We start from the raw sequence: 72,089 nt of genomic DNA on the forward strand, positions 1-72,089 counted from the left end.
CTATCCATTATGAAAGGGAAATGAATGTTTAAACCATCCTCTATATATTCGAATAGTTCTGAAAAAATATGTGATAAGAAACGTTATTTTTATATTACTGTTGGATTTCTGGAAACGGAACTTTATAATGTTAGGTTCTTTTCTTACTACGTTTGAATTCCACAGTTTTATTTGTTCTCCCTTTTCTTTTTTCTTCTTGCTTTTTTTCTCTCTCTCTGCTTCATTTTTAAATCTCTGTGTAATAGACATCCATACATCCATTGGTTTCAACTTTTCATTGTGTGTTTCAGTTTCTCCCTACATTAACTTATGAATCTTGTTTCGTCTCGGTTTTGTTACTTCATTTTATCGAAACTAATATGTGTGTAGTTTGAAATCAGAATTGCGCTAATTTTGGTATGAGCAAATGTTGTTAGCTAATTTTAGTATGGCAAAGAAGAAAGGAGGAGAGAGAGGGTGTCTCTTTACGTGACACGATTATGGGATAAGAAGGTGTATATTGGATAGCGTAACTGCACGGCGTTAATTGTCGCATTTTTTTGATGCTTAGTGTACAAGGAGAAGATTTGTACCAAAACGTAAAGGTTCTATGCGTAATAATTTTGGAGATCTGGAGAACGGCAAAATTCATTCAAGGCCTTCCATTTCATTCCTCCTTAGGGCATGCATTTCGAAAATATTGTCTTATTTGGAGCTTGTGCCCTTGTGGAGCAAGAAGATTTATACAAAATGTCAAGTTTTAAAACCTAATAAGTTTTGTAAGTCTGGCGAATGGTATATATATGTGGCGAATGAGAAAATTATATTTAAGGTTCCCTCTCAGCCCCCTTTGGACACATACTTCGTATAATATTGTCTTATCATATGATATAAGGAGAACATTTATACAAAATTGTCAAGGTTCTAGACCTAATAGTTTAGATTTTCTGGGGAATGTCAAAAAATGTTCAAGCTTCATCCCCTCCCCCTTTATGACCAGTATTTAGTGAAATGCAGTTGTATTTGGATCTTATGGCGCAAGGAGAAGATTTATACGAAGTTTCGAGGATCCACGCAGAACATTTTTGGAGATTTGGAAAATGAGAAAAAAGATCAAGCCCACTTCAATTCCTCCTTAGGACACACATTTTGTCAAACATCATCTTATTCTTCGATGTAAGGAAAACATTTATACAAAATTTTAAAGTTCTACCCCTGATAGTTTTCAAGATCTGGCGAACACCTCAAAATAACACAAAACACTGTCTTACCTACACTCTCGGGTGCAAGAATATTTATTCAAAATTTCAAGATTCTACGACTAATATTTTCATACACCTGTTTATAAATGAATTAGTGAGTGAGTCAATGGATGTTCTTTCATTACATAACCAAGCGTCAATTACACTGTTCGCTGGGTTACAATAAGAAAAATTAGTAATATGTTCCGTTAGTGAGTGAGTTTTTACTAATACTGAAGTTCTTCCTAATACACGATGCTTTTTTGTCTTGCCGGTCATTTTCCATCATTTTTATATATCTTCCCTTTCTCCTCCCCCAAGTTACGGGACTGAATTTGGATTTAAATGGCATCGGAAGTGTCACTGTTCTTCTCAGCGACCCCGAAAACTATGGAGATTAGTCGGATTTTTCAAGAGTCATTAAGTCACAAATACAGCCAATTTGATTTTTATGTATTTGTACATGTCTCTTTCTTCCCCTCACCTAAGTTGCACCGTCAAAGTGAAATGATAAAACACATCCCAGACGCTAATCTGATCTGTATGGCAAATTTGATTGAAATCGTTCTCCTGGTTGAATAGTTATTGTTTTTTTTTTTGTTATTAAATATCTCCCCTCCCCTTCCCTTTTGTGTTGCCGAGAAAGTGAAATTATAAAAGACACCCTGACACCCTAGGCTCGAACCTCATCTATGTTGAAAATTTCAAAGAGATCGGTAGGGTTGCTCAAGATGTATAATGTAACAAACATAGTCATTTAATTATGTATATATATATATATATATATATATATATATATATATATATATATATATTTCCAAAGCACGCATTAGAATTTTTCTTGTCATTATTTTAATGTAAATATGTGTTATTACTAAATATATACATATAGTAATATATAGAACATTCTACATCGAAGAACTCATCGTGAAGAGGTTTTATCCTTATGACATTTCTTCCCAGGCGACATTATGTCTCGCTTAATTTACATCAGGCGAGATTTTGTGTCGCGACATCATTACAGCGAGGTTTCGGTCAGGCGAGATTTTGGGTAAGGCGATATTTTGGGACACGAAGTTTTGGAAGACGAGGTTTTGGCCCGGCGAGATTTTGAAACCCGACGTTTTCGGCGGCGAGGTTTTTCCCAGGCGGGGTTTTGGCCAGCCGAAATTTTGTCCCGCGATATTTTGAGCGGCGAGGTTTCGGCCCGGCGAGATTTTGGGCCGCGAAGTTTTTGGAGGCGAGGTTTTGGTCCGCGAGGTTCTGGCCGCGAGTTTTTTTTTTTTTTTTTTTTTTACCCAAACCGAAAAATACATGTCAACACGCAAATTTACTTACAAACTATAGCATTGAACGTGTTTACTGTAGTTATGCAATGCGCGTAAATAATAGTTGTTTTACATTAAGTATTGCAGGGCTGCTGTAGGTCAATGATAGAGCGATACCTCTTGTAATTGGGGTCCCTACTTCGGTCCTATCTCGCGCCAAGTGGGCTTTGTAATAGATAAACACCTTGTGGTTCCTTTTCTTGGGGTTCTCCCATTTCCTCCCACCCTTTTGATTCCACCATTTCATTATTTTCGTCATCACCGTCTCCCTTGTCTGCTCTCGATAATCCTGAAACGTAAACCTGCAAGATTTCATTTTATATTAAGTATTATATGATTCAAGGTGTGTGTATTCGCAACATAGCTTACGTCACGTTTCTCAAAAAGGACTTTCAGTGACCATACTTGCTAATTCATGTGTCCATTGAATTTCATGAGACAGAAATGTGCATCACCGTAAAACCAAACGAAATTTCCACCCAATTGGAGGAAGGATAAAATAATAAAAAGAAACTCGCATTTGACGGGACTCAAACTCGGGACTGCTGCGTGGAAAGCAAGGAGTTTCCTATACGTCATTGCGACAAACGTGCTACTTTCGCACAAACATAATCACAAGACCTATTGCCTCCAAATTGCAATTCACGTAGAAACATGTATTTAATAATTTTTTTCACTTACGAGCATGAACAATGTCAGAAACGTCTGATGATTAGAAGAAAAATACCCCTGGCAAATAACACTTTAAGATAGAACAATTTAAGGGCTAGCTGATTTTTACGTATGTTTTAGAACTACTTGGTATATACTTACCCTGACAAGTCCTCACGAATCTGAGCGTCTAAACGTGTTCAAAATGGTTATCAAACATGGCGGTTTCCGTAGTTATTAGAAATGCAATTTCTCTTATACCATCGGCTGTAGTATCACAAAATAAAAAGCCAATACGTACGAAATTGAAAGTATGTGAGGTAATTTGCACTTTAATGTGTATTTAAGTACAGTTCTTAGAGTAATGATATGAATAGCATTACATAATATGCTTGTTTTTCTTGCATTACAAGAGCATCAAAACTTTAAAATTCTTGAAAATTGGGAAAACTAAAGTTTTTTTTTTTTTTTTTTTTTTACAAATTTAAGGCACTAATACTTTCTCAATACACTTAGACATTACCTAGATACATTAATCAATTGTAGGATTTATTCACCTTTGTTTTTCTTCTGAAAGATTAGAATATGTAAAATACATATTTAATATACAAAATCATTTATCTCAAACATTTTGATGCATTGTCTCTGTTCAAGCAATATCAATGTCTTCAAGGACTTCCTCTTGTAGTTTGTTAGTACACGATTTTTTTGTCAAGCAGAATTTTCAACCTTCGGAGCAGTGAAGTCCGGAACGTCTGGAAGAGCACACAGAACTACAAGATTTTTTTACAGTTACAGAAAATTACGGAGAAAATCGAATCAGGAGCTACTTGCGATACTCCAATTATTGGTACATAGGGTCCATCTTTGAGTTGCCATCCCCAGTCACATGAATCGAGATTGATGCCTAACCACTTTTGCACCTGATAATAACTCCGAAAAATGTGAAATCGAGCAGCAGCTGATGAAGGAGGATGTGCAGCATGATCGAATTCGGAAGTGAGAGGACTTCGTTTCATCTTGCACTCATATAAATGGTACCTAAAACAATAATAAAAAGTTTGTGTACCGGAAGTACACATAATAAACGACGTATAATAAAGTATAATAAAACGTAAACACACCGGAAACAACATAGAAAGATCTAAAGCAATTAGATCGTGTCGCATCAGAAACTATCGTTTAAATTTCATATTCATTGATACATAAATAGTTTCTGTGGGTTCACGGTAAACAGATGGCGGTTCTACTCTTTCTTTTTGGATTGTACCTGAACTATCTAAAGTAACCTGAATGTCAACGATAATTTTTTTTTTTTGTATCTTTTGTTCAGATATCTGAAGGGTTAAAAATTATGTTGATAAAAATGAAGAATGCAAGAAACTAACACGAAATAAAGAGAAGAAATATGGAAGTGATTAAAGAAGAAATATAATCATTAAGAAATTAAAACTATTAATATAATTACCTGGCCTCGTTCAGAGAGCCAAATGATCCAGTTTTTTATAAAGCTATTAGAATGTTTTCTCCACAAGCAACAAGATGCTCAGGACCAACATTTCTCTCGTAAAAACTTAATGATTCTTCCGAAAAATTCCCATTGTTCTTAAATATTTTGTAACAAGTTTTCTTTCGTTTTTTGAATAAAGGTGAATTTGTGTCACAACCAGCAAGTGCATGGAAAAGAAGATTAACATCTTGAAAGCTTCAAATGCAATTTTTCACGGCTTTTATGGAAGTAATTTAAAGTAGTACGCTGGTTGCAAATTTCCTTAAACTTCGTAAGTTTTTTTCAGACGACCTTATGTAGTAAATAACCACCATGTACAACAACTATTTCCTTTCCTGATCAACAATTCACGATTGATGAAGATGGAATGAGGAGATCGATGATACTCCTTAGTTGAGATTTATCCGACTGTCGAAACATCCCATCTTCATGAAGTATTGATAAGGCAATAGTAGAGAATTCAAAATTAAAACATTCTTTTAATTGCTTCTTAGTTTTGGCTTGAGTAACGATTCTGTGAAAAAGAGTAGTTGGATTAACTTGATGTGTGTCGTTCTCGTAATAGACTCTTAGCATTGTTTTTCGGACGAGGTTTCAAAGCTTTTCAAACCAATATTTGTTGCATCATCGCAGTTGCATCCTGCACCCTCGACTATGTCAGTTGAAATATTAAACAATTTGTTCGAATGTAGTCCAAAAGGATTATGGTTCTTAAACCAAATCATTATTTTCTGAAGATCACTTTGGTTTCTTTCTATTCTGGAGTCCCTCAGTTCCACGTGCTGTGGATGAGAAAACACATATGAATTCATCAAATGCTTCCATTTTCTTTCCACATTCTGGCATTTCTGATATCCATCGAGCCATGGTAGTTGGCGTTATGCCTCTTCCGTGCACCAAACATCCAGTAGTCTTCATCGATCTCGTTAGTGTTTGTGCGGTTACCCTATCTGTCCATGTATTATTTTAGCATTTGTTTACGTGCCTAACCGTGAAAAACGATTGATTAACAAATAGTTCGAACTCGTTGTCTGTCATTGCAGTCCGCAACTCAACCATAGTTTTTAAATACAGACGAACACTTCTTGTATAATTGTTGTGTCCAGCTGCATGAAAAATAGGTAACATTTTACGTATTGCGTACACATGAAGTTCAAATAATCCCACTGTTGGTTAACTACGCATCACCGAGTAAATAGAGAGCCATCTGGCCTGCCAGAGACTTTTACGGACTGTAGCGAAAGGAGGTTCACAAACTTCCTCTACCTGTAAGCAAATTTTCTAGATGGAGCATGAGATGACACCTTGAAAGAATCATTGATGTGACTAGAGCTGTAAGTTCGATCACTGTAATTTGCGTCATTTCTTTAATGCTTTATCAACGTTGCATGTAGCGCTAAAGCTAATAATAACTTATTGGCAAAATCACTTGTAAAATTTGAAGACCGAATTTGTTGTCTAAATTCGCACACAGATCGAGGTAACGAAGCCAGAGTAATGCGCCTGTGTCTCTTGAACAAAGCAATAACTCTCTCTGCTCTGGCCATCCTCACTCGTAGAGTATTCGATAGCAAGGTAGTCTGAAGATCTTGTAGTTCACAGATCGATTCCCGCGCACACCAAACCATTTTTATTTCTTGACCAGAACTAGAAAAGACGAAAAAAAAAAACAAACGAATCGAGACGAATAAAGTTTAGAGCTAACAAGTAAGACCGAAACAAATGTATGGGTCGTTACGCGATTTGTTTAAGGTAACAATAAAATGGACGAAAGTTGTTTTGTGTGTGTCTAAGAATGGAGTATAAATAAAAGAAGAAACTACATCTTCTCCAGAATCTCTGTCGCATGTCTTTCAAATTTACATAAGTAGAAATAACTCTCTTTCTTGTTATAGAAAATGTTAAATGTCTTCTTAGTAATATGCAGAAAAAGGAAAACATGTATTTGCAAAAAAATATTTCTGTAAAAAATTAAGAAGTGAAGAAGTTATAATTAATAAAAGAAATTTCCGAAAGTTTCATCGCCAAATTCTAGTTTCGAAGTTTAAGGAGAGAGAGAGAGGGAATTTTATGCTTTATGAGAAATACAATGTAAATAACTCATATTGTTAGTTATTATACCTATTGCACAGCTCTAATAATCATAGGTATTAAACATTTTATACGTAAACAAACAATTAAAAAGAAATAAGCCACAAAATATGAGGCGATGAGGCAGTTTGTGGTAGTGATTTTCTGATATGCATCTAATAAGGGAATAAACGTTAACATACCTTCGTAAAGTAGATTGTTCGTGCGCGCCCAAGAAGGGTTTTATTTTTATCCACGATCATGAGTTCGAATCCCATATCCTACACTACCTTCTTTTTAAGAAAACTTGATTCTGTCAATTTGTTAAACAGCAATTTTGTCCTAATAATGTTCCTTAGTAGTATCGTCTTCATTCTAGTTTATTTGAATATTTCAAAATAATCCAGAATTGCATCCTTTAAATAAAATATTACAATTTCAAGAATTTTATAAAAAGATAAAACTTCATTTCTAATCATTATCCTAACCGGAAGGGGAGACTTATAAATATTTGAAATTGTAATTAATATGTAACTAAACTTTGATGAAACACTACTAAAATAAAACATTTACTCCGAATAGTCTCTGCAAATTATTTCTAGAAAATGGACAGAAATAATGAACATAAACTATTTCTTTTTTTAAATTAAAAGTGTAGTTGCGTTAGTTCCAAGCCTAAGTAGAATATTCACTCTTGATTTCATGAAAATAAGTACATTTTACAAAAATAATGGTGTTTTGGCTGCAGAGTAAATATTTAGTAAATAAATAAATAAATAAATAAATAAATAAAATACATATTATGTGTATTTTAATCATCGTGACTCGATAGCTGATTGAGAGGGTGAGGATTAAATATTACTACAAACTGTTACAAAGCTATTACTCAGTGAAAGCCGGTGGGTTTAGCTGAGCAGCGTGAGGTGTTAGACTAACGATCGTGAAGTTTTCGAGTCCCTGTGTAAATAGCAAGGGAGAATTTTAACTGTCCTCGATGATTCTGTGTTCATGTTCCTGTCGATTCTAGGAGACCTGAAATGTGATTGAAATAGAAAATAAGTCAGGAAGTTAAAAAGTGGTAGATCATTCACCTCTGGTGCATGGGGTCCCTGGTTCGATCCCAGCTCGCGCCAAGTGATCTTAATTAATTGTTTATGCTTTTTCACCTGAAAAGCATAAACGTGAAACATTGAGTTAAATAATTCCATTTCAATGATGTCCAGTTATTTCATTGTCTCAATCGTCAATTGTTGCGATCGTACTGTATACTACCATATGTATACAAATGGCTTGTCGCAGCTGATCTGAGTTTGATTATAGTCTTTTTGCTTTGGTTCAAAAATTCAATTGGTCTTTGTGTTAATTATTCAGCTACCACTACTGCTATGGCAAGCTGTTCTTGCTTCAGTCAGTAACCTGCGTGATACCAACTAACCATTAGTTTGTAGCTCGAGCCTAGAGACTGGTAAATGAACTTCGAGCCATTTTTCGCGAGGTTGTAGTGCACATTTAAAATGTTAATATTACAAACTGGGATACGGCAATAGCCAGTGGTAGCAGATAAAAAGTGTCTTAAAATTTTCACTCAGATAAAAAGAGTCTTAAACTTTTCACTTGCCGCATATATGATACGACGTGTTATCACGTGACGGCGTGGCAAAGTAAGGAGCATCTACACCTCACGTGCAGAGGGTCCCGGGCTTCATTCCCATTCGAATTTTCTTTTGCTTTAACCAATAAACTAAACATTTGTCACTACAAGTAAAATATTAACTCGCCATATATTTATAATGCATAAAGCAATAGAAATGTTCAAGTCAGTTGTAAAACCTTGCATGTTATCTAGCAACAATAGATAACCTATTCCCTAAATATATTGATATCACGAGTTATATTATGGTTACCACAGTCGGTGTGTAAAAAATGTTCTTGAAGCGTCGTGTGTATGTCTCTGTGGACAGGATGCGAATTACAAGGTAAATAAGGGGAAATTCCCTTTAGTAATTCTGGATGTATGCTATAGCCATGGGCGTCATTTCACACTTCGCTTGAGGGTGGGCAAGATCACCATTGTCATAAGAAATTTTGTACTAGTATAATAGTAGTATTAAAGTATATACATTCCTCAAATTCTTCGGGGGGCAATTGCCCCACTTCAACAAATGACGCCCCTTGCTACAAATGTAATATTTTCCCATGTTATTGTCGTCTGAAGTGACGCCCCTGGTTATAGCATACATCCAGTATTATTAAAGGTGTAGGGTGCAGAGGAGGTATGTGAGGAGGAATATGAGAAGTGGGGGGAGATGATTATAATTAATTAATATTAATAGGATGGCTGAAGGCCCAAACTTAGATACCTCTTACACACCAACTAATCGGTAGAGCAAAAGTTAAATAAAAGAATAAAATAATTTGCCAAACAAAAATAATACGCGTATGTTAAATTTTGATAAACATGAGAGTAGTAGGACATGGTTACTTTTGGCGCAATTTTGACCCTTTTTTTCGAACCAGATTAATTAAATATAAAAATTACAAATCCGCCACTGACCATCGAACTTTAACAAAGAAGAATAGAACAAAGTAGATCGGATATTGTACACTGCGCACTGGCTTTTATGACATTTAAAATCATAAAAACTTACATCTAAAACTTATAACTTATAGTGCTGTCTTTGATTGAAAAAGTATTTTTTGTTTGATCGAAATCGGTCCACAGATGGCTGAATGATGATAAGTTAAAGTTAAGTATGTTGATTCGCTGTTACGTACATATATACACTTATACCAGACGCACATACATATATTCAGCTTACAAACCAGTTTCAGTTCAGAGAAGCAAAGAGTATACAGCCTCTCTCTTTCCTTCTTCTCCTCACACTAACATACATATATATATATACATAAACCTCCTCATGCCAACAGAACTTCTAGCTGCAGTAGACACCAGATGGAGCTGTTATGACGAAATCCCACGGGATGGGACTACGCAATAACTATGACGTAATCCCACAGCATGAGACTACGCAATAACTATGACGCAATCCCACGGCATGGGACTACGCAATTGATACACGTCATATATCCTTCCACCTGCAGCAAGAAAGAGAGAGGATGACTTACATATAGCTCAACATGATTTCCTCAACATCATTTCCTCAAATAAAAGAAAGAAATTCATAATTCCCAAATTGTATATGCTGTTCTCACTAGATCTCTTTTTAGAATCAGTGTATCCAACTCAATATTTTTTTCGGAACGTTCCAGGATTTTAATTTATCAAGATATCGCTTTAAAACATATAGGGATGAATTCACCCCATTACTAATAAATATGATAATTGTTAAAAGTGAGTTGGCAACACTGGCAGCCTTACCCCCAAATAACGTTAAAATTCAAAAGCTCGGCTCCTAATTAACCGATTTCAAAAATTCAAACGGCAAATGAATACTAATAACATAGCCAATTTTATAAAATGCATAAGTGGTTGCATAACCCTCAGGATATGTTCTCCTTTTTCAATATCTCTACAAAATTTCATCAAATCGAAAAATAAAAAATACTACCGTAATCACAATGAAATTCTAAGACTTTTTTAGAGAATACCATTTTCCCGAAAACTCAAAAATAAATCCGTAAAAATTCCCGAAGTTTCGAATTTGCTATAACATCATAAAATATTAACCGATTTTCAAAATTCAAACGACATTCAATAGAGAAATAAATTGAGTATCTATTGAATGTTTTATAAATTGCATAACTCTAAGGATATAATTACAAAAAACTCAAATAAATCTCTTATTTATACATGTATCTTTAAAATTTAAATGACATTATGTTCTGTATATCCAAAGGTCTTAGTTTTTATAGTCTTGATACTATAAAAACACTTATACACTTAGAACACTTAAAATTACAAGTTCGGATATTGATAATGGAATCTTCTGCTAACCTCGTTCTCAATAGGAAACAATGACTTCTTAAACTCTGTCCACTGATCATAATTCAAGCTGAATAGACAACCGTTAATATCAAAAACAACTTGAACTTCGGTCTGCACATTTTTCACAATTACATTGAAATTATTAGTAAGTATAAATTTCTTTTGAGGATCCATTCTATCCACTCCATTTTTACTTCTGACGACATATTTTTTATCATTTTTATTATTCTTTTAATTCACAAAACCGATCATCATTTGAAATTCACATACAGAACTCAACAGTTGGATAATTATCTTTTAAACCAGTGTATTTGATTTTTATTCCATCTTTAACGATCTCATCAATCATTTTATCTGTTAAGTGTTTTGTAAATCTAGGTGGAAGAAATACCTTAAACTCTTCACATTCAACTAAAAAGCTCTTTCCAAACTTAGTTTTAATCTTTTCCATTTTCACAATCTTATATTCTGTATTTAATTCTAATTCTCTTAATCCAATAACTTGTTTTTGTTCAAGACTTCCAAGTTTATTTAAAACCTCAATATGACTCGACATCGTATTTATTATATAGAAAATCAATGAACACTCTTCAATTTTTATCTTCACAGAAAATATTTAATCATTTGAAGACCGCAAACGCCATTGAAAGACACGTAGATGAAGAAGACAAAGTTACATACAAACAAATACGACTCCTGGAAAACGGGACCCACGTTAATCCGCAACAACATACAATCTTCATCATTTTTTATCAATTTCGTTTATGGAAAAACTTCCATAAAACAATACAAACATACATTTAACTATCTAAAACTCTTCCACTATTTCTCATTCTTAGGGTCATATGTGAAGTTCTTTTTTCCAATTAAAATCGCATAACATATAGTATTAGCAGCCACAGCTTCTGCAAAGTCTACTACAATTTTTATGTTTGTTCTCTCATTTACCGATACATTCTTCCTCTTACTACAATTAATCACATACATTGGTCTATTATCTATAAACTCTTTAGGGTTATAGTACATTTCGGTATTGCCACATGTTATTCTTTTAAATGCAGTATAATCTTCATACATCTTAAAATAATCCCTGTTAGCAATATCTAAGTTTCTTGATTCTTTTGGAAATACCTCATTACTTCCATTCTTAAGATAGATATTCTTTACCTTACAATGATCAAACTTACTTGCATCTGCTGTTTGTTTGCCACTTCTATCAGTTTGGAACATTACAACTACAAAATCAGGCCTATCAAATTGTCTAGAATTAAATTGAGTAGTAACATCAAACTCCAAGAAAGAACCTACAACAGTATTCTGAACACATTGATAAGTATGGAATGAAAACATGATATTAGGTTCCTTAAGAATATTCAACTTTAACTTGTTTTTATAATTAGATTCGTATTCAACAATAGGCATTCTTATCTCCATACTTTTTATTGTTATTTTTCCATCATGAGGAGCTGCTGCACCTGCCCCTGATCCAGTCCATTTGTACAAGACATCGTTATTGTTGTTAGCTTTTGTAAATGTTATTCTCAATCCGCCTTTCCACATAACCTCTTTATAATCACTTAAAAAGCCTGGAATTAATCTTAATGGGAACAAAACACTAAAGTCCTTTCTTAGACCAAGTTTATCATCTGTTTCAAATCCTGCTTGTTTTAAACATTCAACTTCTGGTTTGGAAATCTTTAATGTTCCAATAGCTGTAGATGTTATTCCAGGTAGTTCAATCTTATCTATAACAACTCCATGCTTTCTAACCTCAATTTGAGAAAAGAAGAATGGTAAGAAGTTATCTACAAGTTTTATAGTATCATTTGCACCAAATGTTCCTCCAACTGATACACCAACAACTTCAAAGGTCATATGACAATCTGCTTTGTGTGGATGTGTGAAGCCATCCCCCACATCGAAATCAAACTCAATATCTTTGTTAGCTTCATTCAAATTATTAAATGTTCTTGTGTTAGCTTTAAAACTCTGTAACTCATAACTCTCAACACTATCCATTTATTATAAAGAAAATCTTGAAAGAACGCTTTTATGGGATATACCCATAAAAGAATCATACATAATAACATTTAAAAACTTATAATCCCCATCCTAACTTAACCTTAGCATTCATAGCAGTACCAACCCCAAAAGCAGCTAATCGTTCACCAATTGACGCATCACTACTAAATGCTCTTTTCCATGCTTTAGTTTCTAGATCCTTATCTGCAATATGTCTCGACTCTGTATCTTTCTTGTCTCTGTAGTATATATCGTGTTCTTTACAAGCCTCATCTAATGGGTTAATACCTTCATCACCTCTTTCTAATCTTTCTTGAAGCTTAGTCCCAGGCCCGCAAAATCTAAAACCTGGAATATGTAATTCAACTGGAAGTTTATTAATCAAATCATTTACTAATCCTTTTCCAAGCTTCTCATCATTCCAGAATCGTGGTGGTAATGTATTTAAGATCTTAATCAAATAACCTACACCTTTTGGATCATTAGGAATAAATTGTGAAAGCTTATTATTAATCATACTTACTATACCTACTTTTTCATTATAAAAGTTATTATTACCAGCCTTTTCTTCTCCATCTATAACTATTAACCGATCAATTAATTTTCTCACATCATCCATCCATATATATTCTTTAGGTATCTCTGTATATTGTTTAATTCCTTCACCAGTCCTTTTAGGTGTCGTGTTCTTTTTAGGAGTTGGAGGTAAAGATGGCTTAATATAATTATCCCAAATAGGCTTAATAATATTAATGTACTTAGAACCTCTACTAGATGCTACTTTTTTTATCTCGATTATATTTTTGGAAGGCAGCATCTGATTCTATTATTATTTCCTTGTACTGTTCAAAATCGTCATCATCATAATCTTCAATGGTTTTATTAGTATTCATCGTTAACAATTCCCATAGACCTTCTGTTCCTTTATAAGTTTTACCATTAATTATCAAATCATCACCATTCACTTTAACTTCAGAATTTCCTACCTTATTTATTATTTTTCCATCTTCTTCTACAGTTCTTATTCCAAATACAGTATCATTTCTTTTACTATAATATTTCGTTGCAATCTTACAAAATGATTGGGCTGTTGTTAAAGGCTCTACTCCTTCCACTTTGTCTTTAATTTGTTTTCTCATTTGTTTTATTTCTTCTGTTATAGGTGTATCACTACTACTTGGAGAACTATCATAAGTTATCTTTTTAGGTGTTTCTAGTAGACTAGGATCTATTGAAGCCGTCTTATGTACAACTGGAACAAGTTCAGTTATTAGATTTTTATTTTGTTCTGCTACTTCTTTGATCTCACTTCCCAAGTTTTGAATAGCATCAATTACAGGTTGTTCTTGTGTCTTAAATTTATCATATATACCTGCTCTTTCTTTCTTCGAAGATTTGAAGCCCTTTATCAAGTACTCCTTTAACTTGATATTTTTATTAATATCTTTCTCATCCATTTATTATATAGAAAACGAACAAACGTCAATAAACGTCAATAAACGTCAAACGTTAAAACGAACAAACGTAAAAAAGTCAAACGTTTAAGAAGTGTTTTATCTTGTTCCTATACTCACCATTGTTTACCTTCCTTGTCATATCAATTACTATAAAACCATAATTTTCTTGCCAACATTTTGAACATATCTCTTTAAATTTATCATAAGACATATCTCCTCCAACAAACTCACTATACACATGTTTAAGATTAGTATCATCTTGTCTGAATATGCATAGGAAGTTAACGTTATCTCTTATAAGCTGTTTAGGTACTTTCGAATATGTTTGTGCAAGATAGAAACAGTCTAAATATTTATGCCTACCTCTTGTAAAGTAATTTCTAACAGTATCTTGATTCTCTAAAATGTAATCATCAAACACAACGACAGAGTATTTTTCACATTCGTCAATAGGTACAATAGAATCATTACTGCTTAAGAACGTTGCTATTTGGTTCTTAAACTTTAGTTCTGCTTTTTCAAATCGATCTTTTAACTGCTCATACTTTGGCTGATTCATGCTTTTAGAATATATATAGAAGTAATTATTGTTTAACCAACCTGGCTGTAATAAAAAATTAAATAGCAAAAACGTCCTACCACACCCAGATGGACCCACTATAAGACATCGAATATCATCAGGTATAAGTTCTCTATTTCCTTTTTTAGCTGTTGTTTCTTTTATCATCTCTTTTACATCCCAATTAATAGTTTTCTTACTCATTTATTGTAGAGAAAATCGTCTCTTTTATGATCTTATATCTTTAAGTTGTTCTCTGATCTTAAGCAACGTATCTTTTATATATTCATTATCCATTTCACCATTTAATGTTATTATCATCTCTAACTGTTCTTAAAATGAGTTAATACAAGTGGCAATGGTTTTATATTCATCTTTTCTTTTGCTTATGTTTAACTTAGAAGACAAACCTGTTATTATAGCACTTCCAGTTGCAAGAGACGTTGTTAATATTGAGTAAATTGTTACAGGTGTAAAAATATTAATAAATCCAGTTGTTGCAGAAAGTATAACCGATAACGTAATCAAAGTGTAGTATGCATATTTAACAATTCGTAGTTTTCTCTTTTTCTTCTTTAAACTGTATTCTAACTTTTGAATGACATCTTCAATTAACTTAATTACTTTCTCTCTTGGAACATCTCTAGGTAAATCAAACTCATTCATTTATTATATAATAAATGGCTAAGGTATTTAAGTTAACGAGTGATACTTCTGTTTTAAAGAAGAAACTCCATTACGAATTAGACAACAGTAGCAAGTATTTAAGTATAGGACTAGTTGGGTTTTACAGTACATATCTAACCCCAAACGTAACAACAGAAAAAAACAGTTTCTCATATGGTGATAGACAAGTTTTTATACCAGAAGAGCAATATAATTTAAAATCACTTAATGACTATTTAAAATCTCAATCCATCAATATAACATTATCAGAAGATCATTTAAGAAATAGAGTTAAAATAGAAACTGATCGTAATGATCTTACAATTGGGGGTATAGGTACTGTCCTCGGGTTTAATGTTCTTGAAGTTTTAGATAAAAACAAAACACACATTGGAAGTAAGTTGCCAAAGTTTCACCCGTTTGATACTATAAATGTTCACTGTAATATAGCAGATGGTATGTTTGTTAAAGATACAGAATACACACATAGAGAAACAGGAATTATAGCATCATTTAAAACAGATGCCGAGTTTAAACATAGTATTATTTATGAGCCTACTTATCCATTATTTTTCCCTATATCTAAAGACAAGGTTGACAATTTTGAGATAAGGATAACAGATGAGAATGATTCCTTAATTGATTTTGGTGGAGCTACAACAACTGTATTTTTACAAACTAAGATTTTCTCTTAAATAAATAGGAAGATGTGTTCTATTAAAGGTTGTATGTTTAGCGTTCCTTACAACGAACTAAAGGATTTAAATATCGATCATGTATTAACAAAGAAACAACTTAGTGATAAATCTAAGAAAATTAAAGAAGGTCAAGGAATGGATTTAACTTTAACTACTGCACAAATGAAAAAGATTAAGAAACAGCATATGGGTGGTTTTATTTTTACAATTCCAGCCATTTTAGCAGCTTTAGGAGCAGTTGGTTCATTAGCAGGCGGTGCAGCAGCGATTACTAAAACTGTACTTGATGCTAAGAAGAATAAACAACAACTTGAAGAACAAAAAAGACACAATATGGCTATGGAAGAAAAGCAGGGGGCGGGTAAACCAAAGAAGTCAAAAAACTAATACCATTGACCAACTTCGATATAGAGAGGTTGGTTAAAAATTAAAGATAAAACGATTTAGAGGTGTATTTATGAGTGATTAACTTCCACAAAAACCCTATGTACATGAGTGTTGTATAGTTAACCTCGATAAATCAGAAAACATTGGTACTCATTGGATATGCTATTGGAAAGATAACAACATAAAGTACGTATTTGATTCTTATGGTGGTGTTCCTCCTAAGCAGCTAATACAATATCTTGGTATCAAAAACTTATTTTACAATGATGAACGAATACAAGACTTTAATTCAGTTATATGTGGTCATCTTTTCGTTAAGGTTTTAAATCTTCTAAATCAAGGGTATTCTTTTAGTGATGTTATGTATATGATTAAAAATGATTAAATATTATTAAGTTTAAGTACTTTTATGGTTTATATCCATAAAAGTTTTGTTTTAAGATAAATATGGAAGCTATACACAATAGATTTTTAGATTATTTTGAGAAGCATGAGGATGAACTAGATCCACTAGTTAGTTATAATTTTTATCAGTATTTTGAACAAGTTAGTAAGATAGACTTAAAAACAACGTATATAATGTTACTGGTTTATGGAAAATGTTAATACCTAAATTTTTGTATACGGAAGAAGAGTTGAAAAAGTTACGACCAATAATTACCTTAGAGAAGTTGTTGTCAAATTATAGTTCTAGATCATTAGAATGCAGTAATTGTGCTAGTAAGTCATTAACAAAAGGTATGAGTAGGTACATTTGTGATGATTGTTCTGTAGAATGGTTGGGTTTACAGTACTAAGGAAGAAATGAAAGCTGGCTGTGTAAGAAAACCATGGTATGATACTACAAAAAGATTTAAGTTACAGTTATCTCGTTTACAAGCTTTACAGGATAGAATTATTTCCGAAGATGTGTTCAAGGTGTTAAATGATGAATTTCGAGATATATCAAAAAATTTAATATCAACAAAAGATGATCTAGAAGTACTAAAGAAAAACAAATACACAAAATATTATGATGATGTCTATTTAATACACTATCACATTACCGATCAAAAACCATTAAAATTACAACATATGGAAGAAACACTTATAAACGAGTTTGAAAAGTTACATGAGATCTTTATAAAACTGTATCCGAAAAGAGTATTGTTTATTAACTTAAAATGTGTACTGTACTATCTGTTGAAAAAGCATGATGTTTATGTTGATATTGATTTTAAGCACTCACCTAAACAAATGGAGATGTTAAAGAAATGTCTTGAAAAAATAGGATGGACATTTTCTGTATAATAAATGAGTATGGATATATTTGGTAATGTTAAAGATAGAAAAGATAATGTTGATATTAGTGAAGAAAAATTAAAATTGTTGGAGAATTTAAATGATGTTGTTAGCGTAAGTCAACTTAGGTCAATAGAAACCCAATTAGAGAACGATTTGAAGATGTATTAGAAACGTTACAAGACACATACGTCAAGAAAGAAGATTTTCAAAAGCTTAGGATGAATACTACTAAATTGATTATGCAGAAAGAAACTATACCCTTTTTATGTCGATTGAGAAATAAGAATGTTAAGGAGCCAATCTTTAAAATATTCAATCTTTCTAATGGTTACACATTTCTTTATAATGGGAAAATAATGCACATGGAATTAAGTTTGGATTAATACTTTTTAGACATATATTTAGGTAATACTTTGATTGAAAATATACCTTTTGGTTTTAAGAAGAATTATATGATAACGATTAAACCAAATAAAAATTCAGCTATGGAAGAAGGTCAATTATTGTTTGTTTTAGTGTATATAGAAAGAGAGGTTTCCTAAGGACGTTTGCTATATAATAAATGTGGATATTTTTGGTAATGTTAAAAGTATAATGGACAAATCTAGAAACGTTTTTACATCCTGGGTTGATTTTAAGAATAAAAGATTGGTTAATGTATCTAATGCTATCGATAAACAAGATGTTGTAGCATTAGAACAGCTTGAATCAGCGAAAGAAGAGTTTAATTTACTTACAAGAAAAGAAATTGTTGAATTACCATGTCGATTGGCAGAAGATAATCTTGGGAAACCAGCCTTTTTGTATATAATTTAGCTGCTGCCTACAAATCTCTTTATAGAGGTAGGTTAATGGATATAGAATCAAGTCTTAATAAACATCTTATAGATCTAGTTTTAAATGACGCTTTAGTTGAAAGTTTTCCGTTACAATTTAATATACATGATCAGTTAACAATTAGACCAACCAAAGATTCTGAATTGAAAGAATGTAAATTATTATTGCTTATTATGTATACAGAAATAGAAGATGAAAACGAATCACGTTGATATTGAAGACAGGCACGAGTTGAAGTCCTTTACAGACGTCGGGAAAATCGACGGCCGTTGTGTAGATGTTAAAACAATCTTCATCAACGAGTCTGGCCTATATTCACTTGTGCTCTAGTATTAGGTAATGATAATCTTTAATTTTTTTGTTGATTTTCTATACAATAAATAATGATGATGTATTGTGTTAAGTGTAAGAAATTGACAGATACGGAGAAAGATACCATTAGGATAGAACAAAGAAAGAATGGAAGATATCTAAAGAAAGGTATTTGTTCTGTATGTGCTGTTACTAAAACTCAATTCGTTAAAAAGCCTGATTGACTAGAAGAAGGTAAAGGTATAAGAGAAAACATTATAGAAGAAATTCACAAACCATCTAGAAAAAACTTTGAAAGATTAAGTGTAGTTATAAAAGGTATCGATGATCTTTGGCAAGCTGATCTTGTTGAAATGGATAGTGGAGTATTAAAAGGTGTTTCCAAATTAAATAGAGGCTATAAGTATCTGCTAACGATTATAGATGTGTTTTCTAAATATGCGTTTGCTGTTCCTGTTAAAGATAAGAGTGGTAAAAATGTTACAGAAGCATTCGAATCCATATTAAGAACGAGAAAACCTAGTAACTTAAAAAGTGATCAAGGTAAAGAGTTTTACAATAAAGAGTTTAAGAAGTTAATGGATGAAAATAAGATTAATCATTACTAAACCTATAGCTATAAGAAAGCTTCTGTTGTTGAAAGATTCAATAGAACACTTAAACAAAATATGTGGAAAAGATTCACAACACAAGGAAATTATAAATGGATACAGATATCACCAACATTGGTTAGTGAGTATAATAATAAAGTGCATAGAACAATTGGTTTAAAGCCTATAGAAGTTAATAAGAAGAATGAGCGAATAATATTGGAGAAAGTGTAAAAGAAAGAATATAAGCGTGTTAAACCCAAATACAAATTAGGTGATCATGTTCGTATAAGTAAATCGAAAGGGTTATTTGAAAAAGGATATACACCTAATTGGTCAACAGAAGTATTTGTTATTAGTGAAGTTATTCCATCCAATCCGCCTACATATAGAATTAAAGATTTAGAAGAAGAGGATGTACAAGTTAGATTTTGCGAATCAGAACTATTAAAGACGAAACATAAAGATGAATACTTGGTGGAAAAGGTGTTAAGAAAGAAAGGTGATAAAGTATATGTTAAATGGCTAGGTTTTGATGATTCACATAATAGTAGGGTAGATAAGAGTAATGTTGTAGTGTAAATATAAATGTTGTCTTTTATGGTTATTATTCCATAAAAGGCTAGTTTAAGATTACATAGAACAGGCGATGGGGGGCGATTCTACCAATCGCTCATTTGTGTGGTAAAAACTCCGAAAATGATTAAATCAACATTTTTATATAATAAATATGAGTACTATGGATAATTCTCTTAGTTTAAACGATATATGTTACGAAGAAATTAAAGAAAATTATTGGTATGGTATTTTTGGTGATTTCAAGTTGATTATAGATAAGAGTACAGGATATTTCAATGCTACTAAGTTGTGTCAGAGTGGTGGTAAGAGGTTTGATAACTGGTTAAAAAATAAACAATCAAAAGAGTTATTAGATTACTACAACAAACTTCGAAGTTCCTGGGATTCTAGGAACTTCAGAAACTCATCTTACACAGTAAAACTAGCTGGTAATGAAATAAACAATCTAATCTCAGGAACATATATGTATAAAAAGATATTTCTCGCTATTGCTTTATGGCTATCACAAGACTTCTATGACAAATGCTATGATATTATCGGAGACTATTTCATTTCTAATTTTAAACAAATTCAAGAAGATCAAGAAGAATTACAAACAAGACTACAAGAAATAGAACAACAAATGAATGAATTACGTATAAACAATGAGAAACAAGAAAAGGAAATAAATCATCTTAAAACAATCGCAGCAGAACATACAGAAGATCCACAAAAAGTACATAAAATTATTATCATTAAAAAGAATCTATCTCCTACTCAAATACAAAAGATATTAGAAAACTATGATACAGACAAAAGAGAGCAAGTAAAGATCTATGAGAGTTACAGGTATTGGATTGGAAGAATTCAAGAGTGTAGTATAAAGACAAGATTACAATGCCCTCAAGAAAAATACCCCCATATGACTGTATTATCTAAAACCAAAGACCCAAACTCAATCAACCTTCTAAATAAAGTAAAAGAAAAGTATGATTGTATAATTTCGCATGGTTGCCATGTAGACCTAAAAAATGTTGATGGAGAAGATGATGAGTTTATTATTGATTTGTTTTTAAGTATAAGAGACAATTAACAATAAGTTGTGTGTTTAGATATTTGTAAAGGTTACAACTTTTATGATATAATAATCATAAAGGTTAATTAGTTAAACATTAAACAAACCATCTGTTATAACATCGAATGCTAAATTCAGTATACTACCTAAATCGGGATTATTATGATATTTTCTTATTATAACTCTCCAATCTACGTAATGTCTAAATAAATATATAAACTCTACAGAGAGGTGTTGATAAATTGAGATGTTATGCCAATGAACTCTGTCTTTGAACGCTGCAATAAATCCTTCTGTTAAATTTTGAAACAATGAAATTGCTTCCCAATCTACTTTGTCAGCGTAATCTCTTATAAGGTTTTCTGATAATTGTTGAGTTCCAGATAAGCACCCCCAAGAAACTTTATCTGCATGTTCTCGTATAAAGGCTTCAGAGAGTTTGTTTCCATAAGATATAGCATCAAAATCAACTTTATCTATAAACTCATTAATAAATTCTTCAGATAGGTTTTGATTATACGATACTTCTTCCCAATAACTTTATCTGCAAATTCTCTTATAAAGTCTTCTGATAAGTCTTGGCTTCCTGAAATAATCTCCCAATCAACTCTATCTGCAAATTCTCTTATAAACTCTTCCGATAACTTTTTCCATAAACATATTTCACTCAAATTAACTTTCTCCTGATATTTGCGTATGAAATCTTCTGTAATGTGATCATAGTTATATTCCCCCTCATAATCATCATAACTTATAGATAACCATTGTTCATCAGTCAGTGAATCTAATATCTCATCAGACAAATTCATAACGTTTGCATAGAGAATGTTTTGTATGAGAAATGAGTTCTTTTCCTTAGTAGCTTTTTTGAACAAATGATCTAACATACCTATGGACACGCTAAAATGTATTTTGTCTTCATCATTATAACCACCAATATCTAAATGTTTACATACACAATCAAATATAGGTTTGTAAGATAATACTTCCTTAGCACTAGTCATGTTCGTTTTTATTCTTAGATTTTTAAAATTTATCTCATTTTTGTTGGTTTTCTATATAATAAATATGAAGAAAGATTTTGATTTATTACATGATAGACTTAAACTATTCATCATGATCTTAAACTTTTAGCAGCACTACTAGAGAAGCAAATACTGTTAAAGGAAAAAGAATTATTAATAATGCAAGAAAAAACATCTGATTTGAGTAGTGATGATGAATATAAATATGGTAGTGATGATTATGATGATGATGATGAGTAAGTTTACACAAATGATTTAATTTTTTAAATTTCAAGACCAAGAGCTTCTAACTGTGACCGATGTTAGCGGAGCAATATGGTTCAAAGGTAAGGACGTTGCTAAAATTTTAGAGTATGGGAAGACAGCTGATGCCATTCAAAACAACGTCAAAGAAAAATATCAAAAAGAATTCAAGGATCTGGGGTCCACCAGCACTGGACCCCTTTCAAACATACAAACTTCGGTTGTTATCCATCTCTTAAACTCTTTAGCTTTGGGCTTCTTTGATGATATCACTAAGGAATACAGACCAGACTCGTTGATGAAGATTGTATGTTGTTGCGGATTAACGTGGGTCCCGTTTTCCAGGAGTCGTATTTGTTTGTATGTAACTTTGTCTTCTTCAAACATCTGATTTGAGTAGTGATGATGAATATAAATATGGTAGTGATGATTATGATGATGATGATGAGTAAGTTTACAAAAATGATTTAATTTTAATATGTGTATATGTGACTTTGATGGGTTATTCTCATCAAAGTCGTGTTCTAATACAACGCGTACTATGTAGACAATGGTAGGAGTGTACAATGTTAAGCGTTGTATTAGGATATATGGAAGTAAAAATAGTACAAAAATGAACTGAAATAATCCGGCGAAGATAAAAATTGAGTATAGTAAGATTTTCTATATAATAAATAAGATGAGTAATTATAATAGATTTACTGTAGTAGAGTTAAGACGACAATGTAAAGAGAGGGGGATCAGAAGATATTCCCGATTAAGAAAAGCAGAACTAATAAACCTTCTTAAACAATATGATGATGAACAAAGCAGAAGACAGATTAGAGATATATTCCCATTTAAACAAGAAGTAATTGAAGAACCAAGAATCAAAGTTGAATCAATACCAATCGATGTAAAACGTCAGAACATTGCATTAAAATCAAGATTAGAAACATGGAGATTTACAACAGATTACAAACCACAAGATCCACTTGAACAATATATTACTGCAACATCTAAAGCCATATTAAACAGATTACAAATTAGCTTAAGTAAACATAGTTCATTGAAAGCTCATCTTTATATAAGTTGTACATATAAGAAAGGTAAAGAAACTCAAAACTTCTATTTTAACACTGAAAACCAAGAAATATATCAATCTAGTAATTTAAAAGAAGAAATAACTAAGATGAAACAAAGATTAAGAACAAGAATGGATGAGTTCCAAGCTAGAGGTTCTGGCTGGGCTCTTAGAAACATTAACTTTTTACAACTAGCAATCGTCAAATATACACCATATAGAGGATCAACATACATAGAATTACCTAAACAAATTCAAAACAAGATGGTTTCGAGAGCTATCTATAGTTTTCCCAGTGGTTCAGCTCCAGGCATTGATGGCTTACCTCCACAACATCTAAAGGATCTGTTATCCAAATCGGCAGGGGAAGCAGCTGAAATATTATTGGATAACCTAACGAGGTTAATTAATCTCATTTTGTGTGGAAGAGTGCCTCAAGATATACGAAAATATTTCTTTGGAGCCACACTTTGTGCACTCCGTAAGAAAGAAGGCGGAATTCGTCCAATAGCTGTAGGTTGCACCTTAAGAAGATTGGCTTCTAAGCTCGTATGCTCCAGTGTATACCAGCAATGCTCTTCCTATTTTCAGCCCAACCAATTAGGGTTCGCAACGAAAAGAGGATGTGAAGCAATTATTCATTCAACTCGAACTTTTATCAAGAACCATGAAAATTCACAGTACGTCATTCTCAAAATAGATTATAAAAATGCCTTTAATACGGTGGAACGGGATATCATGTTAAGTGAAATAAAGCAACAGCTCCCTGCCACCTACCCCTTTTTCTGGCAAAGCTATGCTTGTCCATCAATGCTGTTTTTTGAAGAGAAAACAATACTGTCCCAGGTCGGTTGCCAACAAGGAGATCCCGCTGGCCCAATGCTTTTCAGCTTATCAATCCATCCTATAGTTCGCAAATTATCATCTGAACTAAAATTATTTTATCTGGATGATGGTACTTTCGGTGGTTCTCCACAATCCGTTTTTCAGGATGTGAATATTTTATTAGCAGAGTCTAAACGCATTGGTTTAGAAGTTAATCCTTCTAAATGTGAACTATTTTTCACATCTGGACAAGTAGACACCACTATTGTATCACAATTTCAACAGCTTCTTCCTGGACTTCGAACAGTTAATGCGAACCAGTTATGTCTTCTAGGTGCTCCACTGCATGAAACAGGTTACGAAATAGCTTTTAATGAGCACCTAAATCGGCTCAAAACTATTATTGAACGGTTACAAATTTTACCATCTCACTTGGTATATTTCCTTCTAAAAAATTGCATGGGTATACCAAAGTTACAATATTTTCTTCGAAGTACTCCAACATGGTATATGCCCTCTCTACTTCTCCAAATGGATGCCTGCCTGAAAAAAGCATTAGAGTCTATAGTAAATATATATATGAATCAAATACAATGGACACAAGCTAGTCTTCCAATTCGATTCGGAGGTTTGAATATCCGCAGAGTCTCCGACCTCCGCCTTCCACCTTTTGTTTCCTCGTGTTATGGGGTGAGACCACTCGTCTCCAACATTCTTAACATTCCCGTTGATGATGTGGTCATTCATCACTTGATAGAGGCAATTGACGTATGGAAATTTTTATTTGGAGAAGATATGCCATCCACATTAGAAGTACAGAAAAGCTGGGACAAAATAATCTTAAAATCAATTATTGAACAAGAGTTACTTTTGGATAATGTATTTGATATAGCTCGCTTTAAGGCCTTACAAGAAAAAGAATCTGGCGCATGGTTGCAATCAATTCCATCGAGAAATATTGGAACTTTCATGGATAACAATTCTTTTCGTCTTTGTGTTGCTCTACGCCTTGGCATGAACATGTGTAAAAAATTTACATGCATTTCTCTGGAGCAAGTCAATGAAAAGTGTTTGCATCCATTGAGCTGTCCCAAAAGCGCAGGCAGAGTGTCCCGTCACGCTGAATTAAATGATATCCTAAAGCGTGCTTTGGCCAGCATAGACGTGCCTTCAATTTTAGAACCATCAGGTTTATCAAGGGATGATGGGAAAAGACCAGATGGCATCACGTTAATTCCCTGGGAAAATGGGCAATGTCTAGTATGGGATGTCACTTGTGTTGATACTTTTGGAGCTTCTCATATCGTATCAACATCTAAGGAAGCTGGGAGTGCGGCAGAAACAGCGTGCAGACGAAAACATTTAAAATATAAATGCTTAAAAGAAGACCATTTTTTCATTCCCTTTGCTGTTGAAACAATGGGTGTTTTCAGCAAAGAGGCAAAGAATCTAGTGAAACAAATAGGTTCACAATTGGTTGCGAAAACAGGAGATCCGCGGAGCAAACAATTTTTAATACAGAGACTCAGTTTAGCAATTCAGCGTGGAAACGCAGCTTGTATTTTTAAATCATTCCCCTCTGCTCCTATTATGGAAGAAGTTTTTTATCTTAAATAATTAATCCGTTCCACGCTAGCCACATCTACCATCAAGTACTGCTATATGAAGGTTCAATTATATCACATTGTACAGCACAGTGTTGCCTGGAATTTCGTATATTATGTAACGCATTGATTCTTTGTACATCATTTTGTATATTTCGGTTAACTTTTTATCTATGACAGGTTGAGGATTTTTCTTTTAATGTTTTGCATGTCTAATTTATTTTATGTTCTTTGGTTTGTCATTTAATTTACATTTTTATATTATGTATGTCCGTTTATAAATTTCCTTTTTGTTAAGTTCTAAATGTAAAATAATTCGGTTAAGTTGACTATATACGTCCATATACTGTGTACTCGTGCAGGTTAATTATGATACATACATAACTTTAAGAAAGGGCAGTAATTAATGTAAAGAATGAAGATGAAAAATGTTTCTTACATTCAATTTGTTCTGCACTATACCCAGTTAATAAAGATCCAGAACGACCTTCCAAGTACAAGCAAGCTGTTAAATACTTAGAAGAAAAATTAAACAATATTCATTTTCCTGTAAAACTATGCGATATTCCAAGAGCTGAAAAATTACTTAATATTTCTATAAATGTTTATGCATATGATAAAGACTATTCAATCTATATACTACATCACACACAAAACAAGCAAGAAAATCATGTCAATTTATTATATATAAAAGAACAAAAGGAAGACCAAGTTAAAACACACTATTGTTGGATTAAGGATTTAAGCAGACTAGTATGTACACAATTAACTAAAAAGAGAGCTCGAAAATATTTATGTGATAGATGTTTGTTATACTTTTACTCACAAGACGCTTTAAATAAACATGAGCAAGATTGTTCGTTAAATGAACCAGTAAAAATAATAATGCCTGAAGAAGGTAAATGTGTTGAATTTAAAAACTACCAATACACAATGAAAATGCCATTTGTGATTTATGCTGATTTTGAATGTTTGTTACAAAAAGTTATGGGTTGTGAAGAATGTTATCCGGATAACGAGCCATATACGAAAAAATATCAACAACATAAACCATCTGGATTTTGTTATTATGTAGTAAAGAGTGATGGAAGTAAATCCAATCCTGTTTTGTATAGAGGTAAGAACGCTGCTAATAAATTTTTAAGACTGTTAACAAAAGAAGCTAAACACATATCGAACATATACAAACAAAATAACGAATTAGCATTAACAAAAAGTCAGAGAAAAGAGTTCAATGAATCTAAATGTTGTTATTACTGTAAGCAGGAGTATACTAAAGAAAATCATAAAGTTAAGCATCACGATCATATAACAGGAAAATTTATAGCACCACTATGTAATAACTGCAATTTAAAAGTTAAAGTACCAAAGTTTGTACCAGCGATCATACATAACGTGAAAGGATATGACTCACACTTGTTTATAATAGAGCTTGGATGTAATAAAGAAAAAATAGATCTAATACCCAATAATGAAGAAAGATACATATCATTCAGTAAAAAGGTTGGAACTATTAAATTGAAATTTGTAGATTCATTTAGATTTATGGCTTCTAGTTTAGACAAATTCTCATCGAACTTGAAACCTGAGCAAATGATACATACCCAACACTTTTATCCTAATCAAGAACAGTTGCAACTTGTAATAAGGAAAGGTGTTTACCCATATGATTATGTTAACAATTGGGATAGGTTTAGAGAAAGAAAATTACCACTAAAGGATGCATTCTTCAACGAGCTTATGAACACACATATAAGTGATGAAGATTATGAACATGCAAAGAAAGTATGGGAAACATTTGACATTAAGAATCTCGGCCAATACCATGATTTATATTTGAAAACAGATGTATTATTGTTAGCAGACGTGTTTGAGAACTTTAGAAAAACATGTCTTAAAGCTTATGATCTTGATCCTGCTTGGTATATGACAGCACCAGGTTTAGCTTGGGATGCAATGTTAAAGATGACAAATATAAAATTAGAATTGTTGTGGGATTATGATATGGTATTAATGGTAGAGAAAGGTATAAGAAGTGGAATTAGTCAATGCTCAAAAAGGTATGTAAAAGCAAACAATAAGTGTATGGAAGATTATGATAAGAATAAAGAAGATTCTTACTTAATGAATCTTGATGCCAATAACTTATATGGGTGGGCAATGAGTCAATATCTACCGTATAAGGGATTTAGATGGTTAAGTGAAGATGAGATAAGAGAAATAAATTTTACAAGTATAACTGATGATTCTGATACTGGTTATATATTAGAAGTTGATCTTGAATATCCTAAAGAATTACATGACTATCACAAAGACTATCCATTAGCTCCTCAAAATATATGTCCGCCTGGTTCAAAACAATCAAAGCTATTAACAACCCTATATGACAAAGAAAAATATGTAATTCAGTATCGAAACCTAAAACAATGTCTTTCACTTGGATTAAAACTTAACAAGATACATCGAGTAATAGAGTTCAAACAATCAGATTGGTTAAAGAAATATATTGATTTAAACACACAAATGAGAACGCAAGCAACAAATGATTTTGAAAAAGACTTTTATAAGCTAATGAATAATTCAGTATTTGGGAAGACTATGGAGAATATTAGAAAGAGAGTTAATATTAAACTTGTAAGTGATGAGAAAAAATACGAGAAGCTTGTAGCAAAACCAAATTATAAGAGTACTACAGTTTTTACGGAAAATTTAATAGCAGTTCACATGAACAAGATTAAAGTGCAATTTAATAAACCGATTTATGTGGGTATGTCAATTCTAGATTTGTCAAAATATTTAATGTACGATTTCCATTATAATGTGATGAAACCTAAATATCAAGACAAAATAGAAGTATGTTATACAGATACTGATAGTTATATATACCATATCCAAACAGAAGATGTGTACGAGGATATGAAAAATTATATTGATTACTTCGACACGAGTGATTACTCTAAAGATAACAGATATAAGATACCACAGGTTAATAAGAAAATACTTGGTAAGATGGAAGATGAGCTTAAAGGAACAATCATAGAAGAATTTGTTGGTTTAAGATCAAAAATGTATTCAATCAGGTTCGAAAAAGATAAATGTTGTAAGAAAGCAAAAGGTGTTAAGAAAAATGTTGTAAGTAAAGAACTGTCATTTAACGATTATAAAGACTGTTTATTTAATCAAAAGGACTACCATAAGAAGATGAATTTGATAAGAAGTTATAAGCATGATTTGTACAGTATAGAAGTAAATAAGTTAGCTTTAAGTTGTGTGGATGATAAGAGATGTGTTTTAAAGGATGGGATCAATACCCTACCATGGGGTCATTATAAGTTAGAAGAGTTGTAGATTTAGATGTAAGTTTTTAGATTGTAAGTTTTTAGATGTAAGTTTTTATGATTTTACATGTCATAAAAGCCTATGCGAACTCACTTTAACATTGTAGTTATGGGAATACTTTGCACCGTGTAACTTTGTATAATTAGTTGGTTCCTTCTGCGCTGGTTAAAAAATATTGGGAGGGGGGAAATGCGCTAGAAGTAACCATGTCCTACTACTCATGAGACTCTAAATTTCAAGGCATATGTAGTTTTAAATCCGGGTGAAATCACCAAATAGATTACCCACGCAACAACAACAAAAGTTACTGGCTTTCATGCCTAATAGGCTCTGCATACTCCCAGCAGCTGAAATAAAACAGGGTACATTTATAAATTTCTTGCACATACCTTTTGTTCTCCTGGATAAGTCGAAGAAAGCCGACAACGATCCTGGTAGAATTCATTTAATTTTCAATAGCACACGAGAAAAAAACACTGTACAAAATATCACTCACTAATAATTTTTATAATATAATTAATTCAATTTTAAAACGTTAAACTTTTTAATTTCTTTAAGGCCTTTTGTTTTACCGGATATTGTTCGTGCACGTAATCTTAGTGTTCTGGTACGTTTGGCGTCGTCGTCAGCATCCTTGGTTTTCCCTGGAAGTCTGCATCCCACGTCGGCGCACCTCTTCCCATTGGCATGCTCTGTCGTTTGTAGAAATCCTCTGGTGGACTCTTCACCGTCTCACTGGACCTGCAGCAGCATGATGAGATGGTCTCTGCTGGTCTCAAGGATCTTGCAGCCTCTGTCGCTGTCTCGCCTGGAGTTTTTGAGGTGACGGTATTAAATGGCCTGACTGTTGATCAGCACTTGCATCGTGTTATAGCACAGACACTCGTTGCACCATGTTAGTGTGTTTATGAGTCCACTCTTGCGGTTGGTAAAGACAGTTTAATCACCGTGGCTCAGATACATGTTACAACAATAAGAATAAAAAACACTTTAAATATGAAGATAAATACGAATATCTCTGTAAGTACAAGTATTTACAAAATGGGAAGCAAGATTACTTCCATTGTCTGGCTTGCGAAGAGTTTACTGGCTGGACGAAAAAGAGTTTAATGTTTTTGTTAGCAAGTGCTCGCGGCCAAAGCCGGTTTTGTATGAGTGTTTCGGAGAAAAATATCTGAAACTTTTAATATTGATAATATTGTTTTGTGTTTGATCTAACACACGTAAACACAAATCATGGTTAACAATTAACCAACTCTTTAAGTTTGTCACAACACAACACTGTTCAAGTGCACCACCACCATATGCACTATACAGCCGCTATACGCGTCCAGAGAAAACAACCCTGTCGTTTCGCGTATTAAAAAAAACTACATTGTCGCTTCGCGTCTTGAAAACCAACTACCCTGTCGCTTCGCGTCTCTGCCCTGCCAATTGTTTTTATATTTTTTCCATTTCAGGACAAAAAGGTAGGCTCGCGCCACATATTCCAAGTTTTCTTATGACGGGGCAGGGAGACGTACGGGGAATCAGTGCAGCGTGCTTAGCTACCCCCTGTGACCTACTTATTTTGTAAAAACACACTTTTCCATCTTTTTACTCCAATTGTGATTTACTGCAATGTCTAATCCCGAAGATGCTGCTGTCACTTGAAAGTATAAACATGCAGCTTTCCAATGATGCCTGTCACTTGATATTTGATATTAAATTTGAATGAAGAAAACACTATATAAACATTTTAAACTTTTCAAAATAACTGTCCTCTCTCACCCTTTCTTGTGTCCATCGTAGGGAGACACCTGATGAGTGACTTTGAAAGGTTTGCACCTGTATGAGCGGGGTGAGGGAGGTTCTCTAAGCACTGATTTTTCTTGTTTATAAAGTATTTCAGCACATGACTTGTTAAATCTCATTACAAAATAACTCTATAAGTAAAAATATACATATATCATGAATACCTAGTGCTGTCATCTGATAGTTACTAAATTACAAATGAAAAATTCTCCTTTCCGTCGTCTTGTCCCTCTGCAGGAAAACGTCTGCTGGAACATGGCGGCATGGCTCTTACGTATCCTATTTCATTCACGTATTATGAGAGCTACCATCCTTTTCAATATAAGACTTTTATTTAACAATAATAAATGCTAAAACTAGCTACGACCTAAATTAGTACACAAAAATCATAACGAATACATCAAGAGAACTTTTAACATATATATAAGCAATTAAGTCTGGAACATCTATACACAAAGGGGGTGAAGGCTGTTAACAGGAATAGCACCGAATCATAGCTTCTAGAGTATAGTTTGAAATTAGAGGTTCGCTACGCCAGCAAGAGACGTCCGTTGGTATACAGACGCCTGCATACTAACATGTGCGAGAAGGAGGCGTGGCTTGCAAAAGTCACACGTCTTTGTATTCTCCGTTTCGACATGTACATACTAGGTTCCAGCTCCTTCAAGTAACATTAGATTTTTCGGACACTCAGGCACCGAACGGAAATGTTTCTTCCTCACACAGAAAAGACTAAATATATAAATCCATATCCCAACATATACTCCATGCGTCTAGGTACGTCTATAAACTGCAAATTAGATGCATCACTGTTCTCTTCCAGAACACCTAGCTTCTGCGTCCACACAAAGACTCTGCTTTGAAACTATTCTTTTTTTAACCTCTACGTTCTCCCAGAACGAGATACTGAAGCTATGGATTCCCATCAAAATACATGATACATACAATTAATAACTAAATGAACACTGAATATACATAATTATATGCTTCACCTCACGATAAATAACATAATAATATATACAAACAAACTTAAATCTGATTAATGATTACACACCTAATCCTTTATTTTAAAAATTAAATGTAAATATAACATGGAAATTTAAATATCCCATATGCAAATAGGGCAAAAAGTTGATATGTAAAATAGGTGTATGTATGCATTATACATACTATCCCCCTTCAAAGAAGATGCAATGTTATTTATATAAACGTTGGAGATTCTTAAAGGTGTGAATAGTTTGACATGATATTGATGAACAAAAACATAAACATTAGATATAAACAAACACTGAAAATCTAAATATAGTGCTAGCTAACAACAATATATATATATATATATGCATATATATATATAAAGATAATCTTGCTCTCAGTCACCTTTTCTGAGGTGCTCGCTCGAGCCGAAGCAGTAAGTTGCTTCAGGTAAACAGCTGACTGCTTTCTTCCTTTTTTCTTATTCAGGCTGGCCTGCAACACCCTGCTATGTTGTTCTTCCACGTTCCACATACTTCCTGAGGTGGAAGGCGTTTCTCTTGATGATACACTCTTGAGTGGCCGGGTCTCCCAGCGAGTATACATTCTTATCTGTCTTGTATAAGATAGAATAAGGCCCCGAGTAAAAAAATAAAAGCTTCTAGGTTACACCAGAGAAAGCATCTAACTTGGGAAATCAGCGCATCAACACTAAGTCATCAACTTCGAAACGCACAGTTTGGTGACGTTTATCGAAGTGTTTTTTTCTCTCTTGTGCAGATTTCCTTAAGTTCCGGGCCGCTATCTCTGAATAGTATTGTAGGTTCTTGTGTCCTTCTAACTCTGGAATTTCGAATAATTTGGCAATTTCTTTTGATGGTAACTGTCCGAAATGCACTTCATACGGACTTAGACCTGTCGATAGATGTACAGAAGCGTTTAAGCATTTCTCTATTTTGTCTAGATGTTTTGACCATTCACGCTGCTTGTCATGCCACAGTTTACGTAACATTCTCACTGTCGATCTTACCCCTACTTCCGCCATATTCCCTTGCGGATAATATGGTGTACTATAGATGGGTTTTAGGCCTAACTCCGTGAGTTCCTTCTTCCACCTGGCACTGGAGAACTGTGTCCCATTATCCGTCAGGACTAGCTCCACTGACGGGCACAGTTTAAGGAATTCCTTCAATTTCCTGATTGCAGAATTTGTGGTGGCTTTTCTGCAAGGAAACAGACCAATCAGCTTCGAGAAAGCATCCACACAGACGAGAACGTAGCTGACATTACCTACCCCGGCCGGAAGTGGCCCTAGCCAGTCGAGACAGATCATGTAGCTGTGTCTGACTAACACAGGATTCAGTGCTCCCGGCTGATAAACATGTGAGGGGATGCTTTCTGACATGTGCCACATGAAGCTGTAAACTTCCTGATTGCATTTCGCATCTTTGGCCATACAAAATACTCAGATAGCATTGGCATCAGTTTGCTGGCGGACAGATGTCCACGTTCGTCGTGATAATATCCCAACAATGGCTGCACAAGTATTTCCGGTATGCAAATACGTAAGCCATCACGGTCACGCTTGCACAACCGTCCATTGGAGATCAAATACTGGTAGTTGCTGCTTTCTATTTTCCCTGACTTGTCTTGTTCTAGTAATTTCTTTTTTATTTCCCCAAACACTGGGTCCTATGACTGCATTTCCGGTAAGATGGCTACCAGTTCCCTAAGTTTTCCGGGGATCTGAGTTAGTATGGTCAGTAAGGACTCGTTTATTACTATTTCATCGAATTTCTTCCCAGTGTTGGGCGGGTATCTCGACATGTAATCTCTCAGATTTTCTTTCGACGGGAACTACTGGAATTCGAAAGAAAGTACGCTGAGTGCTTGTACTCATCTTACTGGCCTCTGTGAGGTGAGTCTGCACAGCGACAGAAAACGAAGTGATTGATGGTCAGAACGGATTTTAAAGAAGTTACCGACCAAATAATGCTTGAATTTGTACACCCCATCAATCACCGCTGCGCACTCACGTTCAGTGATCCCGTAATGACGTTCAGCAGAGTTGAAGACTCGTGACGTCATACCGATCACGCGAATGTTTCCATCTTCATCCAGTTGGTATAAATGCGACGAACAGCAGACATCGGTTGCATCGCATTCCAATATTAGCTGTTTCTCGGGGAGTGGTTTCTTTAAAACTACTTTCTGCTGGAGAACTTCCCTGATACGGTTGAATGTTTCCTCATGGCACGGAAGGCATTGAAACTGCACACCCTTCTTTAGTAGTTGGAAAAGCGGAAAGAGTATTTCTGAGTATTGCGTGCTAAATATCCTAAAAAATTGGCAATAGCCAATGAAACTACGTAATTCACGTAGGTTACATGGTCTTCTGAATGACATTACTCTTTCCATTTTCTCAGGCGACTTTTCTATGCCCTCAGGCGAAAGTTCATAGCCCAACACACTAATTCTCTGTCTAGCGAATTGACACTTTTTCAGCCGCAGGGCTACCCCACCTCCACGTAAATTTCCTAGCACCTTATTTAGGTGGCGCATGTGTTCTTCGTACGAAAAGCTGGCAACTATTACGTCATCGACGTAGTGGCCGCTGAACTCCTTACATTCATCTCCTAGGATCGAATCGATCGCACGAACACATGAAGCTAGACTTTGCTTCGTTCCGAAAGGAAGTTTAACAAACACATATGTAATGCCGTCATGAAGAAAAAGTAATTACTTTTGGCTATCTCTGTACTGGCACTTGATTGAAACTGTCCACTGCGTCGATCGATGATCACATAGGTCTTGGAGCGTACAAAGTGCTGGTATAGGCTGGTCGTATTGACTACGCGTGATCTCTCCCAATTTTCTTGGGTCAATACATATGCGTAGTTTGCCATCCTTCTTTGGCACTACTACCAACGGGTTAGTATATGAAGTAGGAAATTTCTTCACTATATTCCATGCGACCCACCGATTTATGGTTTTGGTCACCTGGGTCTTATGCTTCAGTGCATATGGATACATCCTAGCTTTTAGGGGCCTGTCATCTGTGACCTCGGTGGTGTGTTCGTAGTTCTTAATGCATCCGGGCTTTTCGTCAAATATCTCCCTATGCTTGTAGAGCACTTCATATAACTGTCTTTTCTCATCCTCAGTAAACTCGTATAATTTTCGACATGCTCACGAATCTCTGTTGGTGTAGTCTGGGTTCGAACTTTCTTCCACTCTTGGGGCGAGTATACTACATTCGCCAGTTCAGCAGTGGTTGGGAATCTTCCATCATTCAACCTCGTGCGCAGTGTTGTCGACTCCATCTGGCAAAATTCTCCTGCTTTAAGCAATTCCAGCTGAACGTTAGTATGCGGTCCTCGACTCGACACGCACATACTACTTAAATCGGGATTATATAAATCTACCGTCTCGTCATCGAATTCCCAGGTTAATTTTCTTATTATCAATTCATCTTCTTCAATTTGAATATCTCGAAAAGAAACCTGATCTGTGGGGATGGTTAAGCTGCAACCTATTCTCTTCATGATTTAAAATCGCTCTACTTTCTGAAAAGAATTGTGAGCCCAAAATCAGATCTCTGTTTAGGCCTTTCACGATTATTCCTGTCGTACAATAATCTCTACCATCGATCTCTATCTCCAACATCGCTTGTCCCAGAATCGAGGCTACTGATTTACCAAAAGCTGAACTATTTCTAATATTGGTGGACTTAATGAAAGCTAGTGGGGGCTTGCGCTCCTTCACGCGTTCCCACAAAGACTACGACAAAGTGCTTATGGTCGCTCCACTATCTAACAATGCCATTATTTTCTCCCCAAACAAAACAATCTCTACTTCCGGCAAAATAATTACATTGTTTGAAGGTAAATTCCCAGTATTAGAGTCAAGGAGATCACGAAATATCGCGTTCGTCTCATCAAATTGTTTTCTACCCAAACTAATTCTTTTCCCATCTTTTAGCAATAAACAAATTTCCGGTTGACGAACGTCGGTATTTTCTTCATGGGCAAAGTGTCTTTTACTAATTATTTCATTACACTTCTTACAATTATCAATCTCAACAATTTCTACGTTGTTTTCAACTTCCTTAACAGTTGTTTCACAGTTTTTGCTATGTGTGTTACACAATAAATTTCTATTACGCACGTCTTCAGAATTTACATTTGCAAGCTCAGAATGAATATTCAGATAATACTCTTCCCTAACGCTTTTCTGAAGAGGTGCGAGGAAACCTCAGTTTCTCGCATTGTTCGGGCTGTTAGATCTCGAGTGGCCACGAGACGGCTGAGATCTCGACTGCTGACCAGTCCTTTGCTCTTGTGCATGCAGTTCATTGATCTCCTGCACATAGTCACTTCTATTTCCTGTGTTGTTGTTGCTGTTGTAGTTCCGACCTATATTCCGGCCACGCCTCTGACCCCTACGACCACCGTTAGCTCCCCTAGACGTCCCGCTGTCTCGATGCTGCGTACCTCTGCCGCGCTGTTGCCAACTTTTTCCTCCTCTCTCATCATTGTCAGCATTACGCGGTGTGCCTGTTCTACCCCTCTGCTGATAAGGCCCATTATTTCTATGTTGCCTTCTGTTTACTCGTGAGGGATTACTCGGCCTACTGTTTCTCGGTGGAGGGGGTGACTGCCTTCTCTCCTCCTCTTCGACAGCCAACATGTTGATCCCCCTCCTACTGTTACTACTCGGAGGATGATACGTACTCTGGAGTTCGCCAACGATTCCCAAAAACTCCTCTATACTCCTCCGTGGCTTCGAGGATACAATTCAGCGGTAAATGGAAAATGCAAGCTGCCTAGAAAGCACTCGGAGTAAAACCTGCTGTGGTAGGGGCGGGTCCAATATGCTGTTCGTATGGAGCAGCTCAAGCAAATACTCGGTCGGCTTTTTGTTCCCCCGTGTCTCGAAACGTGATGTCAATATTGAAGCACGAAGGTTAGCTAGTTTTTCCTCGCTAAGGTAGGTCTCGCGAAATTGAGTGACTAATTCTTGGTAAGCCCGGCACTTCACTGACGTCACCTGAGGATTGCTATTACAGAACATATTATGAAGGGGAGGGATATATTTTCCTACCTTTCACAATATTTATATCAAATGTGTTATGAAACACAGTGACATTGCTCACAATCACTTCACACACATTCAGCACAAACAATTATGGAATAAATTCTTTTCCTATTTCAATTATCGACTTCCACATATCTGTGACAGCAATCCTGAAACAAAGGAATGAAAATAACATGTATCAATGTAGCGAATATAAATTTAGAAACATCCATACTGACTAACAAGAATAATGACTTCTATTGAGTACTGTTCGGAAACGTAATACCTCTCTAAATAACTTGAAAGGTGTATAATTGTGTAAATTCAAATGAATACATAAAGAAACAAATGAAATCGAATATAAATTCCTTTGGTGCTCCAGGTAAATAGCTCCAGGCAAATGATTATCGATCTGATGCCAGATATTCACATGGTTAATATCGTGCAATGCTTCGTTTATGTTGAATTTTGAAACGGATCCCATTGAGTGCCCAAACTGCAACTTTCTGGTGTTTTAGTACATGAGACTACAATCTGAAAATTTTTGAATAAATTCAGAGGGACATTTCTATGCCAAATTCAAAATTCAAATCTTAATTTGAATTTTTAAGTGCTATTTTTTAATTTTACAGGTCTCTTCAATATAGTACAATTTGTAGTCTTCAAGATTTCCAATGGTTTTTGTTTCACGTCTCTAGTGCACATACTAACCATTTTATGACAATTTTTAATAATCACTGTAACTGAAAAAATGCAATTTTTGACATTTTTGGACACCCTGTATGGAGATATTTTCAGAAGGGAGAGGTAATATTTGGGATTTTCTCATCTTCCACTGTAATAATGCTGTACACCAATTTTGACAAAAATTTGAGATGGTCAAGTCTGATAACTTGTTGATTTGGCTTGGAATGTCCCATACAGTAATTTGTTGGAATATTATGAGGCGTTAAATGTAGAGCTTCAAGGATTTTTAAACATGACTAATCCTTTGTGATAAGTTATAACAAGGAGAACACAGTCAGAAACGTGAACTCGGAAGCTCCCAGCGTGGATAGCTGTAGAACACAGCCTCAGTTGCCAAGCTTGGCCATCAAATAAAGTGACCTTTATTCTTAGACGGGGTACTTGTCCTGCAAATTTACTTCAGATGCGGCCAGTAGTTCCTAAGAAATAAATTACCATATACAATCAGAGCCGAGCCGAGCCAGTCCTTGGCCGAGGCCACCAAGTATAGCGATCTTTATTCTTTGGATGATGGGCTAACTGTCCACGAAATTTCGATGATATTTTGCCAGTAGTTACAGAGTAATAAAATACAACATACAAGACAAATTGAACCGAGCCTGTCATCGGCCGAGCTCGGCCATCACATTTGGTGATCTTTATTCCTTAGATGATTGGGTATTTGCCCATCAAACTTGGTTTAAATTTAGCTGGTTGTTACCGAGGAATAAATAATATATACACACACATACCTAATTACAGTACATCTGGAGTGACCCTACAAGCTGTCGTGTGCTTACGTCGGCTTAAGATAAGTCCTAACATCGTGGTCAGAAATAGAACATACTTAATGTAAGTCGAATTCAGTTTCAACATCACAACACTAAAGGGGGGCTTGAGCTCGGCGAGCCCCCTGGCTACGCCACTGCAAGACATTTACAAACAGTAAACGTGATGGTCTAACTAAAGGTTGGAAATAATTGCTGGAAATAATTGAGCAACGACGCTCTGAAGTAGTTGTTTAATAGTGATGTGGTTAGAGCGGCTATCGCAAGTTCCGAAGATACTATGTTCGATTTTGAATGTAGATCTTTCTGCCTTTTTCTAATCGTCATACGTTCGTGACATTGTTCATGTTCGTAAATGACAAAAATATTACACGTTTCGAAGTGAATTCTAAATTGGATGCAAGAGGTCGTATTATTATTTGTGGGAAACGAACACGCTATTTTTATGACATTATAACGAATATAAATTAAATGTGTCATGCAGTTTCGTAATGGCGCATTGGAAAACTCCTTGCTTTCCAAGCAGCAGTCCTGTCTTCGAGGCCCGTCAAAGACAAGTTTATTTCTATCATTTTATCCTTTCTGCAATTCGGTGGTGAAATTTCATTTGGTTTTCTGTGATGCACATTTCTGTCTCATGAAACTCAATGGACTCATGAATTATTAAGTATGGTCAGTGAAAATGCTTTTTGAGAAACGTGACATTGGCCAAGTTGCGAATACACACCTTGAATCACATAATACTTAATCTAAAATGGAATCTTGCAGGTTTACGTTCCACGATTATCGTGAGTAGAGTAAGGGAGACGGTGATGACGAAAATAATGAAATGATGGAATCAAAAGGGTGGGGGAAATGGAAGAACCCCAAGAAATCGAACCACACGGTATTTGTCTACTACAATTCTCACTTGGCGCGAGATCGAACTCTGGACCCCACTTACGAGAGGTGATCGCTCTATATAATTGAGCCATAGTGGCTCCGCAATACCTAATGTAAAACAGCTATCATTTACACGCATTGCATAACTACAGTTAATACGTTCAATACTATAGTATGTAAGTAAATATAATGTGTTTTCACATGTATTTAGAACAACTGAATTTGTTTTGCAAACCCCGAGTGCTGGCAACTTCGACCCCTTACCCCCGCTGTAGGAATCCATGGTCCCACTTTCCCTCCCTTTATATATGCTAATTCCGTAGGCAGGCCCAAGTTTTTCAAGTGTTGTTGCTTCACGGATTTTTATTATTGATTATTATATTAATTCAATACCAATTTGGCATTTTGTTATAAACGTGCAACTCGGAATTTGTGGATTTTCAATCCATTTGTCTCGGAAATATTCTCAGGATAGAAAGTGCAACAAAACCTTACCTCTATTCTTATAAATATTTTTACAATGTTGTAAGACCACACACCGCGAACCCTTCCCCTGCCTATCCAGTGCTCTCGTAGGTGGTTTTAGTGGGTTACACCTACAGTATTTTTTTTCGTTGGTAATATATACGTATGCTAAATTTGTATGAAATTCCTGCAGGTGTCTGTGGTGTATCGTACGAACTACAAATGTTTTTCTTAGTTACCATTGCGCACTATATTTAAACATATTACAGTAAAGATGGAATATTGTATTACCACCCGACTGTCGTCGCTTTGCAAAATTTTATCATAATCTGACGTAAGACAATGAGTGGAATTAAGGATAAAAGATTAGATGTCAAATTGGTATTCGTAAAAGAATACGGTATAATTAAATGTAAGATTTTGCCATTTTGAATGTAAATTTATGTCCCCCACTCCACAAAGGAACTGTCACGGGCACATGCTGCTCCCTAAACCCTACGTGTGTGCCACAACTGTTCCAAATAGAAAAAAGGCATTTGGATATTTTTCACAACACTATTCGCGGGATATAGAATTTCATATGCAGTGCTTCTGTTTACTTGTTACTGGCATTCAAAGAACTGGCAATTGTTTCATGTAAATATAATTATGCAGAACAGCCATGGATAAATGTTTTGTGTTGCTAAAATGTATGATAATCGTTGGGAAGTTTTCTAGAGGGATCGAAAATATTCTTCCCAGGCTGGGACAACAGTTATTAAGTTAGTGCTAGAGAAAAAAATACAGACGGAGAATTTCCCTAGCTTCCCACTACATATAAATCACGTAGTAACAAAGGTTTTGTGTGACTGTCTATTGTTCTGTTCTACTCCGTGGATGAGTGAATAAATTCGTTGCTTGATAAACGTAAAGTTCAAAGATTCTGTTCAGGGAAGTTGTAAACTTTGAAAACTCTGACTGTATGTCTTCATCATATATGCATCTCTCGTTCCCCAATGTCATCAGCTATGACATAAGATGGCTTGGGAGGAAAACTTCAAATCTTAAAAGCGTTATACCAATGGGCTCACTTTCACTAAGGATTTGATTGAAAGTATGTTTTTTCGGACTGAAAGAGGCGGGTTTCGCTCTTCCTATCCCCTGAAGTGTCAGAATATTTATTCAGACTCCGCAAAGTCATTTCAGATCAAGCGACTGAAAGAGTGTTCATTCCAACAGCAACAGGAACCGACTTCCATTATTTTTTGCACTTTATCTTTACGAATAGGACAAATATCAAGTAATATGTTTGTCATAAGAACTACACGTATGAGATCCATCTGATTTTGGAGAAATGACGTTAGGGAATTTCACGCAAGTGTACAGGGAGTTTCACTGCCTGGCGATTATACTACCCACCTGGCGATTATGCTAATTCGCTTGAAATACTTCCCGGTAAATGCTTCGGGGTAAATGCCCGTGAGATAGGCTGCCCAAGTAACGTAGGGTCCAAGATTAATTACGTCGGGTAGAGTAGGTAAAACAGCAGCATGAAGTTGGCCCAACCTGTTGGAAGAACAAATCGTAAAATGTGTTTTTGTGCAGGAGTGAGGAGAAACGATGACTGACGAAATGACAAAAGGGAGTCTTTGGATACTTCTACTAAAAGTAAACAACACAACACCAGAAAAAATATTCGGACATCAGAGGCGTCGATAAGAAGATAACAGTCAGGAGACTTAATTAATCTTATAATTAACTGAAATGAGGGATTATAAACAAGTTAACTTACTACAAATGACTATACTTATATGCGAATCAAATAACATACAGATAGATTGTGCGGTATATGTAGTAGGTTATTTTTTACAGCCTTGCGCTGAGTTTTGAAACTATTAACAGTAGTCCTACCTGCAAATCATTTAAAGTATTTATCAATCATTCGGGGAGAGAACCCAGCCTCCAATGAAAATTTTGGGAGCCTAATAGGAGCTGAGCTCCTTGGTTCCGGCACCACTGATTGATACGTAATACTACTACGAAAGAAGAATTTATCCGATTTCATTTTCCGTTTAATAACTTTTAAAAATGCTAAATATTGGTATGCAGTAACTTACTTGTAAATATTAAAAATGCAAAATTCGATAACACTCAAACGAGTATGGGAACTTATCCGTACTAAGCTTATTTCTCCTTAGGTAGCAAATATAACTGAAGCTTCCTGATTTGTATAATATTTCTGAAAATTTACACATTGAGACACAAGGAGAAAACGTGAGAATATAGTGTCAATTAACAATAATTTAAAAATCCACTAAATTAACGGATAATATTAAATATAGAACCATTAACAGAATTAAGTGTGGAATTCGTTTTCTCGATTCATTTTTCTACTTTTATTTTCAGGATTACATCATCATTGAATTTCTACACTGGAGATTACCTTCGTTTACCAGCATCCAACTGGAGCTCAGCCTTGTAAATGAAAGATTATAAAAAGTGTAAAGGCAGAGGGCGATAATCGGACCCGGACCGGGAAATTATAAAAAAACACAACGCTAACCATTCACCTTTTTTTATGAAGACAAGGCAAATAAATTATAGCAAAGAGTTTATAGTTATTGCATTGCGCTGTTATTTATTCGATACAAAATGAGTTGTTTAAAATATAGATAACAATTTACAATTAAGAAAAGTACATAGTAGTTTATGAAGCTAAGACAAACAAATAATTTGCAAAATGTTTTTTACTGCACAAAAAAATTCTGCATATTGTGTTGGAGTTAAGACGAATACACATCAACATGATACGGTCGATGTGTGGTAAACACATATAGAAGAGTATATGCAGCGAGCCAAATTGCACTCTTATTATTTGCTTTAGGAAAATAATTAAAACCTGGATAGATAAGAATATTGATAGCCGTAATGTAGTGTAGAGACGAGAGACAGATCTTACCTATAAGTACAGTAAAATGTTTCCATATATTTTGAATCTGTGCAAAATTGTAAGCGATGCTGAAGAGTATCTATGTATTGCTGTGAAAACATATATAGTGACCCACAATTCCTACTTGAAAGAGTCGGTCTAGGGTTTCGTATTTACTGTTTAGAATAAAATACCAAAGCGATTTGCTATGAGTAATTAAGAAAGGAGATAAAATTTCGCCAAATATAAGGCCAGTGGATCTGTAGTTCTTTCAGTTGAATATGAGGCGTGACGAAGTGTTGTGTGTGTATGTAACGGCAATAAATTGCTCCAGCAGGCCACGTATTTTGTGTATTCTATTATTACATAATTCAAAGTAATGGTTTGTTCGATGTTATTGAACCATTCAATACCTAGGATTTTGACTGAATTAACAAAAGTGTAGTATACACTGTAGTGTTCCTGGTATTTAGGACGAATACCCAGGAGCTTAATTTTTTTAAATCTTGCTCCTGAAATACTTTGATACGTGTTTAAAAGACTCTGAGTATCATCGATAGTGGAAATACTGTTCACATAGAAGTGTACGTCATCTAAATAGCTCGCGACTGTAATAGAAATGTGGTTAACTTTGACGCCATTGAGTTTGTTCTGCGCAGCGTATATTAGAGGTGCAATTGAGAGACTATATAGAATATTTTACATGGTGTCACCTTGAAGAATTCCACTCCGCAAAGACATAACTGAGCTCAAACCTCCATTAATTTTTAGCTAAATTATTCTGTTGTGATACACTCCCTGAAGCATGGACAGAAAAGTGCCATTATATTCAAATTTGTGGAGAACTTTAAAGAGAGAGTCGTGTTCGACCCTGTCAAAAGCTTGTAAGAAATCTCTGGTTAAAATGGCCACAAAGGTAGGGGCCGCAGTCTCAGTATAGGCTATAAAATCTCGTACGTTAGCTAAAGCTTCATAAAGTAACGCATGGCATCCAGAACATCTTGAGAGGAACTAAGTAATTCTCCCATATAATTGTTCATACGAAGCGCTAGACACCGGAAGTCTGCACATAAAAGACTGATCGGGCGATAATTATCAATAAACGTAGAGTTAGGGTTTTTAGGTATTAAAACAGTAAACCCTATAGAGAGAGATTCTCCTAAAGTAAAATTTTCTCGATATTAATTGACGAGATCCGTGATAAACGGGCAAGAATATCAATAAAACTAAGATAAAATTCTAATGGAAGAGAGTCAATTCCAGTAGATTTACCACGTTTGCCTAATCTAATGGAGGTCTCAACTTCATCGATGGTAAAGGAACAGTTTAGATACTCTTCAGCATTAATATCTAGGATTGAAGGGATAAAGTCTAAAAGAAATTCATCCATATTCGTTACCTGCGGTGCAGAATACAGCTTTTTTTAATAATGCTGAACAAATTGGGGAAGTACCTACAAACCTTCATACATTTGGCCATCCTTGCCCTTAATGGACGAGATCAACGTTTGTTAGCTTCAGAGTTGTCCTTTTTGAATTTGTACAGCGCTAGCCTTTTCCGTGTCATCAGCTGGGACAATTTTTCTTCGGACAAAAAAACGAATATTCCTTGTTTATGTAATGATAATAGATGGGTTTTGGTTTCTTGTATTTGAGGCCTGACCAGACGGCCTCACATCTGTTCTTGCCTGTATTCTTTGAGTAGGCGCGAGTAATAGTTATATTAAGTATTATATGCTTAGTTCCTTTGGATACAATCTTGCTCACTGATTGATCGAAATCTAGTTTTAACTCGCTTGTCCCCAAAATACATAAGTTTGCCCTGATAGCATGATATTAACGGAAACAAGATCCCCCATTCGTCTCTAATTAAAAGCTGATATTCGGGGTCCATAAGTTTAGAAGTGTTGAAATATCAAAGGGGACTACTTCTCAACATTTTGACACTGGTAGGGTTATTGTCATAATAAGAGCATAGTGATTGCTAAAACACACAGGTTCGAGGGTAAAATCTCGTACGTGTGGAACCACTGAACGACATATGTAAAAAAAATGATCCAAGCGACAGCATGATTTTGACGTATGAAATGAATGACCTGGGTCAATGGGACAAAAGTGACGCCACACATCAACTAGATTATATGTCTACTAGTCGCTGGAGTTCAGGAGAGAAGTTATAGTTTGGAGTCAGGTCAATAGGCTGTAAAACAGAATTATAATCTCCACCTAATATACAAGAGTTGGTACCATTAAATAAAGCCTGTGCAAGGCCAGTGCTGAAGAAATTCTGTCTCTGTCGCCTTTTGTGAGAACCAGACGTGACATAAATATTACATAACATGTTGAAGCATCCCAACGGAGATTCGTTTATTTGGGTGATCACTAATGGCCTTAAACTCCTGATCACTACGATAGATAATGGCTGTATGTAGCCAATTATCCGTGAAACGAGAATAGCATGTATGATTTGAAACATAATTATACTCTTTAAAGGCCACTTCTTGAGCGAACAACATATCAATATACGCTTTGTAAATAAAGTCTCTTAATGCTTCTCGTTAACAGGAGATGTAAATCCATTTAAGTTAATCGTGGCAAAACTAAAGCTATACATAAAGATAAACAGAAAGAAAAGTAGAGTGAAGCGAATTAGTAAACACTGCATAAATGGCTGAAATAGAGACCACAATATAACAAGGAAGATAACTATAAGTCGTCCCCAACGGGGGTACCAGCTTTGAACTTTTTCAAAGTGGCCCGGGTTTGTGCACTTGAAACTCGGGTAACATCTGAAGTACGGCCTCCATTAGAATCTTTTGAAACTTCAGAACATTTTCCTTTAGTTGGGAAAGTTTAGGTTTTTCGTATACCGATAATATAACTAATGATATCAATATATTTTCGAAATAGATTATACTTCGTTGCTAGTTAACATGGAACTTTGAAAGATTTTACAACTGATTTGAAAATTTCTATTGTTTTAATTCATTATAAACGTATGTCGAATTAACATTTTACTTGTATCTACTTTATTCATTGAAGCAAAAAAGTTGACTTTAGCGAGAATCAAACGCGGGACCCTTGGCACGAGAGTCGAAGATCCTACTGATTCTGCCACGCCATAACTTCATAACCTTGCCCAACATACGACATATGCGATGAGGCAAAATCTTTATGATGCCTTTTCTCTGCAATATAAGGCCATTGCGCTCTACCAGTTTGTAATAAGAACACTTTAAATGTGCACTATCACCTTGCAAAAAATGGACCCGAACTTCATTTACAAAGGACTGCTTTCTCCTTCTCAGTCACATTTTTCACAATGTCCGTCATTTATATACGAGAACGCTAAAATGAGGAACGTTAACATTCCAATAATGGGAACAGATTTGAAGACCAACCCTAACCACAAGTCCAAAATGAAAATTATTCATGTTCCTGATGCCTACTGCAATATACAGGTGTATATGAAGATAAAGAGAAAGGGTGTGAGACAGAGGGGAGAGAGAGAGAGAGAGAGAGAGAGAGAGTATCTGGTAAAAATGAAAACAATATATACTTGTATTTTTACTTACAACGTAACAAGTTATTGTAATTCATAATCTTGGATCCTGTTAAAGAGATTTGAACGCTTGAAGCGACTTAATATTAATAAGGCTAGTTTTTCTGAGGCTTTTGTAATTAATGTCGCAAATAGTGTGATGCTTTCTAATATGTGCCAAAGAAATAAATGATGGATAGTGTCGTCAACACTTGCTTCAATTGATGGTATAAAAGTAATGTTGAGTTGATGTTGAGTTTAACAAGGCTATATGATACGTTTACCTACTGATTAGCGTGAAAATCGAACCACATGAACCTGCACCGGGAATCGACCCAGGTCCCTTACGTTAAAGGTGCCTACTACACATTACATCATATTACTGCACCGAGAGATTTCTGTTTATAAGTTAAAATAGAATTTCTGCACACAGTAGAGAAAAATGTACTTTTTTCATGGGCTGTACGAAAAATACAAAGTATGAACACAACAAAAACGAAACAAGGAAAAGGATTCAATGTAAAATGCTTTGCCTTTCTCGAATAATTCACTAAATGTATTAGAAGTGCATATCCTGAGCATTTCCAGTAAAACTATTAAAACGCGTTGGCTTTATAACTTGCCTGTGTGGTTTAGTGGCTACACGTGCGTCTCTGGTTAACGGGTTTCGGATTTGATTTCATGTTTGAGAATTTTTCGAACTTGAAACGTTCTCAGTGTATCTGTGATCGTGTCCCTGGCGTTCAAGGTTACTGGAAATAACTGCAGAAACGTGTATAACCAAGTAGGAACTTAAGTTACTGACAAGGGGAAAGCAGATTTTGGTAAATGAACTTGGGAACTACCATTCACGAGTTGAGAGTGTACTTTTGAAGTGTCAATATTACAAACTGCAATAGCCAGAAAACCCGTCTTAAAGTTTCTGACTCTCCGCATATATGATAGAACCCGTTAAGTTACGAATGGAAGAGTGAAGAGTAGGTACTCCGTACATCAGAAGGTCACGCTCGAGTTATTTTTCTTGTTGTAACCAATAAACAAACCATTTGTAACTACAAAAAGTATTAATTCACCATATATTTATAATGCATACAACAATAAAAGTATTGAAATCAGTTGTATCCGCAAATATGTTGACAGTGGTGTAGTTAGGAGTGGCTATTGGGCTCAAGCCTCCCGAAATAAATTTCGTCTATGCACAAATTCGTGAAAACTTGTCAACACTCAAAAGGAAAAATGTGTGTATTGACGTTTTGTGCATGTTCCCTCCCCGAAACAAAATCCTAAATACGCCTCTGTATATTGATATCACTAGTTATGGTTACCACAGTCGTTGTCCAAAAACTATTCTTGACGCTTCGTTCCATATCTGCGGATAGTGCGATTTAGAAGGGATATGAGGGAGAAATCACCTTTGGTGATACTGGATAGATGCTACAACCAGAGGCATAATTTGACACTTCGCTTGAGGGGAGCAAGAGCACCACGGACATAAGACTTTCACGTTTTGTACTAGTATATTAATAGATAATTGATTAAAGTGTATATATTCCTCAAACGCTTGGGGGATAACTGCCCCCTCTTGCTCCCCTAAATGACGCCCTTGCTACAACTGTTATAGTTTTCCATGCTATTGTCGTCTGAAACGACATGCCTGATCATAGTATGTATCCAGCATTACCAAAGGGGATTTCCCCTCATCCTCCTTCTAATTCACACTGTCCACTGATAAAGACACGAAGCGCCAAGAACATTTTTTACACAAAGGCTGTGGTAACCATAATATATCCAGTGATATCAACATACAGTGGCGTAGTTTGATTTTCTTTCGGAGAGTGGGCATGTACAGGACGTGAATAGGTACTTACATAAGCAAAGGAGGGGAACCAAAACGGTATGATAAAGTGGATTGACAGGCCTCGCGCAAAGTAACAATTTTGTGTACTTTTTTGTACTCAAATAATAAGTTCATGCAATTTAATTTCGATAAAAATAATGTATTTATCCGTAATTCATTAATTTGCACGAAAATACAAATTTCAACAAAAATGTTTTTTGTTGCTGTAAGTAACCCTATGACCACTATCATATTAACTATTACTAAGTGCCACTTCATAAAGCTAGTTTGCAAAACAATTATCGAAATTTTTATTGTGTATAACTTGAATAAAGTACTAATAGAAGCTAAAATGTAAAAATTATTGTTTGGAAAAACAAATAAAAAGGTTGTCTTTCGCGGGAATCGAAGTCAAGAACTCGGAGGCCGGACTCCACTACGCTAACTATCTGACCACAGACAAGGGGACTCTCAACCGATATTTCATAACGTTTCGTTGCTCGCTTTCTTGGTGTGTCGATTCAAGCGCCTTGCGTGAACGGCTTGCCTTCAAATTATTGATTAATTTTAAAGTTATCCCCTGTACCCCCGAAGAAGATAGGGAAAGCGGTAGCGTTTGGTACCACTGGATAGCCTTCTGAAAACTATTTAACATGTTTTTTTTTGTTTTCCTGGTCTGTATATTTCGCAAGATAAGTGATCGTCCCGGGACTGTGAAGACATACATATATACACTGTGTGATCAAAAGGATCCGGTCACCCCCCAAAATGTACGGTTTTCATATTAGGTGCATTGTGCTGCCACCTACTGCCAGGTACTCATTATCGGCGACCTCAGTAGTCATTAGACATCGTGAGAAAGCAGAATTGGGTGTTCCGCGGAACTCACGGCCTTTGAACGTGGTCAGGTGATCGGGTGCCACTTGTGTCAGAAGTCTGTACGCGATATTTCCACACTCCTAAACATCCCTAGGTCCACTGTGTCTTATGTGGTAGTGAAGTTGAAATGTGAAGGGACATGTACAGCACAAAAAAGTACAGGCGGATCTCGTCTGTTGACTGACAGAGACCGCCTACAGTTGAAGAGGGTCGTAAAGTGTAACAGGCAGACATCTATCCAAACCTTCATACTGCATCCAAACTGCATCAGGATCCACTGCAAGTACTATGACACTTAGGCTTCAGGTGAGAAAACTTGGATTTCATGGTCGTGCGGCTGCTCACAAGACACACATCACGTAGGTAAATGCCAAACGATGCCTTGCTTGGTATAAGGAGCGTAAACATGGAGCGATTGAACAGTGGAAAACTGTTGTGTGGATTGACGAATCACTGTACACAATGTGGCGATCCTATAGCAGGATGTGGGTATGGCGAATGCCCGGTGAACCTCATCTGTTAGCGTGTGTAGTGCCAACAGTAAAATTCGGAGGTGGTGGTGTTTTGGTGTGGTCGTGTTTTCCTAGGGAGGCTTGCACCCCTTGTTTTACGTGGCACTCTCACAGCGCAGGCGTACATTGCTGTTTTAAGCCCCTTCTTGCTAGCCACTGTTGAAGAGCAATTCGGGGATGGCGATTGCATCTTTAACACGGTCGAGCACCTGCTCATACTGCACGACCTGTGGCAGAGTGGTTACACGACCATAACATCCTTGTAATGAACTGGCCTGCAGAGAGCCCTGACTTGAATCCTATAGTTACCTTTGGGATGTTTTGGAACGCCGACTTCGTGCCAGGCCTCACAGACCTACATCGATGCCTCCTCTCAGTTCAGCACTCCGTGAAGAATGGGCTGCCATTCCCCAAGAAATCTTCCAGCACCTGATTGAAACTATGCCTGCGACAGTGGAAGCTGTCATCAAGGCTAAGGGTGGGCCAACACCATATTGAATTCCAGCAGTACCGATGGAGGGCGCCAGGAACTTGTAATTTTCAGCCAGGTGTCAGGATACTTTTGATCACATCGTGCATGTAATGCTTGTTTTCCATAAAAATTTGCAAATGTAATTCATAATTTTGCCAATTTACATAATGTTTCCCAATACCAAATTCCTATCTCGCAATATGGATATAAATCGCAATACTAACAATCAGTGATAGTCAGATTTTCTATTTTTTTCACTTCTCATGAGTAGCCTCGCTGCTGAAAGGGACGTTAAGCTCAAAATTAATTCAACTCATATACTGATATAACCTTACTGATATAAGATTTCGGATAAAGAACACACGCTATGACTCTTGTGTGTTTGAATCAGGCTCCGGGAGCAGATCTTTAAAATTATATTTTTCTAATGTGTTGTAATAATAGGATATACAGGTGTAGAAGTTTCAAAGCAATTATAACGGCAAGGAGCAAATATGTCGAATGATTTTTTTAAAAAATTAATAGCATTATCGTCTTTGGTGCGAGACATCTGAATTTGAATTTGAAAGTAAATCCGGTTTCTGAATGTAAAAGCGCATATAGTTTTAGTATAGAGGAAGATATTTTTCTAGGAATTTTCCAGAGGAGGAAGACTAGTTTATTTACATGTAACACTCCGATTTTGATAAAATTTAGTATGTAGTAGGTACATAATAAACATAAACGAATACGTGTCTTTTTACTTTCTACGGAAGAACGATTTTAAGGTGCAAAAGACCCCACCCAAAATTTTGTAAGTTGACGGCTGAAAGGCAAGAAGTGGACAGAAGTCAATGAAACTGTGCACAGATATTGTAGACGTAAAATCAGGGAATACTGTTTCGTATTTTTCTTTATAAAAATTGGGCGGGGCACAGACCTTCTAAACGGTTGATTACAAAATATCAAAAGTGCAATTCGGAAGGGGCCTTGGCCCCTAGTAAATTTTACCGTAGTAGCACAGGAAGGAGTGGGCCGAAGCATATGAAATTGTGTGTAGGTATTGCATATGTTAAATAAGGCCTTACGTGTTTTCCAAGTGTCCGCATCCGATTTGCTTCAAATTTGACACATCAACAGTAAATAGGAAATAAAACGACACGTCTTTCTGTTTATGCAGAAAAACATTGCGAGGGTTAAAGGCGCCACCCGAAATACCATAAAATATGCAACTCTGTTTTTGATTAATGTGGATGAGGACACTTGTTGAACGCGAAAGGCCTTATTTTACATATATATTTAAACACAATTTCATTCGCTTCGGCCCACTCTTTCGGCCACCCAACGCTTCGCTCCACAAAACCATTATTATTATTATTATTATTATTATTATTATTATTATTATTATTATTATTATTATTATTATTATTATTATTATTATTATTATTTCCATGAAAATTCGAATCTGGTATTGCCTCATCTTACGTCTACAATATGTGAACACAGTTTCACTCACTTCGGTCCAGTTTTGCCTTTCGGGCGTCAACTATCAAACTTTTAAGTAAGTGCTTTTGCCCATAGAACCGTTTCTCCGCAGAAAATAAAACAAACGTATTCGTTTACTTTTTGCGTATTAGTAGTATAGGTAGGTTACTTGTAGCCCACTTTCCCTACAGTACTTTGGCAAATATTATTTAACACAGAAGGTTAATGCAAATAAAATTCTAAAGTGAAATTGAGCAGGGTGCTGTGCGCGTAGGCTTTTATGGCATTAAAATCTTACATCTAAAGCTGCAACTCTTCTATCTTATAATGTCCCCATGGCAGGGTATTTAATCCATCTTCTAGAACACATCTCTTATCATCTACACAACTTAAAACTAACTTATTTACTTCTATACTAAATAGATCATGCCTGTAACTTCTTATCAAATTCATCTTCTTATGGTAGTCCTTTTGATTAAATAAACAGTCTTTATAATCGTTAAATGAAAGTTTTCTACTTACAACATTTTTCTTAACTCCTTTTGTTTTTTTACAATATTTATCTTTTTCTAATTTGATTGAATACATTTTTGATCTTAAACCAACAAATTTTTCTATGATTGTTCCTTTAACCTCGTCCTTCATCTTACCAAGTATTTTCTTATTGGCCTGTGGTATATTATACCTATTATCTTTAGGGTAATCACTAATGTCGAAGTAAACAATTTAATTTTTCATGTCCTCATACACATCTTCTGTTTGGATATGGTATATATAGCTATCGGTATCTGTACAACATACTCCTAATTTGTCTTGCTATTTTGGCTTCATCACATGATAATGGAAGTCGTGCATTAAATATTTTGATAGATCTAAGATGCTGATTCCAATATATACTTGTTTATTGAAAGTAAATTTTGTTTTATTCATTAAGATTGAACATAGATTCTCAGAATAAATAATTCTATCTTTAAAATTTGGATTAGGAATTAGTTTTTCTACTCTTGCTGGATCACATTCTATTCTTATAAGTTTACATCTCCTTCTAATATTTCCCATATTCATTCAAAAAACTGAATTGTTAATTAGCTTATAAAAGTCTTTTTCACAGTCATTTGTTGCTCTAGTTCTCATTTGTGTTTTTAAATCTATGTAATTCTTTAACCAATCCGATTGCTCAAACTCTATTACACGATGAATTTTCTTAAGTTATAATCCAAGTGATAAACATTGTTTTAAGTTTCGATAGGGAATTAAATATTTTTCCTTACTATATAAAGTTGTTAACAGTTTTGATTGTTTTGAACCAGGTGGACGCATGTTTTGAGGTGCTAATGAGTAGTCTTTGTGATAGTTATGTATTTTTTAGGATATGGAAGATCAACTTCTAAAATGTAACCACTATCAGAATCATCAGGTATATTTGTGAAATCTGTTACTCTTATCTCGTCTCACTTAACCATCTAAACCCCTTAAATGGCAAGTATTGATTCATTGCCCATCCATACAAGTTGTTAACATCCAAGTATATTAAGTAAGAATCTTCTTTATTTCCATCGTAACCTTCCATCAAGACCATATTGTAACCTGTTAGTAACTCTAGTTTTATATTTGCCGTTTATAACATTGCATCCCAAGCTAAACCTGATGCTGTCATATACCAAGCTGGACCAAGACCACAAGACCAAGCTGGACATGTTTCTCTAAAGTTCTCAAACACATCTGCTAATAACAACACATCAGTTTTTAGATATAGGTCATAGTACTGTCCGAGATTATTAACTTTAAATGTTCTCCATACTTTCTTTGCATGCTTATAATCCTCATGACTTATATGTGAGTTGGTAAGCTTGTTGTAGAATACTTCCTTTGGTGGTAATTTTCTCTGTCTAAACTTATTCCAGTCACTAACATAATCGTATGGGACACTATACTAGTCACTAACATAATCGCACCTTTTCTTGTTACAGGGTCAAATTTCCTTTCGATAGGATAGAAGTGTTGTGTGTGAGTCATTTGTTCTCTCGTTAGGCTTGATGATAATTTGACTAAACTACATGCCGTAAATCTTAATGAATCTACGAATTTTAATTTGATAGTTCCAACCTTTTTACTGAATGATATGTAACGTTGTTCATTATTAGGTACTAATTCTATTTGCTGTTTATTACATCCTAGTTTTTTTTATAAACAAGCGAGGGTCATTCCTGATAAATTATGTATAATCACTGGTACAAACTTAGGTACTCTAACTTTTAAATTACAGTTGTTACATAATGCAGCTACAAACTCTCCTGTTATATGATCATGATGTTTAACTTTGTTTTTTTGGAGTATATTTTACCTTACAATAAGAGCAACATTCAGATTTTTTGAACTCTTTTAACTGTTTACATGTTAAAAGTAATTCGTTATTTTCTCTATATATGTTCGATATTTGTTTGGCTTCTTTCTTTAACATTCTTATGAACTTCTTAGCTGCATCTTAACCTCTATACACAACAGGATCTATTTTACTTCCATAACGTTTTACAATATAGTAACAGAATCCAGATGGCTTATGCTGCTGATATTTTTTTGTATATGATTCACCTTCTGGATAACATTCTTCGCAACTCATAACCTTACGCAATAGACATCCGAAATCAGCATAAATCACAAATGGCATCTTCATTGTATATTGATAGTTCTGAAATTCAACGTAAGTATCTTCTGGTGGCACTTCTGTCTTAACAGCTTCGTGAGTAGAACAATCTTTTTCGTGTTTATCTAATGCACTTTGCGAGTAAAATTATAATAAACATCGATCACACTAATATTTTCGTGTTCTCGTTTTTGTTATTTGAGTGCTAACTAATCTACTTAGGTCTTTAATCCAACAATAGTGTGTTTTAGTTTCTTTTTTCCATATAACAAATTCACATGGGTGTCTTTTTTTAACATGGTATAAAACGTACACCATATATTTTTCATCATCATATGTATAAACGTTAAACGATATACTGTTTTTCAATTTTTCGGATGTCAGTTAGTTTTACAGGATAATCGATAACTTTTAATTTTTCTTCCAAATCTTTAAGAACAGACTTGTACTTTGATGGTCGTTGTGAATGTTTTTCAACAGGTTATAATGCAGAAGCAATTGAATAGAAGAAACATTTTTCATCTTCGTTCTTTACGTTAATAACAGCCTTTTTCGTCTTAAATTCATTTGGTAGTTCTATGTATGATGATGCTCTATACAGTGCATATTTATTAAGAGCTAACTATAAGTAGTTTATATTTGTAAGAGCCCAGCCAGTACCTCTAGCTTGGAACTCATCCATTCTTGCTTGTAATATTTCTTTGGCATCACTTATGAACTCTTTTAGATTGGAGCTCCCTCGTGGCTAAGCGGTTAGCGTACGCGCCTTTGGCGTGGGAGACCCGAGTTCGATTCCCGGCGGGAGCTCATGTGGTTCGGATTCCACGTTAATCAGTAGGTCCACGTCTCATATAGCCTCGCTGCTGAAAGGGACGCTAAACTAAAATCAACTCAACTCAACTCTTTTAGATTGGTTGATTGGAATACCTCTTCGTTGCTAGTGTTGAAGTAAAAGTTTTGAATTTCTTTACCTTTCTTATATTGACAGTTTATCAAGAGATTAGGCTTTAACGAACCATGTTTTGTAAGCTGATGTTTAGTCTATTAATTGTGGCCTTTTGATGTTGAAGTGATATATTGTTCTAGAGGATCATGTTTTTTGTAATCTATTTTGAATGTCTATGTTTCTAATCTTGTTTTAATTGCCGTTTCTTTGAGCTTTACATCGATTGGTACTGATTCAGGTTTTACTTTTGGTTCTTCAAATACTCCTTCTCTAAATGGAAACAGTTTTAAAGCTCTCCTTCTACCTAATCTCTTAGGTTTTGGTTTTCCAAAGATGCATTCTTGAAACGGAAATGTTTGCCTAAATTTGTTTTGTTCATCTTCATGTATTTTAGTACGGTCTATCAGTTCTGCTTTTCTTAATCGGGAATAACCTTTTGTCCCCTTTACATAAGTTTTTCAATGCAACTATAGTATGCTTAATTAAAGTCATTATTCTATCGTTTTTTTATTATACACAAAATAATTTTAATCATTTTAGTTATGTATTTATAATACAATAGCTAATACTCATCTGACGTGGAAAATCTCGATGTCTATTAGCATATTGTATTAGAACATGTCTTTCATGGGAATAACCCATCAAAGTTACTAATGATCTAATGAAAACTAATTCATTTTTATTATTCTTTTTTCAAATCTACCTCATCATGACCATCACTGTCATTTGTAGGCTCAAGTTCTTTGTCACTATCCCAATTTAATTCTGGTGTATATCTTTCTAGTACTACATTCTCTTTTTCTTTTAATAACATTTTTTGTTATTTTAATATTTGTTTTTATAGTAGTGCTGTTATGAGGTTAAGATCTTGATGAATAAGGTTATGTTTATTCTGTATCAAATCACATTGGTTATCCATATTTATTATATGCAAAATTTAACAAAAATGAATAATTATTTTCTTCTTATTATAAAAACGAGATTATGGAAAGGAAAACTATCCCCCAATTTAAAAAATACTGTAGAGAGAACAGAATACATGGTGATTCGAAACTTAGGAAGGCAGAAATAAGTCTTTAATCAACGAGCATACAAATAAGTCTTTAGCAACAACTGCTGCAAATTCACAACAACCAAGTAAACAAGATAAAACAATAATAAATAAATATGAGCTTTTAAAAGACATGATTCAAAAATTTCCGCTTTGTAGAAATATAGTTATAGATGCACTTAGTAGTCGAAAATTCAAAGAATGGAAACAAATTTCAGACATAAAGAACTTATCCGATGACTTTCTACATACCTTCGAAAACAAGGTACACTGGTATTTAGTTACATCAAATCATAAACTGTCACTTTCTTTTATTGAACGTTATGAAGAACACATCGATTGGGTCAGATTATCAAAGAGGAAAGACTTACTTAAACACGAAGACATTATTAATAAGTATGGTGATAAACTTTTCTGGGACAAATTGTATGAACGAAGGTATGGTTCATGGTGTTATCATCATTTAAAACCAGAATTAGTACTAAAACTGGGAAGACTACACGTATGAATACGCTCAAAAAATGAGTGAAGATCTTAATGAGTTTGAAGAAGAAGTTGATTGGCTCGTGCTTAGTGAAGAAAATTACTGGGGAAAGTATTCGCAAAAACAAGCTATTGAGGTTTGTACACAATTGAAAGAATATTTACATTGGGGCATACTCTCTTGCCAAACAGATTTGCTCAAACTTACATTCCTAAAAACCTTTAAAGACAAACTCTGTTGGGATATAGTTTCTAAAAGTTGTCGCATCTCAGGAAAATAACTAAAAGCCTTCTTGAGAGAATTTGATTCTCTTATCGATTGGTACGATATTACACCACTGCTAGATGAAACACATGTGAGAAAATATCAAAATAATGTTTATTGGTCAAATGTTAGTTTGCACGATAAAAGCCAAAAATTCATTCCCGAGTTCGAAAACAAAGGTTTAGAATGAAACAGCATAATACGCAATTGTTGCGATAGGAAGTTCCATGAAAACTTTCTAATGAAAATCAGAGGCAAGATAAATATGTTTAAATTCTTAAGAGTAAATAACCATGTTCACGATTCCCTCAGAAACTAACTAATGCTACTCTTAACAGGTTTACATTTAATAGAGAACTCATGAGAATGCCCAATATGTAAAGAAACAAAAACTGAATTGTGTAAAACGACGTGTAAGCATGTGTTCTGTGTTGAGTGTATGCTTACCTGGTTAAGAAGTAATAACACTTGTCCTTTGTGTAGAACAGTTATTATACTTAACAACAACAACAACAACAACAACAATGAATATCCTGAAGAAGATCCTGAAGAAAATACTGAGTTTAATAATCCGTTTTTTCAGAAGAAAATCCTGATTTTGATAATCCGTTCTTTTCTTAAGAAAATCCTGATTTTGATAATCCGTTTTTTTCTGAGGAAGAATGGAACAAACAACAGCGAAGATTGATGTTAAGCTTTTATGAAATAATAATCTTAAAAGTATTATTAAAAGTTTTACATGGGATTAGATATTAACCGATCATATAAACAATCAATTTCTTTAACCAAATCTTCTTCTGATAGAGATGTCCAAAACTTAATACCCTTACCTTTACGAATATCTAGTTCTTGTTGCACTAGGTCGAATAACTTAATTCTGTTAGGATTTCTAAACATTTCTTATATTATCTCATGATTTGGATGTTTTGTTCTGCTTCATTAAGAGGTTTATATAGACTCTTTTGACATCTGATACCGTAATAAGGGAAAGGATCATTAGGTTTGTTCTTTTTGTATATGATTAGACAGTTATCTTTTGAATCATCGTCTGTATATGGTGCTGCTCTTTCTTTTAGGTCATTATTCTTAAGATGTAATTCATTCGTTTGGTTTTCTATCTCTTGCATTCGTGTTTGTAGTAATTCATTGTTGTTGCGATATTGTTGAAAGTCTTGGATGAAATAGTTGATAAGAATTTCATTGCATTTAAGGTAAAATCTAGGAGAAATCCATCGAGATATGTCTAGAATCAATTCCTTTGTTACATATATTCCTGTAACTTCACTCCATATTTGTCCTTTGCCGCCTGTTGCTTTTTTGATAATTTCTACTCCTGGAATTCCGGTTCTGGAAATGTATGCTATGAGTTCTTTTGATTATTTATTTTCTAACCAGTGATCAAACCTCTTACCACCACTTGTACATAACTTAATAGCATTCAAGTAGCATGTGTCTTTATCTATAATCAGTTTAAAATCACCAAAGATACCATACCAATATTTATCTTAATCTGTTTGTAGCAAATATCGTTTAAAATATCCATATCACTGGTATTTATTGTTTAAAAAATATTTTTTAACTTAATTTCGTTACCAGCTAGTTTTACTGTATGAGTTTTTGAATTGGCCCGAATTCGGTTTACTTAGCTTGTTATTGTAATATTCTAACATTTCATTTGAATATTTATTCTCTAACCATTTTTAAATTTTCTACCTCCCATTGCATACAATTTAGTAGCATTGAAGTAACCTGTGTTCACCTTTTACGGTTATTATTCCATAAAAGACAATATTTATATTACATTACAATATTACTTATATCTATCTAGCTAGTATGTGAATCATCAAATCCTAACTATTTAACGTATACTTTGTCACCTTTCTTTCTCAAAATTTTTTCCAGCAAGTATTCACCTATGTTTGGTCTTTAATAGTTCTGGTTCGTAAAATCTACCTTGCACATCTTCTTCTTTTAAATCTTTAATTCTATACGTAGGTGGAATAACTTCGCTAATAACAAAAACTTATATTGACCAATTAGGTGTATATCCTTTCTCAAATAACCCTTTCGATTTACTTTTACGAACATAATCACCAATCTTATACTTCCGCTTAACATGCTTATATTTTTTCTTATACACTTTATTCAATATTGTTTGCACATTCTTTTTATTAACTTCTATAGGTTTTAAACCAATTGCTCTATGCACGCAAATATTATACTCGCTAACTAGTGTTGGTAATATCTCTAACCATTTATAATTTCCTTGTGTTGTAAATTTCTTCCACATGTTTTGTTTAAGTGTTCTACTGAATCTTAACAACAGAAACTTTCTTACCAGTATAGGTTGAGTAATGATTACTTTGATTTTTCTCCATCAACTTCTTAAATTCTTTATTCTGAAACTCTTTGCCTTGATCTGTTTGTAAGTTACTAGGTTTTCTAATTTTTAATATTGATTGAAACGCTTCTGTAACATTCTTTCCACTCTAATCTGCACTAAGGTTTTTGTGCTCTTCACTCATGACATCATTCTTTCTACTTTTAACATTACCAAAGATATCCATATTTATTATATACAAAATTTATATCTTTTTAACAGCGAGAAGAACAGTTATACGAGCTCCATAAAAATCAATCAAATCACCGTTCTCATCTCGAATTGAAACTTTGAAATTATTAAATTTGTTGTGATGTATTGGGAAAATATCTTTTCTTTAGGCTCGTATATAATTGGTTCTCTAAATTCTGCATTTGTTCTAAACGTCGCAATTAAGTCTGTTTCGTTATGTGTTGTATCATTATGTTTTAAAATCATACCTTCTGCTAAACCACAGTGAATATTTATAGTATCAAATGGATGAAATTCTGGTATCTTATCTCCAACATGTTCTATGATTTTAGCCAAGTATTTCTTACTAAAACCTAACACAGTATTAATGGTATCTAAAATTATGTCACAATGTCCGTTAAATATTTTAACTATTTTTCTTTCTGTCCTCAGTAAATTTGATATTTTTAAAAGCACTGGTGGCGTATGGAAGATTTGATTTAATATATTCCTGTAATTCTTTTAAACTATATTGACCAGGTTGAACTATGAGTTGCTCTAAAAGTACATCATCGCTACAAATTGTCAACTTATTATTTTTTCTGTAATGTTTGGTGTTAAATATGTTGTATAAAATCCCGTAGCAGCTACTTCTAAATCGTTTTGAAATGGATAATGCAAATACATGCTTAGTACGCACGAATAACCGTTTAAATTAAATACTTTCAACTATTAAATAATAAAAATTGAAATTAATAAATGGGATATTCATGTAAGATATCAGACCAAACTGTAAAAAAGAAGAACAATGGTAAGTTGTTACCTGATGATATAAGATGTTTAATTGTAGGACCTAGTGGTTGTGGTAAAAACAACACTAATGATTGATAACTTTTTACTAGCACCAGATTGGCCTAAATATACAAATATTTATATCTATTCTAAATGTCTACATCAGCCTAAATATAAACAGTAAATACACCTTTTCCAAGACATAAAACGAGATATTAATAACGCAATTGCAATAGTAAAAGGAAACAACGAAGAGATTATTCCGTTAGATGACAGAGAGAACGATTCTGTGGTAGTGTTTGATGATTTCATTTTAGAATAACAAAACCGCGTTGGAGAATATTTTACTCGAGGGAGGCATAAAGGATTAAACTGTTTCTATCTCGGACAAACATATTCTAAAATACCAAAACAGCTAATTAGAGATACCTTAAACTTTCTTTGTATCTTTAGACAGGACAATGTAAATCTAAAGCACATATATGATGAATTTGTTGGATCTGATATGTCGTTTGAAAAATTACAATCACTCTGCAATAAATGTTGGGAAGAAGAGCATGGTTTCTTAACGGTAGATATGACTAGGAAAACGAAAAATGGAAAATACAGAAATAAAATTAAAAACTTTTTAAAAGTATAATGAATCAAAGAGGATGAAATGCCTCCCTTGTCAAACATACATCCTCACATCCTAACGAACCTCGAACGTACTATCTCATTATAAGACCAAATCAAACCGGAGTAAATCTTAAACAAAAACAAACTCCAACGAACTTACTTGAAACGTGATTAAACGTACCTAAACGTAGATGAACGTGGGTGAACGTATTTATACGTAGATGAACGCACGTGAACGTATATGAACGTGATGAACGTATATATTGTGTTAGGTTAGGTTACGTTACGATGTGTTATATTACCTTTTCAGTTTTTCTTTATATGATAAATGAGTCAGATGCTGCTGATGCTAAGAACTATATAAAGTTAAAAGAAGAACCTGTGAAAAGATTTAAGGAAATTAAACAGCCGAATCGAGCTAAATATGGGAAATATAAAGAACAAGATCAGCATGTTATAGATGCAAGTGAAGACTTGGGACAAAATATAGCAAAAGTAACAGAACAAAATAAAAATCTAATTCGAGAGTTAGTTCCAGTTGTAAATAAAATTTTGAAGCACCTCCAAGAACAAGTTATGATAGTTCAATAGGTGATGATGATTCGCCTGTGACTAAACAAATTAAACACATGAGAAAACAAATTAAAGATGAAGTAGAAGGTATAGAACCAATTGAAAAAGGAACGCAATTTGATAAAGTTGCTACAAGATAATTTACAACAAGAGACTATAAGGTTTTTGGAATACAAGTATATAATAAGGATGGGAAAATAATAAATATGATGGGAGACACCGAAGTTAAAATAAATGGTGATGATTTAATAATACACAATCGACATTATACAGGAACAGAAGGCTAATGGCAACTGTTAAGAAAGAAGCAATTCAACAAATTAAGATGAAGATGATTTACAAAAATATACACAGATAGTTATTGATTCTAATGTTGCATTTCAAGATAGCAATCCAAGTAGAAGAAAACAAAGGTCTAACAGAGGTAAAAATATCTTGAAATCATTAAACCCATTAGGGACGAATATATAAAACCAACATTAGAACCAACACCGCCAAGAAAGAAAACACCAAAATCTGGAGAAGGAATAAAAATATACAACGAATTACCTAAAGAATACATATGGATGGATGATGTGAGAAAATTAGTAGATAGGTTAATAGTTATAGATGAAGAAGAAAAAGCTGGAAATGATAACTTCTATAATGAGAAAGTAGGCATAATGGATATGATTAATTCTAAACTCTCGCAATTTATTCCTAATCATCCAAAGGGTATAGGTTATTTGATAAGGATATTGAATACGTTACCACCAAAATTCTGGAATCATGAGAAGTATGGAAAAGGATTATTGAATAGGATTTTAAACATGAAGGGAATACCAGAGTTACATATTCCTGGCTACGCATTTTGTGGACCTTTTACGAAGCTACAAGAAAGGTTAGAAAAAGGAGATAAAAGTACTAACCCCCGAGATGAAGCTTGTAGAGAACATGATATTTACTACAGAGATGATAAAGATATAGCTTCTAGACATATTGCAGAAAAAGAATTAGAAAATAAAGCATGGGAAAGAGCTTTTGCTAAAGATGCAAGCCTGATAACAGAACGATTACCAGCTTTAGGAACTGCTTTGACTATGAATGCAAAAGTAAGGCTTGGTTTAGGTTTATAAGTATTGTTTTTAATTTTTGTGGATTTTGCCATAAAAGTTTTATAATAAATATAGAAGTATGAAGTTGAGTAGTTTTACATTTACAATTCCTAACGAGGAACTTAAACAATTAAATATTGATCACATTTTAACCAAGAATCACTTAAATGATAAAGCCAGAAAGATGAAAGAAGGTAGAAAAATGCGTTTAACTCTTTCTATACCTCAAGTTAAAAAAATGACAAAGAAATAAAGGTAAATGATAATAAAGTTCATTAAGGAGGTTTTATATTTACAATTCCAACCATTCTAGCTTTGATAGGTGCTCTTGGTTCTGCTGCTGGAGGCGCATCTCCTATTGCAAAAGCTGTAAACGATTCAAAAAAGAATAGAGAGGAATTACAAGAACAAAAGAAACATAACTTAGCAATGGAAGAGAAGCAAGGTGGTAAGCTTCCAAAAGACGTAAAGTCCAAAAAATTAAGAAATTAAACCTTTAAGTAACCTGGATCTAATTCACCTTGTTAGACAGCTTAAGATAAGAAACTTTAGAGGTGTGTTTATGAGTGATGAATTGCCTAAACAACCATGGAATGAGTGTGCCATTGTTAATTTTGATACGTCTAAAAATATAGTAACTCATTCGATTTAATATTGGAAAGAAGGAAATAGAAAGTATGTATTTGATTCATTCGGAGGTAATCCCCCAAAAACAATTGTAAAATATCTTGGTTATAATACAGAGTACAGTAGCAATCGTATACAACATTTTAACGAGGAAATCTGTGGGTATTTATGTATCGTAGTTTTAAAAATGTTTACAAATGAATATAGATTTTCAGAAATCATTAGTCAGGTGAATAGGAATAAGGATATTTGGAGAAGTTATATTTGAGTTTGTTTTATGGGTTTAATCCATAAAACGATAAAATATTTTGATTTATAATAAATATGGATAAAATAGTCATATGAATTACAATCCTTTAAACCTAATCAAAAGACAATTGAAAATTTAAATAAATCAAACAGATCTATTGAGTTTGACATAGATATTGGGGCTGGGTTTGTTCATCCTTATTATGCTGATATTATGTAACTTTTGCAATTAAAGGTAGAGACGCAGATAACTAATATACTGTTGGCCAAAATATTAGACTTGTTAGTAACTTCTTCCCGCATCTGTTTTCTCAAATACAAGTTAGTAAGCATGGACAGATATTGGATAAAATAGATTATTCTGGTTTAACTTCGACAGCTGTAAATACATGTACGATTTCTAAACCAGAAGCGAATCATTATGATGAATGTGGATGGGAAGGAATTATATGGCGAAGAACAGATGAAGAAACAGTATTTTTACTAAGACTTTTACCAGGATTTTGTTCAGATTATAGAGATATTATGTGGAAAGGAGGATTGAAAAATACATTTAAAAGAAGTGGTTCTGATGATAATGCATTTGCTATTTGGAAAACAAAAAAGGAGGATGAAACATACGAGAATGATCAACCACATCCAGGTAAAGTTAAGATTAAAAATATGGAGCTGAGAATGTCTATTGTTAATTATGAACCTAACTATGCTGCCTTGCTCAGAACTAACATGTTAAGAGAGGGTAAAATTCCTATTTCCTTCAACACATATCAATGTTTACAGAAAACAGTTACAGGCAAATATTTGGAATTCGATCTAACCACACAATTTAACTCAACTGAATTTGATATGCCTAATTTCGTGATTCATTTTCCAAACTGATAGAAATGATAATCAAGAAAGAGATTCAAGCTATTTTGATCATTGCAAAGTCCAGAATATCCATTTTCGTAATTCTAGAAATGAGTTTTCCTTTAGAATCTTTGAACTTATATTTTGAAAAGCATAAATATATCAAACCATACGAAATGTATTCGAAATACAAGAGAGTTACAATTGGAAACACTGAGATATTTTATTATCCTAAAAAGTTTTTAGAAAATAGACCAATGTTTGTAATTAATACAAGCAAGAATAAATCAGTAATTTTAAATGATAGAACTAATTTGAAATTGACTGTTAATTTTGAAAGCGGCGTACCAGATACAACGATTTGTTTTGTTGTAATGAATAGTAAGAAAGACTTCGAATATGAAGTGCAAAAAGAAAAGATTATTGAGGAGGTATAAATCAATTATATGTTTATTAGATTTGTTTAGTTTGTAAGAGTTTTTATGGTAATATCATAAAAACTTATTTAATAAAAATGAATGTTCCAGATAACATTCCACGACAGAATCTAATTGCGTTAATTGACGATAGAATATTAACACTCCAAAATTTACTAGCGAAAAATAAGAGCAAATTTAAGAGATAAAAATGTATTTTTGTTACTCTTATTGCATTTTCGATACTGCTTTCTGCTTCAACATGATTTATAAATATATTTATTCCTGTTACAATCTATTCGATTATTACAACAGCATTTGCATCTACTTCTGCCGTTATCACTGGTGTATCAACATGATTTAATATACCTTCTAAAAAAGAGTATTATAAAAATATGGTTGCTCAAATTGCTATGTTTAAGGAAGAGCTTAAAGTTATTAAAGTAATGAATGGAGAATTAACAGACGAACATATAAAAGACATTGTTGATAGAATTAACTATATATATAACGAGATAAGGTCATTGCAAAAATGAGCAAGTTTTTAAAAGTTTTTTGTACTATAAATAGAAAATGGCATCACAACTAAACAAGAAAAACAATATTACCATTTTAAAACTTGTTAAATTGCAAGATCTGGAGGAAGGAAAATCATACGAAATAAACTTATGGAAATTGGTATAAACAATATACACTGGTGAAAGATTATTAGTAAATTTAAATAAGAAATACAAAACCATATTACTGCAGAGATATTATGAGGATACCGATCAAGTTTTAAGAGATGAAAACTAAGAAACTGTTTATGAGGTATGATGGAATGAAAGATCTTTCTAATGGTTATAAAATGCACCAACACTTCTTCAAAAATGAATTTAAGAAGTAACAAAAATGAATATTTTTTAAAGTAATAAATTGAGTAGCTAGCATGGAGCCTCAAAAGAAATTTATTCTAACTAATAATTTCAATATAATTGTGAAAAATGTGCAAAACGAAACGCAACTGTTATTTGAAATCAATAGTTGTTTATTCAGCTTGAACTATCGCCAAGGGACTGATTTTAAGAAATCATTGTTTCCCATAGAGAACGAAGTTAGCATAAGATTCCATTACCAGTATCCAAACTTGTAATTTTAAGTATGTTTTAAGTGTTTTATGGTTACAACCTCATAAAAACTGAGATTTAGACATTCGCAACGCATAAGGAAAAGCAGTACTTTTGAATACCATTTGAATTTTTAAGATCTATATATAAATAAGTTATTTAAATTTTAAATAATATCCTTAGAGTTATACGACCTACAAGGCATTCATAAGATAGGAAATTTACATCCCTATTGATTTTCGTTTGAATTTTTAAAATCGATAAATATTTGACGAAATTATAACAAATTCAAAATTTCAGTAATTTTTAACGGTTTTATCTTTGAGTTTTTAAAAAAATGTTATTCTTTGAAAAAAGACTCAGAATTTTATGTAGATTATGCTAGTGTTTTTTATTTTTCAAATATCTCAATTTTATGACTTTTGTTCAATTTCTATGTACCTTCCTTTTTTCCTTTTAGGTCTGTAAGTGCACTTCTGGCTTTCCATTCACCGTCGGTTGTCCCTATCTGAATACGAGTCACAACATTCACCCAGACAGCTCACATTCTTATTGTTCCCATCCTATCCCTGGCGCCATGTTTTCCCTTTCCCTCTCCTTTTAATTTCTTGGCTCCAAGCATCAGAGACGCCCATCCATATCCCACACATCAGTCAGAGGAGGGGACACTGTAGCCATCCGAGTTGGAACACTTTTGCAACTTAGGATCAAATTTTTTACTAGGATTAGTGATTTTTTAATTTTGTGGGTTGGCAACACTTAGGGGTCAGCCAGAGACTGCCAAAAATTGATTATCAGACCTCTATCTCTTACAGGAACCAAGATATCCAAAATTTTCATATTTTTTGTTTTGAATTTCCTGGCTAGGTGAATATATTCAAGCAGTTACTCACTCGATAGATGGCGTTAGACATGATCTTAGTTTATCACTTTGCTAATAGACAGCTTTTGCTGTTAGTGAACTTTAAATAGTTATACGCTTCTCTAACAGATGGCTCAGTCTTTCTGCATCAGTTTCGATGGCATTACATATCATTTAGTTTATCACTTTGCTACTAGATGGCTCTTGCTTTTGTCAAACTCTCCAAATAGTTATACGCTTCTCTAAGAGATGGCTCTCTCTTTATGCATCAGTTTCTTTCCTGTGTGAGTAGGAAAGTGAATTTTCTCTCCAATATACAGCGCTAGCCAGTAGCTCAATTGGTTAGCGCGCGGTTCCGTATAGCTTGTGGTTTGTAACTGACAACGTACGTTAAAATCCTTGCCGAGGACTTGCGAATTTATATCTTGGTCCGGGGTATAAATTTGTAATTTTTCAAGGAGCTGTAAAGTGTAAGGGTTGTGTTCCAACTCAGATGGCTACAGTGACCCTCCTCTGACTCATGTGTGGGATATGGCTGGGCGTCTCTGATGCTTGGAACCACCAAATTAAAAGGAGAGGGAAAGGGAAAACATGGCGCCAGGGATAGGATGTGAACAATAAGAATGTGAGCTGTCTGGGTGAATGTTGTGACTCGTATTCAGATAGGGACAACCGACGGTGAATGGAAAGCCACAAGTGCACTTACAGACCTGAAAGGAAGGAAGGAAGGTGCTTAGAAATTGAGCAAAAAATCCTAGGATCCATCTGCGGGGAAAATAACAACAAACATGAGCGCTGACCTCTCAGATGGATCCTGGATTTCTGCGACGGCAGTTTTGCTGAAATAAACTCTGATTTTTTTAAACATATATATTTAACCTATTTCTTATGACCTCGTGTTGAGGCATTCCAATGCCGGTACTGGAATCGTTCAAATGAATCAGTGACAGATCATCTGTTCCGGCAAATACTATATTTATCATACATTTCTTCTCATTGAATTTTTAAATTTAATTTTTAACCGATTTTAATGATTCAAGTATCAAAGGCAAGCTTATCAACTGGAGATTAAGATGTAGTATATTTTTTATAGGATTCTATTGCAGGTAATTAAAAATAGTTTTTTTATTTTAAATGTCATAAAAGCCTGTGCGCAAAGTACCCTGCCCAATCTCACTGTCGAATTGTATTTGCACTAACCTTCTGTGTTAAATAATATTTGCCAAAGTACTGGGAGGGGGAAAGTGGGCTAGAAGTAACCTCCCTATAGTACTCGTATTTTCCCTATACAAAGTTTTGTTGCAATTCTTTATTTTCTTTAGGCCTTCTAACAAACTGTTATTAGCACTTTTGATATTTCGTGATCAAAGGTTTCGAGAGGTCCGTGCGCGACCCCACCATATCTTCCAGGAAAATGCAAAGCACGTGTTCCCACATTATACGCCCACAATATCTGTGCACAATTTCATTTACTTCGGTCCACTTTTTCTTGCATTTCGGACGTCAACTTTCAAAACTTTGGGTGGAGCTTTTGCCCCTTAAAACCGTTTTTCAGCAGAAAATATAAAGCACGTGTTCCTTTATGTGTTCTACCTGCTAAATTTTATCGAAATCGGAGTGTTACGAATGGCATGTGTTACATGTTAGGCTTGTACAGTTTAATCCGGGCCGCAGTGGCTCAGTGATAGAGCGTCCACGTTTAGTGCATTCGATCGCAGCTCGCGTCAGGTGAACTTTGTATTTGACAAACAACATGTGCGTGGGTTTTCTTTGGGTTCTCCGACATTCTTCATTCCACCCTTTCATTCATTTCTCATCACCGTCTCGTTTAGCCTAGCCGACATAACCGTGGGACATAAAACGAAGTTTCATTTCATTGTAGAGTTTAACGTCCCTTTCAGCAGCGAGGCTATATGACACAGAACCTACTGATTAACGTGGAATCCGAACCACATGAGCTCCCGTCGCGAATTGAAGACCAACTGAGTACGTAACAAGTAGTGACTATTTTAGTGAATTCATGAATCATAAAAATCTCTTCAAGTCTCATACTAAAATATTATTATTATTATTATTATTATTATTATTATTATTATTATTATTATTATTATGTTACATATTACTTGAGATGCAAAGTCCAGTTGCAGTATTGTACAAGAAATATTGTCTAACTGATAATGCTTATGAGAATTGTTAGGTTTCTAAAGGGTGGATCTACTCTTTCCACTCTGGGAAAGCAGCAATTACGTAAATTCCTCTTCCACTCTACAAATAAAGTACTGATTGGCACATATAGCACTGGAAAACTGTTAAATTTTCAACAGGAAAGTAAAACTTTATATATTGTTTCTTTTCGGTAAAACAGATGATTGTTTATCTTTACCGAAAAAATGTTATTTCTGTCAACATTGAACGTTCAAAAAAGTAATGGAAAGAATTAATTTCTTTATACGGGCGAAAACAATAAGCTGTCATTTCTAAACAGAGCAGAAAGATAGCAAGTAAGCATATGTCGAAATCTCTCCGGAGCTAATACTCACAGAAAAGTATGTTATGTTAAAAACACTTCTTTTAACATTTTGATTTTTTCTTATGCCTGGAGGCAATTACAACTTCAGTACAATATTGTCTGTTAACGTATAAAAATTGCCTGAAGGAAACCTAAAAGAAGGTGTAACACAGTACTAAACAGTTGTGCAGTGCTCACATTAAGTCAAACACCATATATCGAAATAAGGAGTGGATCCCGGTTGTTAGCAAATAAAAACTGCTATTTTATGAGCTGTTGGAGCAGCCAACTGCACATACTGATAGAAACAGAAGCTACTGCTAGAGATAGAGGAGATTCAAATGCTTCAGCAAAAGTGGAAATATGCTTCGTAGCAATTGAATCCCGACTATGAAAAATTATGACCGCAGATTCGTAGACGGAGTCCCATTTTAGTAGTCCATTACTTTCCCGTCTGAGCAGCGGCTATTTGCTTTGCTTTCGTCTGGTATATCAATGCATTTTGGGCACCACTTTGGAACATGAACATTGAAGCGAAATAATTAGAAGAATGGGATTGACAGTTTGACCTGTCCACTATTACAACCCTAGTTGAACATTACACTATTACGCAACTCTATTTTGTATACAACCATCACTATACATTTCATTTTTACAAACTTACACTTATGATAACAGCAACGATTTTCTAATTAAATTCAATGTATAGATAATTGTTTAGTTGAGTTGATTTTGAGTTTAGCGTTCTTTACAGAAGCGAGGCTATATGGGACGGGATCTACTGATTAACATGGAATCGGAAGCGCATGAGCTTCAGCCGGAATCCAACCAGGGTTTCCCACGCCAAAGATATAGGTAATTGTGTCTTATATAGCAGCTAATATTGTTGCTATAAAGTATAAAATAACTAAACATTTGATGTAAATAAATGAGAAACGTAAGATATTGAGATTAGTAAAATTGCGATTTAATTCAATTTTAAACATTATACATCTATACGATTGTTTAAATTGCGACGAAAGGTCAACGAACGATATAATTACTTCACCAAAATATGTTAAATCTCCCATATGCGTGATTAGTTTATATCCAAGTGAGTCTAGAAAACACAATGACTATGCAAGGGTGGTCACGAACCTTCAACTTTATGGCTACTACGTCGCACCTTGACTAACGACGCACTGGCCCAACACCTACCGTGTCCCATGATGAGCCACAGCTACCCATTCACCCACCGTCACCCATGATGACCCACCAGCCACTATGAGCCACTCTGAACCAATTGTGACTAACTCCTACCCAGTGGCGGCTCGTGCTACTTATACTTACCTGAGCTGCATATAATTCAACACCTTATTTAAAAATTAATTCCATACGATGTTATTTTTTTTGTAGCAAACTTTTCGATAACTCTATCCTTGAAGTTAAGGATGTTTCAAAAATTTCCATTTCTATTGAAAACATGGGAAGTACCGTTAACCATTCTTCTCCCATGGTCTTTCTTAGAAAAGTTTACACACTTTTAAGGGTAGAAATGCATCATTCAGGTTCACTTGTAGTTAGGGGTAACGGTATGAATATTTTCAAAAGTTTTAGCACTTCAGAAGAAGTGGAACTAACACTATTGCTCATAACATACTAGAGGAAATTCACAGCACCATCAAGTTTTCTGATCTGTTCTTTTGCATGAACTATACTAAGTACAGTATGAAGTTCATCTTTATCAAAAACAGGAAAGAGCTCTGTACATTTATTGATTTTTTTTTTTTGGAAAAGAAAGCACTAATCAAAAATGGATTTCTGCAGAAGTGAAGATATAGATAAGTGATCTGTAAATTGGAAGCGCAGGTTTACTTGGTTTCAATTTCTTTGGGTGCTTCTGCTCTTGACTTTGTATTTGAAACAATTCTGTTGTTTTGATTTTACGTTTCGGTGTCAATTAGTCCTACTAATACCCTGATTTTATTAATTTCAGTAGTGAGGGCAGATAAATATGATTGAGCTTTTGCTGCATCTATAGGTGACTAGTTGGTTACATAGAATATATAGATGTTGCGTAACTAAGTGAAAAAATAGCCAAAAACAAAATTCTTCATAGAATAAGCATTAGGGTATCTCTCTCGCTACAAAGAACACGCTTCATCTACTGTTGTAGTGCTTGAGATCTCAGATTCTAACGAAATTTAAAAGAATTGCTTTGGTTCTTCCTGCTTTTCATACACCACATTAAAAGTCCAATATTTAAAATTTCTCCTGGTTGATGTGTATCAGCTTTGCAAACCAGGAATCTAAAACTGCTGCTCTGTTATGAGAGCGAGGAAAAAAGCCGGGATAGCAGAAAGAAAGAAAAGAACATTCTGGCTTGAGTGTTTTCTAGTGGCTCTCTCCATTACAAAATTTAATTGATGAGCAAAACAGTGCACAAAATAAGCATTAGGGTATACCTCTCTCACTTTGACCTGCACTCCATTTACAGCTGCGCCATCATAGCTTTGGGCAATAAGAAGGCCACAAACAAGAACGAAACGAATCACCCTAAAAGAACTGCAGAAAATATAATTGCAGTTTCATATTTCATAGATTTCCTCACTTGTCTTTTGGGAACACTGATATTGAAGATAAAAATCACAAGTAACACCAAGTCAGTCGCACGACACCACGTAAATACTCACAAGAACTGAATACGGCGTTTTCAAAGAATTTAATATAATCGAATAGTACACATAATTAATCAGTTGCCTACTAGAAACATCCTGCCTGCAAACAAACATACAATCCTCAAAAAACACAAGTATACTCAGCGTTGCTAATCAAAGAATGGGAGATTATGTCATTCGCAGCTAAAATCAGAAATTAAAGCTTTTGTATAT

General features: G+C 34.3%; 1 protein-coding gene across 1 annotated transcript; it reads left to right on the forward strand.

Moving 5' to 3' along the window:
- Nucleotides 1–23,765: 23,765 nt before the first annotated feature.
- On the forward strand, nucleotides 23,766–32,578 carry LOC145679841 (uncharacterized). The gene is made up of 2 exons (XM_081750363.1): nucleotides 23,766–25,586; nucleotides 32,525–32,578. The coding sequence occupies exons 1-2, from the start codon at nucleotides 23,766–23,768 to the stop codon at nucleotides 32,576–32,578; spliced, it is 1,875 nt and encodes a 624-aa protein (XP_081606489.1).
- The last annotated feature ends 39,511 nt before the right edge of the window (nucleotides 32,579–72,089 follow it).

Source organism: Thermobia domestica, chromosome 1 (genome assembly GCF_964235325.1).
Source record: "Thermobia domestica chromosome 1, izTheDome1.hap1.1, whole genome shotgun sequence".
Lineage (NCBI taxonomy): Eukaryota > Metazoa > Arthropoda > Insecta > Zygentoma > Lepismatidae > Thermobia > Thermobia domestica.

What these genes read in the sequence shown, in the direction of transcription:
- LOC145679841 (XM_081750363.1), top strand. Translation starts at nt 23,766, where the DNA reads ATGGTTTCGAGAGCTATCTATAGTTTTCCCAGTGGTTCAGCTCCAGGC. An exon ending in GGGAAAATGGGCAATGTCTA is followed by an intron (nt 25,587 to 32,524) that starts GTATGGGATGTC and finishes TTTCTTATTCAG; the next exon opens with GCTGGCCTGCAACACCCTGC.